Below are 72089 nucleotides of genomic sequence, written 5' to 3' on the forward strand. Positions count from 1 at the left end.
CGGAAGCGAACCAAAGCATGTCCAGCAGTGTATTAGAGATGATTAATGATCAGCAAAGTTAATTCATGATTGATCAGTGATTGGATTAAGGTGTACTAAAACGGGTTATGGCGGATTAAGGAGGATTAAGGTGTGTTACAGAAGGTTTGATAAGGTTTTCGCCTTCGCGTCTGTTAAGCGATTGTTAAGGACACCTGGGAATTTCAAGGCGAAGGCCTTATATCAATGTTTCAAGGTCGCGTTGTAAGGTACAGAATGTATCACGTGACCCAAGAAAGGCCGGAAGCGAACCAAAGCATGTCCAGCAGTGTATTAGAGATGATTAATGATCAGCAAAGTTAATTCATGATTGATCAGTGATTGGATTAAGGTGGACTAAAACGGATTATGGCTGATTAAGGAGGATTAAGGTGCGTTACAGAAGGTTTGATAAGGCTTTCGCCTTCGCGTCTGTTAAGCGATTGTTAACGACACTTGGGAATTTCAAGGCGAAGGCCTTATATCAATGTTTCAAGGTCGTGTTGTGAGGTACAGAAATATCTCGTGCCCCAACGAAGGCCAGAAGCGAACCAAAGCATTCCAGCCGTGTACAAGAGATGAATGATTAGCGAAGTTTATGACTGACTACTGATTCAATTAAGGTGGATCAGGATGTGTTAGAATGATTAAGGTGAATTAGGGTGCATTAAGGTGGAATAAGGTGAATTAAGTTGCATTAAGGTGTATTACAGTATAGTAAGGCGGATGAAGGAGGATTAGGGTGTATTAGGATGGATGAAGGGGATTTACAATAGTGTTTACAAGGCGTTCGCCTTCGTGTCTCTTACGCGATAGCTAAGGTCACCTGGAAATTTTACTGTATAGCTGAACCTCCTTTAATGTTAATTGCGGGATTGGCGTGGCGAGTTCTTGGCATGAACAACGTTGATGTTCTAACACGTCGTACGCTAGTAGATCAGACTCCCTTTAAGACGAACTCAAAGGGACCATGAAACTTTGTTCGTCTTATCAGAATAATCTGCAACAAGACCAGGTGCATGCAAATATCATATATCAAAATGATAAATGAAGTAGGCTTAAAACATGGGGAAAATGACATAAAACGCATTTATTTAGCTGAACTTATTAGAAAACGGTTTTCAAGTGCTACTCTTGCTTGGTTTTATCCAGTCCGTGATGTATCTTTGGCGCTTCTGTTCAAATCGGTGAGCAGCCACAAATGGTATCATCTCACCTAATGACCTCAAAAATCTTTCTGTCCCTTCGTGCTGCTGGAAAAAGTTCACTATCGAGTTAAAGCAGACATCTGCCGCCTCACAGGTCATCGGTGCAGGCTCCGAGCTAGCGAAATTACTAAGGAGCGCGCTGAGCAGCGCGACCTAGAGGAAAGTCTAGGTGACGTTGAGCAAAGTGGCGAAGGAGAAACGAGGCGAAGCGTCGCGGAGGAAGGAAGGTAGGCGAAGGAGCGCTGGTTTGACCTCCTCTAGCACTTGCTACAGGTTTCCTTTGCCATACGGACGTACGGGGTTCGTCTCGTGATAACATCGTCCTCGCGCGCCGTACGCTGTGTGTGCGAGTGAAAGTGTGCCATGCTGAGCCGACGATGACGGCTGAATTTCGCGCGTGCAAAGGAGGAAAGGGGGAATGCGCGCCGTCTTCTGTCGTGCTTCCGCCATGTTGTACTTCGGCCGCGTGAGGTCGCGCGGCTTTAGTGGCTCATGAGTGCCCGGGCGCAGTTCGTGGTGGACGCAAGAAAGCGGTGATCACCGGCGAGGGGAGCAAGGAGAGGAGGCGCCTTGCCGGCAGCGCTGTGCGAGTGGTCGCGTGGGAGAGCGTGAACATGCGCGTGGGGGTGCGCGCACATCGGCGACAAACCTTGCAGCCATATGGCTGTGATTGCATGCCATGCTCGCGGCCACGGCGGCGTCCGTTCGCAGAACAGTTCAGACACCAGCAACAGAGGAAGTCATAGATTGGCTTTCGCATATCGCAGTTTAGCTCAGCAAGGTATCCATTGATTTTTTTAACGCGATCTGTTTTGGGGGCTGTCTAGGTGGGCCGACGGCTCATAGCGCTGCTTGCGCTGAATTCTCGCCGCTCAGTTTGCGTTGAAGCGATAGACAGCGCGAAGGTAACTTCGCTCGCTACTGCCGCCGCAGTTATCGAGTGTGGTGTGTTCATGTTTGCCTTGGCGCTCTGACACCATGCTTGTTAATTTAGTTAGTAAGCGAATGTTTACAAGGGGGCGTTCTACTCCGGCGGCTGCTGCGTATGGCGCGGCCGCGCGAGCCCTGTTTTGAATACGATCTGCGATGCGGGCAGTCTAGGTGCACCGATGGCCGATAGCTGTGTATGCGCTATAGCACTCACACGCTTGCGCATCGCCCGCTTTCACGAAGTGAAACGCGACTGTCTATTTTTGTTTCCTCCTCTCGTTTTCGCTTCTGTCCACGGGCGATGTGTGCCACAGACCTATAGTAGGGTGCCTTGATGCGCGCGCCCCCAGGCGTGGCTTATCGAGGCACCCTAGCCTCCAGGATAGGTAGCGGTGGCGATCACTCCGAATTTTCGTCTTATCCGAAGAGCACATCTGATGCGGTTCGTCTTAAGCGGATTTTTTGCATTGAACCTATGGAAAACCAGACAAACATTTCCATGTTGTTCGTTATATACGATGATTCGCCTTAACAGGGTTTGTCTTAACAAGAGTTCGTTGTATTTGCTTGTTGTTTTCGACTGGGGTGTCCTTCCTTGCTCTGACTTAATTCTCGAGAACAAGAGCATCTGCCCCCAGCGTTGCCTGTGGCACCAACATGCCCTGGACGCTCTACAATGTGTTTTTTCTTTTTGTCTTAGTTTATCGCCCAAGATGTTAAGGCGGATTCTGGGGATTCCTCCGTGGAGGAAGAGTCGGCAGGCCGCCAGGGAGTCCGTGAGGACGTAGGCGGGCCTGTCTTCTCCCTCCCGTGTCTCTATCGCCAGGGCTACTGCAGCCGCTTCCGCTGTTCTGGTGCAGGCTGTGCTGACCGAAGCTGCTGTCACGCTTCTTGTGTTTCTGTCTCTGTATATAGTGTCGGGGTTATTGTCGAATCGCTTTTCTAATTGTTGGGTTAGGGATTTACGCCTGCTTTCATGAAATTTTGGGTTCACTTTTTGGGAAATGGGCGAGATTTTGTCTTACTCGCACCTAACTCGGTACGTCTACCAGTTCGCTCCTGCAGTAATGTGGGTTGATTGTGTATACCAACTCCTCTAGCAGCCTCCTGCCCGCCTGTGACATATTTAGGCGTTCTTGTTATGAGAGCATTATCATTACCTTGTATTCTTCAAAGGTGTTGTACACCCCGATAAGATCGAGTCTTTCCGTGGATGGCCCCAGGGCGATCGTATATGCCATGCGTATTAGGGTGTCTGCCTGCTCTGTCTCCTTACTGTTAAATTATTGATACTGGAGGCTGTAGGTAATACTGCTTATTGTAAAATCTTGAAGTAGTCTTATTGCGTGGCATTCGCTTAATCCTCTTCCGTCCTGCAAAACACTTCCTCTCATTCTTGGGATTTGTTTGACCGAAGTATTTAGAGTTTTTAGAGTCTGGTTTGCTCTTGTATGGCGTTATATCCACAGCTCTAAAAGCATCACTTCTTGGGATTCTTTAGGGGCCGAATCTCCAAGCTGCAGTTCCTCTTTTTGAGAGTTATATTATTATTATCTGTGCACCGTAATGGATTCTGATTTTTCGGGCGCACATTTCATTCCGTTCTCAGTTGCGAAATCATACATTCGGTTATTCCTTTTTGAAGTACTCGTTCTTTTTCTCTGATTGAGCCTTTTGTAGCCCAAAGAACAATGTTATCGGCAAAAAGTGCAAAATGCAGATTTGGACATTTATCCAGCCTATGGGCTAGGTTATTCATCCCAAAGTAGGGGTGAGAGGATGGTACCCTGCGGTGTGTCCCTCTTTGCCATATTGAAGGAGTCGGATTGGGGTTCGTCTATGCCGATAGTAGCAGTTCTATGCCCCCAAGAAGGATTTCATATAATTATAGTTCTTTTCACCGCATCTGCTTTTCTCAAGTTCTTGCAATATCAGTTTGTGTGCGATGGTGTCGAATGCACTTTTGAGGTACAGGGCCGCTAATAGATGTTCACTTTCCATTGGAATGTGGCTCAGTGCTTCTTCCTTCAGTCTTGGGAAGACATCTTGTGTCGACAAGTGTGCCCTGAAGCCTCATATATAGCTTGAAAGCCGATTTTGGTCTTCTCTATAGTTCGTAAGTCGTGTGTAGAGGACTCGTTCAAAAAGTTTTCTCAGCCAAGGTGTGAGTGAGATCGGTCTGAGGTTTTGTATGTTACAAGCTTGCGGAGCTTTCGTATTAAAATGATTTTTGCCTCTTTCCATTGTACAGGAATGTTCCCGGTTGGTCATGCATCTCTGTTGAAGTATTAAGGTAGTTTCTTAATTTCTTCATAATTTAAATTCCGTAGCATTTCATTCGTTGAGCGATACTTCCCAGACACTGTATTTAGCTACCTGGGTTGCTGCGAAAAACTATGCTTCTGTTATATGGGCGTCCATAATTACGTTCGAAGGCCCATCGTATGCTTTCGAGTATGACTGATTAATTGGTTCCCCTATTTATGTTTCTTTGAGTTCTGCGATTAGTTCAACGTCTATGCCCTTGAATTCGCCAGCTATGGTCTCAAGGGCCCGTGACGATTCCGATATTGTTGCTACTGGGTCTAACATACTTCTAAGCATGTTCCAAGCTTTCTTTGTGACGAAGGTTTCCCTTAAGAAATCACTGAGCTGCATCCTCTTTTCTGTTTCTAGTTTCTGCGCATAATCATTTGCTTGTGCAATTACCTCTATTATTGCTTCGAATTTTTGTTGAGTCTTTGACGCTTCCAGCGTTTTGTGAGGCTTCTGCGGCAGTCCCTTAAGTGTAATAAATATGGGTCTACCGGGGAGTGTTCCACCGTCAGAGTGACGGCCTTGGATTTGGCCGAGTCTGCTGTTCACATGTCCTTTCGACCACTGGTTGATATCTTCTATCTGTCCATTTGCAAAGAGGTGCTTTCTAAAATTTTCCTAATCTGTTATGTGGGTTGTCCCAAGCTGTCTGCGGATTTTGAGTGAGGAGGTCGATAGACTGGCAATATAATGGTCACTGCATGGTGTTTAGTCTAGGTTCTTCCGGACACTGCCTATGCGCATTTGGTAAACGTCAGATCAGGTACCGTCTATACTCACGCTGTTACCCAGTATGGTAGGCGTTAGTGGTAGCGTTTATGCCTCACTTATATTTGTACTTCGAATTTGTCTGCGGCCTGCACCAGCCTGGTGCCTTTTGCAGTGCCCCTTACGTAACCCCAGAGTAAGTGGGGTGCGTTAATTTCACCGGCAATGATTACACGTTGAGATCCATTTTGGGAATTGTTAATTCAATGATGCTTTCAAAATCAGTGCCCTTACTTCTTTTTTTTTGGGGGGGGGGGTGGTACGGGGCTGTATATAATAACAGTGAACAATTTCGGCTTCCTTCTCATTTTTGTGTGAACTTGAATTTGGTGATGAGTTGAGCCTTCAACTATTTGAGATGTCCTTTCGCACCAACGTCGCTACTTTTGAATTGTTGGGGCCCTGATATGTATAGTAACCCAGTAGTTTTACCGGCTTATTTCCTACCTCTTAGAGGCAGATTGCATCTGGCCGAGTTAATCATGTGTTAATGAATTGTTGTAGGGCTGCTGCCCTTTTTTTTGCAAAGTGTTGCACTTCCAGTGCCAACTTTCGACATTTTACTCCTATGCCCGTGATATATTGTCCACTATTGGTGCAGTCGGAGACTACTACGTGTTCGCTTTGCATGGTTCTGGAGTCCTTAGGGTATCCCCGACTCTTTTCCTATTCGCATGCCGTAGATTGTTGATGGATTCGTCTACGTAAGTTTTCAGCTTTTGGAATTCATCAAACATTTGTTGTTGGAAGCTTTGGACTCCGTGCAGCGATTGCACTAGTGGTTGCAACATTTGCTCAGTTGAGTTTGTTTTAGGCTCTGCCGCCTTACTCTTTGAGCCACCCGCAGTGTAAGAGTTCGCGATGTTTTGCCCAATAATTGTTTAAGAGATGCCATCTACTTTTTGAGCTCAGTTAAGCACTGTTTGAGTGCGCGGTTTTCCGCGATCACTCTTTGGTGTGCTATATTAGATGTTATGGGAGCCTGCCACACCGGTATTGTCACTCCCGCCCAACTTACTCTGGTTCCCTTGTCCTCCTCTCCCTACCCAGGTGTGTTTCGATCTCCCTTGAGAAGCGCCCTTCTCAATCCTGACAATGTAGTTTGGGTAAAGGAAAAGAGTTTGTGGGGATGCACTGATGCTTGGTCTTGATTTCGAGTTGGATCTTTATCTTCATTGATTCTTGTAGCCCGTGTCAGATATTTGTCTTGATCTCTATCTGGAAATCGATCTGGCTTGGTGCCCCTCCGGCGATGGGGATCTTGTTCTTGATATTTCAATTTGTAGCCCTGGCCACATTTCGTCCTCCGACTCCGAGTGGTCGGTTGCGAACCACTTGAGTCAGCGCCGTCATGGACAACCAAGTTCTTGGCTGCTGTTGTTTTTGTTTGTTTGCGGCATGTTTCGTTGACTTCAGTCATTTAGCGCATTCTTTTGTTTCTATTAGATGTTCTCTTCCGCATGATGTGTATTTTGGGGCGCATTCATGGTTGGGGTTGGGCTCTTGTATCCCGGATTTCTGGCATATGGAAAGGCTAGGGTTCGGGCAGAGATCAGTCATATGCCCTATTTGACAACTTTGAAATGTTGAAATTGTATATTTAAAAGGGAAGCAGATCACCCCCCCCCCTTATTGCACACTTGCCTGGGAAGGATTCTCCCGTAAAAGGTTATAACGGATTTCTTCGATTCCCCCAGCATTCTTGCGTCGATGATTTCTACTCCTTGAGTTCTTATTCTTAAGTTTTCCAGCTCCACGGGGCCAGTCTTCGGTTCCAGTCCATGCATAAATCCTTTGAGCATCCCTTTTCCGGTTGCTACGTAAGAGTTTATCTCATGCACGTGGCACGGAAACCAGCTGAGCCAAGAGCTCGCTGACGCAAACAATATAAACACGAGTGCTTGTACGTGCATTAATGTGTGGTTTAGCAGGTAAAGACTGTGAATTTTTTTTTTTTTGCTCGAACGAGACATGTAATGCTCGTTGAATTGTGTGCACGGCTGTCGTGCACGCTCGTTCGGTGTTATGCAATAGTTGTACTCTTCGTGTAGTGCGTAGTATGTTCTTTGCCCACGACCTACTGTATAAAGCGCGACCTGCGCGTGTGGCGCTGCGCCAGCGCCGCTGATTTGCTTTTGCTTGTGTGGCTTTTTTTAGTTTTCCAAACCGCCGCCGCGAATAGTGGCGCTAGTGCTCACCCCCGCCTACCCCAACCCCGTGGCCGGCCGCACGTGCGGGCAGCAAAGCACAGAAGGACGCAAACGCACGCGCACGATACAATCGATTAGTTGAGTGCTTGGTGATCTGTTGGTGTCGCTAGATCTTGATTACCAGATTCTTTTTCAGTGACACTGTGATTCTCAGCCCCGTGGGAGCCGGCTTTCGCGTTTGCGGCTTCTTCATGCACGATGGTTTACTTCTGCATACCGTTGTGAAAGTCAAGCGGCCGAGCATCAAGAGGAATTTCATTTCATGAGTTCCCCGTGACCGATATTAGAAACCAACGGTTGAAACCTGAACAAAAAAAATGGCTGGGGCTTAGCTAAGGTTAAGCCTGGATATCTCGAAGCGAAAAGGTTCGGTGATGCTTATTTATGGCTTAGCTTATAGTTATGCTTTATGATTTAGCCTATGATTACTCTTACGGTTTAGCTTATGGTTATGCTTTATGATTTAGCCTATGGATATGCTTACGGTTTAACTTATGGATATGCTTATGGTTTAAGTTATGGATATGGCTTACGGTTTAGCTTATGCTTTAAGATTTAGCCTATGGTTATATATGCTAATGGTTTCACTTGTGGATATGCTTTGGTAAGCTTATGGTTATGCCATACGTGTGCCTTGTGTAGTAATGCAAATTGGTTATGAATGATATATACCATAAGTTATGCAGGATTATTAATCTTCTTTATTCATCGTTCTTGGGCACATTGTCTTGCGATTGCTGTACAGCCATAAACACAGCTCTCTGCATCGGTAGTGTCACTCTCTTCTCCTTCCATGTTGAATGCGCATGCCTGTTCTCTGGCAAGCGGTTATATTGGCGGCGAGGAGTTACGGAGTCGCCATCTATCGGAAACGCCTCGCTGGCGTAGTATGAGGGATCACGCGGCGTGCTCCTCATAGGTTTTGATGTCAGCGCTCATTGAAAACCCCACGCGGGAGCTCTTCCGGACATTTCTGTAAGTACTTTCGAAACGAGAGAAGTTTTTTACTGTATAAATAATAATCTTGGGCAAACTGAAAGCACAGAATTGTTTACAGACGCTATCTCTTTACCGAATACGTACAGTGAACGTCACTGCGCGCGGTCGCCGCGATGGAGTCTCCCGAACCGGCTTCTTGCGTGAAAGGTAGGCAAACGCTGAGAGCAAACTATGTGAAATATGTTCTTATAGTGTTTGTATAACTAAATGGAACGTAATAGAAGGAAGCCTCAATGCAGCGATCGCGCAGGTTCGCAGCTACCGACAGCGCGTCTGCATGCTTGTCCGCGCACTGTTTCACTTTCGCCGCATGCGCGTTTTCGCACCGTGCCATGAGCTTTAGACCGCAGAATATGAGCAGTTGACAGGATACAAGCAGCCATTGTTGCGTGGACGCTATCAGAGGTGTTCAAAAATAATTTCATTGTAGAGACTTCGACGCATACGGGGATTGTGATGTGCCGTCGCGACGATTCAATCTTTTTTTTTCTTCTAAATTCTTGGACGTCCCAATATTATTTCTCGAGTTGCGTCGCACTGTATGTTTATCGGTGTTCTCAGCGTGCGATTTCCCACTGCTTGTTTTTTGTAATCCAGTGCATTAATTCATAACACAAACATGACTATATGCCATGGATGGATGGGTGGATGCAAAACTTTAATAAACTATATGCCATGCTTTTTTTAATGTGCTTCTTACCGCTCTCTTTCCACTCAAGTGAACTTGCCAGTATCTATAGCATGGACAAGTTCATAGACCAAACCGTGAGGACATTAGTCGGGCAGCGGACTCGGGCAAGCGTCTCAGTGCGCGTTTTCTGAACATCGCAGACCCGGCGCCGTAGCAGAAATCTCTCGCGTCTGTGCTTGCTGCATACCCGAGTTGTAGCCGATGACTGTTTGCCGGTTTTATGTTTCGCGCGCCAAGCCTCACGCAGCTTCATGTCGTGCGGCTACGTGTGAATAAGGCTGACACCGGGCTCCGTTGCGTACGTCCGGCACTGCGGCACCGAGCAGTAGCCTACCATGTTGCGTGCCTTCAAAGGCAGCCACTACCTATTGTAGTGCTTTCAAGCGTTGTAAAGGAGACACTCGAAGCGGGGAAATCTCGCCACTAAATGAGGACCGCAGCGCACGAGGAAATTTAAACTCCCGTTTTCAGCTCGCTTCGGCGCTCCCGAAGCAGCCGACGCGGCCTCTATGTCCACGTGATCCCTCATAGCACGTCAGGCCAACGGTGGCGCCAGCTTTTCCAGTGGTGGAGCTCGAGGCCAATAGTCGGCCTCCGCGATAAACACGCGCTTGCGGCGAACGTCAAACGACGACGCATAGCGCGCGGCAGTGGCCACCTGCGCCGGCTCCGAACACGCTTACGGAGCCAATTCAGACATACGCCCAGGTAGCACAAAAGAGATACGTAACGTTTTCGTAGCGTTTATCCAAGACGATAAAAACGGGTTAAAGAAGACACGAATGAGAGAACTTCGGCGGGAAAACGTCGGATATCTCTGCTAATGTCCGGCTTAATTACTTTCTTGAGACGATCTAGAGCAGGTCTGCAAGACGTATTCGAAAAGCTGGTCTAGAAATAGGATTGGGAAAGACACAAGTAATCCCTTTGCCAAAACTATTCGTAACCAATTTCTAAACGTTTTTAGGACGTTATCAAAAAGCTGGTCTAGAAGCGGTCTTGAAAGGTTTACGATCATCTGAAGCTAATTTTCGCGGGTGACGGGCGCGATCAGACATCGTTGTTCAAAACACGCGTTTAGTTTCGCCTCACGCGACTGGCCTATGCCGCGCAGACGTCGTCAGCCGCACCCGTTGGCACGGCCTAGGCCAATCGCGTGAGGTGAAACTGATCGGGCGTTTCGAACAACGATCTCCAATCGCGCCCCAGATGAGTAAAAGCGTCGGTGTCGACTGTAAGAGTCATGGCGCAGTGCCAAGCACTGTTCCCCGCATGGCCGGCGCATCCTCTACCAAGTCGCACGAAAATGAGCCTGTTAGGAATAATAAATCCTTAATACCGCCTTTTGTAAGCTACGATGCTTACAACCACAATCGGAATGACATCCTGCAAAGAACAAATGGCCACGTCTTGGCAGGTGGCTAGACCAAGCCCTTCATGCCAAGAGTGCATGAAATGAGAACATTGTGACAAAGCAAGAACACTTTATTAAAATGTAATGCTTATGCAAGGTTCGAACAAACTGTGTGAGAAATGCAAATAGAAATAAAAGCACATAAACAATGACAAAAGTCGCAGAAAGGATTCGTAATGAACTCGAAAGTGAACATTCACTAGCACATAAACAAAATTCCAAGTACACATACAAAAATGAACAGAAAAACCTGGAGTGTACTAAAGTGTCTAATTTATCATAGTAAAGTACGCGTGCTATTAGATGGACTAGAGTTATGCAGAAGTGACATCGGAGCGAATGGAAGAAGTAGACTGAAAAATGCAAGAGCATGAATTGGATGGTAACTGCCTCCAAGCAATGTTACCAATCATCTAGAAGCTTGAAAAGATCACAAAAAGAAATACCACCGCATACCATCATAAAGCAGTCCTGTGACAGAAATAAAAAAAAATGGGAACAATGCAAAATTGGAAATATTGCCTTTAGGATATATCAAAGAAGGTAATGGCGAGAAAAAATAACCATACAACAAAAAAGCAATAAAGTGAAATTAGTACAGGATACTTAAACGGGGGATTCAGTGTAACAAGTGAACACTACTGTAGTACAGCGAACGATGAGACAGTAATGCTGCATCTTGCCACTCCAGAACGTAGAAATGAATATGCAAGCCTCATATTAGAAACTTACATAAACATGGAAATAAACTGGAATGCACTGGAAGCTGCGTTTGTGTAACAAAGGAAGCAATGGTCATAATAAATAGTAAGTGTTTTATCTAAAAAGCCCTTTACAAGAGGCAAAGTTGTACCTCTCTGGCAAAAATAAAGTTGCAACGAATAATTTGCAAACCAGCAAATACATTAATTAGCACACTGACATGTCACACTTTGCGCACATCTCCAGTCTCCTAAAGTAAAAAAAAAGCACTCAGAATGAGAAAAACGTTTAACACATGTAGCCCAGAGCAAATTCTTTGCCAGTTCACTCACACTTTCACATCCAAAAACATTTGCCACAAAGTCCAGGCACAGTTCCACTGATGTTTACCAATTCACCCCCACTTTCACGTCCAAAAATATTTGGCACACAGTCCAGGCAGAGCTTCATAGATAAACAGCTTGAGAGCACCCTACTGATTATTGTGCAGTCCCGCTGCTGGAAATAGAACTGCCGCACATGCTGGTAGTGGTTTCAATCTAGACACACTTGCTGCCCTGGACAGGTATGTTCAGATATCTGCACTGGTGCTCTATTTTGTCGAAGTAGACACATTGATGCACTACGCTGGTAATTGAAATGTTTTGAATGCACAAGTATTGGCTTCACCAGAAAGACTTGCCCACATACCACCACTGGCATATATATGCACTTGCTCTTCACTCAGTAGCATTGAACTTAAAGTGTTCCCTATGTGGGAGCCATGTGTAAAACCGGTGTCACACGACCACTCTCGATCGCGATCAAGCCCGATCCGGATCGAAATTATCGATGCGACTGGCTCACTCTCGTAGCTTGCGCAGAGGAGCCATCACGACCGAGAAATTCGATTTGTAACGGACTGGATAGCGGCTAAAAGAGCCCCGTGTGAAACCGGTACCAAATAATGCACAGACGTACGCTAGGAAAATGTGTTGCACAAGGACAAAGAACTGCGACATGCCCTGTTGTGCGAAGCGCGCCAACAGAACACATGTATATATATATTAAAAAAAAAACTGCGAGAGCGCTTCGCGAACTCCATGCGCACACATGGCACCCGCACGAACTCGGCAGGCCGCCGTAAAGCGCGAAGGGCGCACAGCGTACATTCCGACACATGTCCCAAACTGCAAACAATCGTACTACCTAAAGCATACAAGTTATTTGATACCAAGGGCATACTCGACTCACGTATGCAGTATGCACAAGCGAGTTATGCAGCGTACATGCTATATCCATTCGCCAAATAGTAAAATTGATAACAAGCACAAAGCTACAAGGGACTCAATACATTACTACCATTTGAGGCGTCAAATAAAATCGAATTTGGCCGTTTCATATATTGGACACAATATATGGACACATGTGGTACATGGTAATACCATGAAATACCCATCACGTGGCTAAAGGGGGCGAAAACACAATCGAGAACCTGAAGCGCAAACGATAAAAGCACGGTATGGTGCACGCAAAATTCTGTCAGTGCGCTGTAGCGCGAGGGAAGAAAATAGGGTGAGCACTTGACCTCACCTTTTGGGATACCGCACTAGTAGTGAATCATTAAAAAAAAGCCTTTTTGAACCAGTTCCCTTGTCTGCAACACTCTTGCTAAACGGGAGACTAAAATACCACGATGATGGCTCTATTGCGGAGATCGGCAAGGTGCGCACAGACAGAAATTTTGCCGCCTTTCTTCGCATTCTGCAAAATGCTTTCTTGTTAGGATCACGCATAGCGGCCGACCCCGACGCTAGGGACACACAGGCACGATTTCGTCCCTCTAACTTTCGTCCTTATACTGCCCTTAACGCCTTAATTACAGCGTCAGTGAGGAGGCGCCTCACATAACATGACAATGAACTTGAAGAGGTGATTAGTGCCCTCCACTCCGCGCCCTCCAATTGAAAACACTACTGATTTCCAAATTAAACTACACAAACAGATCGCACAACCCAAACTAATCACAGAACGTCGTTTTCTTGACAGCAAAGCACTGCAACACTTACATGACAAAGGGCAGCGGCAGCACATTCAGAACAGTCGCAAACAGACCATAGTGCCATGCGAGTGCGATAACGTAACTATGCCCGGCTTCACGAATAACGTGGCCGCCTTGATCACATAACAATTGAAAACACTACTGATTTCCAAATTAAAACCACACAAACATATCGCACAACCCAAACTGATCACAGAATATCGTTTTCTTGACAGCAAAACACTGCAACACTTACATAGCAAAGGGCAGCGGCAGCACGTTCAGAACAGCCGCAAACACACCACAGCGCAATGCGGGTGCGGTGACGTGACGACGCCATGACGACGCGACTATGCCCCGGCTCGCCCGGCTGCCCGGCATCACGAATCACGTGGCCACCTTGGTCACATGATTTGACGACGGTATCGCCACCTTGCGCAAGGTTGGATCGCGTTGTTGGGTTGTTGAATATTGTAGAAGCCGCTAAAGAGGCTGACGCGCCGTGGCGTGGCGGTGGCGTTTTGAGTCGTTTGCAAAACGTATTCACCCCTCGTTTTTAAGCTGTCTGGCTTCCAACGTTATCAAAACGTATTCACCCCTCGTTTTTAAGCTATCTTGTTTGGAACGTCTTTGATGCGTCGATTTTGGTCAAAAATCCGTTTCAGACGTTGAATCCCTTAATACGACGTTTTCAAGACTTTGTGTGCTACCTGGGCGCCGGCTCGCGCGAAGCGTGGTGTCGACTAACGTAGCGAAGCTTTTCCTTTCAAAAGCCCAACTTCAGAAAAGTGCTTAAAGTGTAGTGACTATCTGTGTGATGGCACAATAAAGCGCCCTTAGAATTTTTCAAGCTAGACTTTCGTTATCATTTGGTAAAGTGGCGTTAATAAATACTTCAATAACAGCACATTTTTACGATTGTGGCATGCACTGCAATTAAAACCACTCACGTTCTGCCGCGCTCTAAACGGCACGTCACTTCAGTGAACGTGCCGAATGCAGCGAAGGAACGCGTGGGCCCTGCAAAGCGGCACGTAGTGCGTTCATTGCGTCCGGCTCGGGACTAGCGAAACCTACGGGAGAATGAAGTGCGGGCGCGCTCAAACGTCGGCTAGCGCGGAAAGTGCGCACCAGACCTTATTGGCACCATAGCACTAATCAACATTTTAGCAGACAATGAGGGGGAAAAAAAGCTCTAAGGGATTACACTATTTCAATCCTAGCAGCCGCGCGGCCGCGCCTTCAAAGTAGTTTAAAATTTCATTGCACTGCACAGCGAAGATACCAAATATCTGGGGCACGTATCGCATGTATCGACGTGGATTTTTCTAGCCGCACCCTGTCAATAATGTGAAATGCCGAGGTTACTGTAGCTCCTCTGCGAATTTTTACCGTCATCGCCGTACTCCTAAAGGCAGGGCCGGAGCGTTTCGGGCGTTGCTGTGAGGGTGAGCACTGACGGCCTCTACCGGCACGCTTGGTCCCTACTCAATGATCACGTGGTATTCCTTCGGCCGCGCGCTGCCATGGGCGACCACGGGATGCGCAGGTCGCCCTTTATACAGTAGGTCGTGTCTTTGCCTTCCTAATAAATTTCATTGCGAGTTCGCTCCTTCTTCATCCCCCTTCTGTACCTGTCGTTTAGTGTTGCGCTGGGTTTTCTTTCTCTGCACAAATTATTTGCTCGTTGACACTACCTATATCCACCATAGTGGCTGACTGGCTATGTCGTTCGGATGCTTTCCAAGCAATGGACGTATCGTGGCTGCTTTGGGTACTGTGCAGGCCAGTATAGAATTCTTCCTCTACTTTTACTATATCTTCGAGATTGCTGATCATATTAGCCTGCTTATCTTTCAGTACATACGCCTTGGTTAGTCCGATGCCAAGTTTCCTTCTCACTGATTTGAGGCTGCGTTCATTTTTTACTGCTTCCATGGTCTTTTTCCCGCTATAATTTCGAATAACCCTTATTTTCTCCTAGTCGATTAGTTTTGACGGTTCCGCGAATCCTATCTGATCTCTCGAGTTGGACACTGTGATTCTTTGTCGTTTCTTTATTAGGTCCTTTGTAACTTGGGAGAGCTTGTTTATTGGTTGCCTCGGTGCCTTACCTCCCATTTCAATTGGTGCTTCTGAAGCTAGCCTAGTTATGATTTCAATCATTGCCTCTATGTCATCTTCATCTCTCTGTTCTTAGGCTGCATATTTGTTTGCAAGTGCCAAGCTGAATTGGTCTGCTTTTACCGTACTGCGTCTAGGTTGGCCTGTTTCTTCTTGGCCAATTTTACTCTTTCTCTCTTCAAATTGAGGTGAATCCTAGCCCTGACTCACCGATGATCACTGAATTTTGCCCTACCTAACACTTCTACATCCTGCACTATGCTGGGATTGGAACAAAGTATGAAATCAATTTCATTTCTTGTTTCACGATTAGGGTTTTTCCAGGTCCACTTTTTTTCCAATGCTTCCTGAAGAAGGTGTTCATTATTCGCAGCTTATTACTTTCCGCGAATTCTACCAACATGTCTGCTCGAGTGTGTCTAGAATCCACGCCGTAGTTCACCATCCTGCTTTTTCCACACTTTTGCATTGAAGTCGCCGATGACTACAGTATACTGAGTTTGCACTTTTCGCATCGCTAATCTTCATAAAACAGTTCTATTTCTTCATCATTGTGGCTGGAGGTGGAGCGTAGGTTTGTACTACCTTTAGTATATGTATACCTCCTAATCAGCTTTATTACGACTACTGCTACCCTCTCATTAAAGCTGTAGGATTCGTCCATATTGCCCCATATGTTCTTATGGATTAGGAATTCTACTCCGAACTGCTTCTTAGCTGGTAGTACTCTATAGCAGAGCACGTGGCCATTTGTCAGCACTGTATAAGCTTCACCAGTTCTTCTAAGCTAACTAAGGCCAATGATATCCCAAACAATGCCTGATAGTTCCTCAAAGAGTCCTGCTAAGCTAGCTTAACTCGACAGCGTTTGGGGGTTAAACGTTGCAAGGGTCAGTTTCCATTGGCGGCCTGTCCGGGTCCAGACATATTTAGCACCCTCTGCTGCGTTACAGGTCTGACTGAAGCAAGCATACGTTGTGAGACACGTGGGACTTTGGAGAGAGGAAATAAAAGAAAACATTTCGTTTGCATCGCAGACTGCCTTGCATTTCAAGCGGGTCTAAGGTCTTCTTTTCCGAACTTCTTAATGCGCTGCAATGTTTGCTTAGGCCTGAGAAGTACTTTTTTCCTCTTAGGAATGTAAGTGTGTTTCGTTAGCTTCATAAAGCAATCGGCTTTTTCCCTTAATAACTTTTTGGAGAACTGGAGAACCAAGACTTGTTGGAATCGCTGCGAATGCCAATAAGCGGGATACAAGATCCAACTAAAGGGGAAAAAATGTGTTTGCACAGAATCCAGTTTTAGTGAGCTGCTCTCGAGGACAGACGCTCGCCTAAAAATACGGCGGTATTCCAGTAGTTTTGAAGTGGTACTGCATTAATTTTCATGAAATCATCCTTTTTTTATCCAGAATGTACTTTGTGGATGGTTGACTTACATGAACTGGTACAGACAGAAGAAATAATAACATCTTATGTTCACTTGGGCCATTAATACGTTTCAGTCACAGTAAACTGGGGATTAGAATTAAGCACACGATCAAGAGTAATATCGCTGCGAGTTGCTATTTTTATTGACTCGACAAGTTCTAACATCAAACTCACATCAAGGATGTCCCTCTACAGACTAGAGTGCGCGGTTGGATTGTTCCAGTCGACGTCAGGAAAATTAATATCTCTTCGCTTCCTTCACGCAATAAATACGTTATTGCGTGAAGGAAGCGGCAAATTAATGCCCATAATTTTCTTATTGCATATTATACTGAGAAGCACAAAAGACAAACAAAACTAAACAAAAGCTTTAGAGCCCCTCCTCCTGGACCTTGCTGGGCAGTATTGATACATGCATCTTAGATACTATCTCAAATAATGTTTGGGTAACTTGTATCTGTATCATAACACGTCTGGAAAGACTTGCATCGGTATCTGTATTTCCGAAGCATGCAAGAATGTATTGTGTATCATAAGATACAAGATATATATTGGCCATCGCAGCATCACCTGCGAAAGTATAGACGTTGGCTGAACTCCGCTTCTCAAGCTGATACTGCTGCTGCTCAGCCTCCTGAATAAAACTAAAGGGAGCGAAATTCTTCTATCTTTCCGCCAGAGCCTCTCCAGCGAGGGCAAGCGATGAGGTCTGCGTGTCCCTATTGGTCGAGAAGAGTCACGTGGTGGCGCTCTCGCCGTCTCGGCAACAACAAGCGCAAACGCCTGCGCATACCTATTCCCTATGTTTTTTTTTGTTTTTGTTTTAGTTGCGTTGGTGCCATGACACTTGCTCGTAGCCGCCCTACTGTGCTGTTTACGTCAATGCGTGCGGTGCCTTTCGCGCAAATTCGGATGCCTCTATAGTGTCGTTATCGAAGTTTCTCTTGCGTGGTGCTTTGTTACAAAGTCTGAAGAATGCTAGATGCTAGGAAGGACATTCGAGAAACATTATCACACCGAATACTCAGTTTCTCTCATGAGCATCCACAGGATTTGTTTTAAGCTATTTTACACAGGCAGCGAGTTTTCTATTGTCTGACCTTAACAGGTACGTTGCCAATACTTCATGCTGAAGTGTCTGCTACTAGTGGTGCCGGATGTATCGCTTTTATACGTATTGAATGTGACTGTGTAATACGGGACCGCTTTTCTATGTTACTTACATACATATTTTGTTTGTTCTAGCTCACCCTTCAATTTCTTGCCTTTACAAATCACCAGGTAATAGGAGTTAAGAGTGGCAGTAGCCACAACAGCAGCGGTATCCTGCGAGGCTTCGTGCCACTACAGTACGCATGAAACGCTTTTGGGCTGCACCAGCTTTCTCGTAGAAAAAAAATCGTAAAATGATGGCCTGTTAATGAATATGTCGCTAACGAACGCTTTCCGCCAGCAGATGAGTAGAATATGAAAGCTCATTGCAGCTTTATGTGCCCTCTGTATACACGACGCGTCACAACACAGTCGCTACAAGCGTTGTTGCTGCTTTACGCTTGCCCGATGCTCCGGTATTCCGTAAATGGTAATATGCTTGCTGACAAGGTAAACTCCACAGCGGCATTTGCGCCATCGTGCAGAGGTTTCTTGTTTACGTTCTTATAATTAGATGGCAAACCTGCTAGCTGGGCGTCAAGCAAAGCAGCTACCCCTACCAGTTACAAAAGTGCCAGGGAAAAATCGCTTACAGCGCAGCGTATAAGGAGTTGTCATATTAAGGAGCTAAAGCAACCCCAATAAATTGTTTCGGAATGAAAATATACTTTGAGCAAGAAAGACAAAATTATTTAAATACTAACAGACATTTCGTTCAATGAAACTAGGTTGGTAGGAGTTAAGCAATTTCCGAGCAAACATTTTTTGTCCATACGCGTTTTCTGCTACATTACAAACATCTATAATAAGAAATTTGCGAATATATCGAAGAAACTTAAGGTACAAATGGAAAGTATCGCATCGGATACAATAATTGCGGTAGCATCCTGTATCTCTATCTCAAATACTTCTTGCCCAATGATTGTTTCTCAAATGTTTGTATCATATCTTTTCGATCGCTAGCATATCTTATCCATCTTTCTTGATGTGAAATAAACATTATTATTATTATTATTATTATTATTATTATTATTATTATTATTATTATTATTATTATTATTATTATTATTATTATTATTATTATTATTATTATTATTATTATTATTATTATTATTATTATTATATCACGATACAATACCAAAGTATCTTTACCCAGCCCGGCTCCTGGACGCCCAACCCTTCAAGTCGACGAATTGAATAACAAACGTTATTGTTTAGTAGTTAATTATCTGCCACGTCAAAAGTACGCAAGGATTCCATGAAAATGACCACGTCAGAGTCCTTGTCATCCAAAGTGGTTTGCACAGTTTCCTTTTGGAGACAAGGTCTTCTTCGGAGACTTCAGGTCGAAAGGGGGTTCGTGAGATCTCAGAATCTGGCAACTTTCACCTTCTGAATTTAGACGTTTTTCAGACCTTGTGGTGCACGTAGGACAATGAAAAATGCATAAAAATGAAGCTTGGAGAAAAAGACGCAGCAAGTTAGCGTAGAGGTATGAACGAAGTATTATTCAAGCGCAATTAGCGCAATAAGGACGAAATAAAACCTCGATACACTCGTTCGAAACGCGCGCACCTAAAACCGGATACGGAAGTGGGACTTGACTCAATAAAACATATGCGCCAACCTGAGAGATTTATGAGTCTAAACATTTGAGCCGGTACCACAGGCAGTGCAGTTAAAAGAAGGAACGACATGTGTGGTACACTAATGCGCCCAACGAGTTTGTTTTTCTTCAATGTCAACGGCTTTTGATATGCTTTTTTTTTAGGAAGATAACTTCGCAACTTGGCCATCAAAATCTTCAAATAATGATAAAAATTAACAGTTTTCAAGGACTGACTGGGCACAGAGGGGAAGGAAAGAGGAAGAGGTCCATAGTTTCAACGGCACAGTCGAAGTTGGCGTGGCACATAAGCTGTTGCTTGTCAGTCAGAAGCCTGTCGAGCCTTATTTTAAACAAACTATTTGTTCCTTGAAAATAGGCATGCGTTTTTATTTGGGCTATTATCACACGCGATGAAAAAGCCAAGCTAATAGCGAAAGACGGGCCTCGCAATTTAGACGCATGCCTCAAGATACTCCCCTTATCTTTCAAGCGCGTGAGCTTAACGATACTAGTACAATTATTGCCAGACTTGAAGCGACACAGTTGATCAGCCCTTTCAATATCAACGTCATTAGTTCTAACAGCAAGCTTTTCTGCCTAAGAGGTTATAACATTTGACTCGTATTGTCCACTTGTCAACCCGTTCGTTTCTGGAATACCAGAAAAATTAGGATTGATCTGCGGAGGCGGTTCTCAGCGTCATCGCACTTAGCCCCTAAAACTTTTGACGTGAGACGAGAGCACAGCGATGGCGCTGCTCCTGCTGCCATCCATGTTGGAGCCTGCTGATTGATAACATCCAACTATTATTTCCAACGTGTCTGCACAAATAAGAAGGCGGATGACCAGACTGTCAATATTGGACTAAGATGCACGTATCAAGCCTACTTCCGCCAGTAGCAACGAACGAGGTTGTACAAGGCGGGCCAAAACATTTCAGGATCACTGGAGAATTATCCATCACTGACACAAGGATTCAATAGAACATCACCCAATGTTACCAACAAAAGCCGGATAACACGGCCACTAGAACAAGAGGAGTGAATCGTTTGAATCAGCTTCGCGCGAAACGGATGGAAAAACTGTAGTATATGCCATTGCGTTTGCTGCTGACAAATGAACAAGCAAAAAAGAAAGAAACATTAGGTCTTCTGTACGTTATGCTCGTGCGTTATTGCCTGATGTAAGCGCTTGCTCTACACTTTTTAAATAGTTGTACGGCGATATAGTATATTGATCGCATAAGTGAGTATTCTTGTACACACCGCTAGCCATTCCATCACACTCTTGAATCTCGAAGAGCCACTCAGACGTACATTGCTATCGAATTCGAGCGAATAATATTGCCGGGAATGTAAATTTAAAATGGGGGACTATTAGCTTCCATAATTGCATAATACACTCCCGCTAGGAGCTATTCTACCTTCGTTACATGTAAACAGGCGACATGTAAGAGTAATCCTCAGGTGCCACCTTGTTATCACATGATGTAAGAAATATTTAGTGCTATATTCGGCTTTATTTTAAAGCCATTCTTTTTAATCAGCAATTCAAGTATCCGTGCTTCATAGTACGAGTGAATTTCGGCTCTGCCGATGCTTGGTTTAATATGCGGGGGGTTAAGTATAGATCCTGTGCAGCGTAGACAACACAGCTTTTTCTTTCTTTCGTCATCAAGTGAAGACTTAACTCGTTCATGCTAACTACCAGAGCTAATTAGCGGCCATTTGAAGGTGAATTCAATTATGTTGGACTAACTATGCGAGTAACTCTGCTATCTTATACAACTCGCTTGAAGAAAGAATGAGGAAATGAAACAGAAATAAGTAGCGAGTTACACCATGTCTAATAGCACGCAGCGTTATTCGTGAAGGTCTATTCCAGAATTTATTTGCAGACAGTACAAACTATCTATTTTCACGTGCGTAGAAGCTCTGCATAGGCAAAGATATCGCGTGATCTACATGTGCATGCTAAGACAAACTTCATGCGTCTCGCGTATACGAACGCTATAAATTTATGCGTTTTGGTTGCGCGCAATGTACGTACGTAAACGAACGGCCGCTGTAAGAGTTGAGGAGGACTTCGGGATGAAAAACTTGGGAGGTTTATTTACATTATTTACAGTGAGAGTCAATTAACAGTCTTAGAGTCATTACGGGCCGGCAGCAACTCGGATGCTGCGGCCCGCGGCAAGAAGCTCGAAAGAGAAGGATCGAGGAATGCTCTAGGAATGCTCTAGGAATTCTCTAGGAATTGCTCTCCGGCTGCTCCCGGTCTGCGTCTTTTAAGCCCTTCGGTGTCGATCAGACACGTCACGTTCGGCCAATGGGAGAGCCCGCTCAGGTGACGCCATTTTCTGCCAATGGTAGGCGCCCGTGCGATGGAGTCACACCCGGCGAAGAGAGTCGCTGCTCGAATGTTTGTCCGAGGGCTTTCTTCTCCCTGAGGTCTTGCCTTGCTGACTTGCAATGCGCCGTCACCATAGAGGGATGGGGGCGACGCCGTCAGGTTGTCACGGCGCATTACAGCCGTCTTGCTTCGGGACCCACTTTACCCGCCACCAGTGCCAGGCTCTCGCTTTACTTTCGGGAAGAGCCAAGCAGTGAATAGCTCCACCGGCTGCACACGAAGTGGGGTCCGCCAACTTGTTTGCACGTGTCGGGCCTCAGGAATGTGGTATCCGTGTTTCTGCGCTCCTTTACTAGCTGTGGTGCGATTCCATGTGGTCTGGGGAACTCGAAGTAGGCTCAGGAAACGGCCCCGTATCTAACACCGCTCAGTCTCGGTATTTAATTCTAGTGTTGCATTAACAATGACAGGTACGTTAAGAACGCCCCAGTAGGATTCTGGATTACTTGCCAACGTTTTTTCTTCTTCGTTGTTTTGCCTTTCGCCCCCATCAATATGCCGCCACCGCGGGTGGGATTAAACCAGCGACCTCCATCTCAGCAGCACAACGCCAAAGCCTTTGGGCTAGCTTGAAGATGTATTGCTATAGCGGGATTAAACGACAGGAGAAAAGAATGCACACAAGGAGGCACACGGCGCTAACTTCCAGCAGGGGCGCGATCGGAGATATTTTGTTCGATACGCGTTCTGTTCAGTTGCTGCAACGTCACAAAGTTGCAGTATGCAAAATTTATGACAGCGGGGCGGAGAGAGCAGCCAATCAGGAAGCGGTGACCTCCCCGGAAGTTTACCTCCGTCGTTTGTCGTCTGCTTGCAAACAGTATACTACAAAGCCAAATGTTTCTCGTCTTCCAAATGAATGAAATCTTTATCTAAAAAAAATGTATTTTTTCTTCTCTAGCCCAAACACGTTTTCAAATAGTAGTACGTGTGACTACTGCAATTTATAACTATTAGGTTCTTTGCGTCGTCCCTAGGTGGTGTCGCGCACAGCGAGAAGGAAAAAGAAACAAAAAAAACGACGGGAAGAGTGGCGCACTTTTCAAGAGGCAGCGACAACATCCCAGTGGCTCGCTGACACCGATGATGATGTCGATTTTTCTGTACAACCAACGAATTATTTGTTTCGAGAAACAAAAACAACGCCGGAATTCACTTTCTGCCATTTCTTCAAACGCGTTTCGCACCGCCACCCGCTCTCCTCTTTCCTCTAGAAACGCCAGCGCAAGAACCTAAGTTTCCAACGGAAGCGCCATTTTCTAGAATTAAACTATGGATTGGATTCAAACGTGCCATTCTGCAGCCGAAAAGGCCGCCTGTTGGATCCAATCCAATCCACCAGACGCGCCATGCGAAGCCGTATGATCGCTCCAAACTTCTCAACTCCCGTCGCGTTCGGACGAAATGCTCGGTGGGCGGATGATTGACAGGAGCGTGTCGTCATTTTGACGTCACCAAAAACGGGGCGGTGCCCCGCGGCTGGCGACGTCGGCGCGGAGTAGGCGAATCGGGCGCGCCGGTAACCGAACGAACGCGCCGAACAACCATCTCCGATCGCACCCCAGTGTTTTACTACCGAAAAGCAGGTTGTACTTGCACACTCAGCCATCACGAATCCCAGCCACGAGGACATGTTAAACGATCAAGATGAAAATTTTAGTGATATCTCAAGGCAGGCGCAAAAGTTCGTATTTATCAGACAGAGCCAAAGACGGCCTAATGATATAGGATTCCCCCAGGGCAGAAATCTGCTCAGCTTCTAAGTCTAGTGAGGGTCGCGTTTACTTTCACCAGTAATGGTTGTTGATTGAATGGCAGGGGACCACTGATGCTGTTTACAATGAAGGGAGAGAAACCCACCTGAAGCAACATTGCCGACTTTATTTTTGCGCTCACGCAAACTGGCATTGATGCATGTGCCCGAGGGTCGGTGAATGGCTCCGAGCCAGCCGAGTGGAAGGTAGCAGGTGGCTAGTGACGTAGCCTGCGTCTCCTCACACGATGCGAAGGCCTGAAAAACCTGTCTACGAGGTGTTGCTGAAAATCCACTCAACGCGATTGAGCAATCCACCAGCCAGGATCTCTCGTAAAAGCTGGCTATATTCGCAGTCTTTTCCCGTTAAGACGCCGAGTTTCACTTTCATACAAGGTGAAGCGTTTTGGGAAAGGGCCCGCACGAACAACAGGGCGTCGGCGCAGGAGAATCCGCAGCCCATCAGGTTCAGCGTTTGTAGTTTCTCGTTGGTTTTCATGGCCTCGCTTATGGGGTGCACAGCGTGCATTCCCAGGTCCGAATCGCGGAGACACAGTGTTTCTAGCCCGCGGCTGCTCTCAACCAGGTCTCCCAAGTGCTTCCAGGAGCAACTCTCGGCCGACATCCACGTCATGTCGAGGCTCAGAGTGAGGAGTCGCAGGGTCACGTTTTGGGCCAGAGTAGAAGCTAGTGTGTCTAGGAAGACGCCGACTGGGCAACAGCGTCCGAGCTCGAGCTCCATCAGCTGCGTGTTGTCCTTCAGCTTCTCGAACAGCTGGCTTAGGTCGCACGTGATGTCGAGGCTTAGAATTTGCAAGGAGCTGTCCAGCAGCCTCGAGACCAGTTCTGTGCGCGTTGCACCGTAGCGGATCCTCCCTCGCAGTTCAAACTCTCGCGGTCGGCGGTGCTCCTTGAACTCCTGCGCGAGTCTGGCCAGAACGGAGTCCTTCATGGTTACGTTCCGAAGGGCCAAACAGTCGAGTCCGGGGTTGGTAAGCACCAGCGAAGACAGACAGGTCCCTTCAGCTTCCATTAGTGTGACCTGCAGTTCAAAGGCAATCGAAGTTGCCAAGAAACAATAGAGGTCATGAGGCGTCATACGTGACGAAAGTCGGGCTCCACGTCAACGTTAGATGTTGCATGTACGGTCATGTTTTCCCGAGGAATGGGTTTTCCCGAAAAACGATAAACCACTTGCACGACGTTGCTTTCTCTAGCGCTTAGGAAAATGCGGTATGAAGCTGATGCAGCTTACGCATGAGCAACCAACCAGCATGCCGCTTTCTCTGGTATCACCTCTACATTTCCAGACCTGCGCTACGCTTATACATTTTGCCTTGAAATGTGCGCTTGTTAATATTTGGGAGTACGAACGAACACGCCCAGCAGCACGTTCTTTTAACCTTTCAGACCGCCTAAACGATAAACAATTATTAATCGTGGCAAATAATGTCAGGATTATTACAATGCAGAGAAATATTCAGGTTTCGCTGTGATTCATCCCGTTTCGGTAACTGAAAGCATGAACTTTAGCGTTATATTTAACAGTGGTTCATCGCTTTTTATTCTGTTGGGTCTCAGCCTCCATTACGGATAAAACATAATTCTGAAGTATTGCTTGCGTAGAGAAGCACTGGAACGACATAGTGCGTCGTCCGCTTCAGCGCTTTTGCTCGTGAATGCCGCTCGTGTTGAGAGTCCGTGCTCTGCGCTCACGGTCGGTCCCAAACGCCGGTGACTAATAAACGCCTTGCACTTGCAAAAAGCGCGGTCTGATTATGACGCAACCTGTAGTGGAGGGCTAGGTATTAGTTTTGACTACATGTAGGATTCATTTGACGTGCGCCTAAATCTAAGTGCACGAAGGATTTTGCAATTGGCCTTCGTCTATGTGCGGCCACCGCCGCCGCGTTGTTCAATAATTAGAGATAGGCTGTTTAATTTATTGTAAGAAGTTGCTGGAATTTTTTTGTACCATTCTCGCCAATTTCTACGTGGTTGCGGCAGGGTTATACATGGAAGCCCCCTTTCGCATCAGCCACTGCGTAACCCAGCTTGCACGTATATATCGCAGTGGGTCGCTAGGGACGGTGGCCCCTCTGTGTGTCTCTGATAAGAAAGCCACTTCATTGGTGGCCTGCGAGAGCATGAGCTCGATTTGCGGAAGCCACACCTCTCCGCCGAGTACACGTTGCAAATCAGGCACAGAGGAAAGAAATGAATGCCCACAATAATCCCAGATAATCCTCAATTTCTCGCTCCAACGCGACCGTGTTTACATGAATGCTGAGGTTGTTTTTAGACGAGTGTCGGCGTTGTAGAGTGATAAAAATGCGGCTAATTTGTATGTGCATTCTTACACATCACTTCTTGCTGTTTTATGCTTTGTGTACACAGTGACCAGCGGCCTTTTCTCCAAAGAAAGCTTTAAAAAGGAAACACCTGCCGTGGTTGCTTAGTGTGGTGTTGGGTTGCTAAGCACGTGGCCACGGGATCAAATCCTGGTCACGGCGGCCTCATTTCAATGGGGTCGAAAACACCCGTGTAGTTAGATTTAGGTGCACGTTAAAGAACCCAAGGTGGTTCAAATTATTGTGGAGTCTCCCACTACGGCGTGCCTCATAATCAGATCGGGGTTTTGGCACGTAAGACTCCGCAATTTAACTTAAAGCTTTAAAAAATGAGTTTGCGCTTGTCGCTGCTTTGCTTCTGCAGAAATTTCCCAGCAAGATCGCATTTCATGGACTTGACCGTTCTGTACAACGCTGGGCACTGTTACTTGTCTGGTTTGTCAAAAACAAAACGCGAATTCGCTTTCGTCCAAGCATACAGCCATATGAGGCCGTCGATAGCACGGCAGAAATGATTTCACCTGGTTGCTCTCTTAGCCTTTTGCATTGCCTCACAATCTTTGTTTTTGCTACACGATAGGAGTGTGCCACTACAATGGGTTCAGACGAAGGAAATGTTCACTCTTATATTGTTTTTCTGGCCAGTCACGACCGTTCTAGAATGGACTGCTCAGTTCGAACAAAGGCAGTGAGCTAGTAAGCAGACCCACTTAGTACTTCTGAAGGTTGTGAGAAGTCACGTATACAGCTTCTCTATTTTTGATTTATTCGGTTGCTCTGATTGGGGGGGGGGGCTACAGCTGCAAAGCGGGCGCTTTTTTTCGTGCATTGATTATAAGAAATCGGCCACCGTGGACGCAAGTCGAAGCCGTGGCCTCGTGCCGAAGAGCATAATCACCCAATGATCCTTAGTCTCCAGCAGCTGCGGAGCGCCTCACAAAGGCGGCCATCAGACATGTAAGGGCAGCAGAGGGTGCTAAGACCCGGACATGCCGCCACTGCAAACTGAACCTGGCAACGTTAAACACACGAACCCTCTCGAGTGAAGGCAGCTTAGCAGGACTATTTGAAGAGCTATCAGGCATTCTGTGCGATATCATTGGCCTTAGTGAGGTTAGAACTAGTGAGGCTTATAAAGTGGTTACTAATGGCCATATCCTGCAGTATGGAGGACACCCAAATAAGAAGCAATACGGAGTAGGATTCCTAATCCATAAGGACATAGGGGGCAACACTGATGAATTCTACAGCGTTAATGAGGGGGTAGCAGTAGTTATAATAAAACGAAATAGGAGGTATAGAATAATGTAATACAAACCTACGCTCTAACCTAAAGTCACGTTGATGATGAAATAGAACAGTTTTATGAAGGTGTTGAATTAGCGATGAGAAAAGTGCAAACGCAATATACCGTAGTCATGGGCGACTTCAGTGCAAAAGTGGGGAAAACGCAGGTTGGTGAACAAGCAATTGGCAACTACGGCATTGATATAGGAACACTAGAGAAGAAATGTTGTTAGAATTCGCGGAAATAAATAAGCAGCGAATAACGAACACATTATTTAGAAAGCGTAGCAGCAGAATGTGGAACTGGAAAAGCACTAATGGTGAAAAGAGAAATCGAATAGATTTCATACTTTCTGCCGGTCCAAGCATAGTGCAGGATGTAGAAGAGTTAGGTGGGGTAAAGTGCAGAGATCATAGGTTAGTGAGGTCTAGGATTCCCCTCAATATGAATGGGGAGATTAAATTGGTCAAGAAGAAACAGGCCAAGCTAGATGCAGTAAGGGTGGAAGCAGTCCAATTCAGGCTGTTGCTTACAAACAAATATTCAGCCTTAGAACAGAGGGATGAAAACGACATAGAGGTAATGAACGAAAGCTTGACTAGACTGGCTTCAGAAGCAGCAGTTCAAGTAGGAGGTAAAGTACCAAGGCAGCCAGTAGGTAAGCTCTGGCAAGTAACGAAAAACCTCATAAAGAAACGACAAAGAATGAAAATGTCCAACTCAAGAAATCAGATAGAATATCCGAACTGTCAAAAGTAATCAACAAGGACAAAATAAGGGATATTCGAAATTATAACGTGAGAAACACTGAGGAAGAAGTAAAAAATGGACGCAGCCTCAAATCAATGAGAAGGAAGCTTGGCATCGGGCAAACCAAGATGCATGCCTTGAAAGATAAACAGGGTAATATCATCAGCAGATTCGAATACATAGTAAAAGCAGCAGAAGAATTCCATACTGACCTGTACAGTACCCAGAGCAGCCACGACACCTCCATTCGAGGCAGTAATGAAGAGGTTACAGAGGCTCCTTCTACAACTAGCGCTGAAATTAGAAGAGCCTTGCAAGACATGAAACGGGAAAAAGCGGCAGGAGAAGATGGACTACCAGTCGATTTAATCGAAGATGGAGGATACATAATGCTTGGAAGACTAGTGACCCTTTAAACGAACTGTCTATCGACTTCAAGGGTCCCAGAGAACTGGAAGAATACGAACATTATAGAAATCTACAAAAATGGAGATGTTAAAGAATTGAAAAATTATAGGCCCATTAGCTTACTTCCCGTATTGTATGAAATATTCACCACGATAACCTGCAATAGAATAAAGACAACACTAGACTTCAGTCAGCGAAGAGAACAGGCTGGCATCAGGAAGGGATACTCAACAACGGATCACATGCCCGTCATCAATCAGGTCATCGAGAAATCCGCAGAGTACGAACAACCTCTCTACATGGCTTTCATGGATAAGGAAATGGCATTTCATTGAGTAGAGATACCAGCATTCATACATGCATTACATAATCAAGGAGTACAGGACACTTACGTAAATAGTTTGGAAACAATGTAAGAAGATTCCACGGCTACCTTGATTCTCCACAAGTAGGAAGATGCCTATAAAGAAAGGGGTCAGACAGGGAGACACAATCTCTCCAATGCTATTCACTGCATGTTTGGAAGAAGTATTCAATCTATTAAACTGGGAAGGCGTAGGAGTGAGGATCAACGGCGAAAATCTCAGTAACGTTCGATTTGCAGATGCCATTGTCCTGTTCAGCAACACTGAGGATGAGTTACAACAGATGATTGAGGACCTTAGCAGAGAGAATATAAGAGGGGGGTTGAAGATTAATATAGAGAAGACAAAGATATTGATCAATAACCGGGCAAAGAAACAAGAGTTCAGGATCACCAGTCAGCCTCTAGAGTCTGTGAAGGAGTATGTTTACCTAGGTAAAATACTCACTGATCATCAGAAGGAAATTTACAAAGAATAAAGATGGGTTGCAGCACATCCGGCAGACATTGTCAGCTCCTGACTGGTAGCTTACCACTATCATTGAAAAGAAAGGTGTAAAATTAACGCATTCTACCGGTGCTAACATATGGAGCACAAATTTGGAGATTGACCAGGAAGTTCGAGAACAAGGACCGCGCAAAGAGCGATGGAACGAAGAATGTTAGGCATAACGTTAACAGACTGGAAGAGAGCGGTGTGGATGAGAGAGCTAACCGGGATAGCCGATATTCTTATTGGCATGTAATGCGTAGGTTAGATAAGCGGTGGACCATTAGGTTTACAGTATGGGTGCCAAGAGAAGGGAAGCTCCGTCGAGGTCGGCAGAAGAGTAGGTGGGGTGATGAAATTAGGAAATTCGCAGGCGCAAGTTGGAATCGGTTGGCGCAGGACAGGGGTAATTCGAGGTGGCAGGGACAGGCCTTCGTCCTGCAGTGGTCAAAAATAGGCTTAGGATGATGATGCTGATCACAACCGGCATAGCAATCAAGATACCACGGCCCTGATGAATCCGTTCACCGGATCTTTGCGCTCCCACAGCGACTATACCTCTCCGTTACACTCCATATCTACTCTACAAAGTTCTCTCTGGGAAGTTGGCCTTGGAAGTATCTGGCGAGTGCTCAGCAAAGAATGGCCGGTCTTGTCAAAAACTTCCCTAAATTTTCGTGTCATCCGAGTGTGGAACGAAAACGTAAACGTGCGTTTTCTGGACTGCGTTTCCCGAGCCGTAAGGAGCATGCTCTGATGGTTGACAATTCTCTCACAATGTACATGCCCATCTTTTTCAACAACTTTATGTATTGCTTTCATGCTCCTGGAAGCGTAGCGTTTAATTTGTATTTTCCATAGTTGGTTAATAAAGAATTGTGCAGTGTGTTTGGAATCTGCTAAATAAGGTTGTGTCATTTCAGGAGCGTTATATTTTTGCAGTAATTATACAGTCGATTTACAAAGCAAGCGGCGATAAATACCGATTTATCTCCGCCATTGAAATCAGACACCGAAAAACACCAGTTCGAAGGGGGCAGAAATAAACACTCATCATCATCATTATCATCATCATAATCATCATCGTCCTGGCTAAGCCCACTGCAGGGCAAAGGCCTCTCCCATACGTCTCCAACTATCCCGCTGATGTGCTAATTGTGGCAATGTTGTCCCTCCAAGCTTCTTAATCTCATTCGCCCACCTAACTTTCTGCCACCCCTGCTACGCTTCCCTTCTCTTCCCTTCCCAGTCCGTAACCCTTAATCACCATCGGTTATCCTCCCTCCTCATTACATGCCCTGCCCATTCCCATTTCTTTTTCTTGATTTCAACTAAGATGTCATTAACTCGCGTTTGTTCCCTCACCCAATCTGCTCTCTTCACATGCACCTTTAACGTTCGACCCATCATTCATCTTTCCAAAGCTCGCTGTGTCGTCCTCAGTTTAGTAGAACCCTTTTCGTAAGCCTCGACCTTTCTGCCCCGTAGGGGAGTACTGGTAAGACACAGCTGTTATACGCTTTTCTCTTGAATGATAATGGCAACTTGCTGTTCATGATCTGAGAATGCCTGCCAAAGGCACCCCAGCCAATTATTATTCTTCTGATTATTTCAGTCTCATGATACGGATCCGCGGTCACTATCTGCCCTAAGTAGATGCATTTCCTTACCCCTTCCAGTACCTCGCTACCTATCGTAAACTGCTGTTCTCTTCCGAGACTGTTAAACATTACTTTAGTTTTCTGCTGATTAATCTTTAGACCCACCCTTCTACTTTGCCTCTCCAGTTAAGTGAACATGCATTAGAATTGGTGCCCTGAGTTACAAAGCAAGGCAATATCGTTAGCAAATCGCAACTTACTAAGGTATTTTACATTAACTCTTATCCCCAATTCTTCCTACTCCAGGTCTCTGATTTCCTCCTGTAAACACGCTGTGAATAGCATTGGAGAAATCGTATCTCCATGCCTGACGTCTTTATTTATTGAGATTTTGTTGCTTTCTTTATGGAGGACTACGGTGGCTGTGGAGCCGCTGTAGATATCTTTCAGTATTTTTATATACGGCTCGTCTACGCCCTGATTCCTTAATGCCTCCATGACATCTGAGGTTTCGTCTGAATCAAACGCTTTCTCGTAATGAATAAAGGCTACATATAAGGGTTAGTTATATTCCGCACATTTCTCTATCACCTGATTGACTGTGTGAATATGGTCTATTGTTCAGTAGGCTTTACGAAGTCCTGCCTGGTCCTTTGCTTGACAGAAGTGTAAGCTGTTCCTGATTCTATTTGCGATTACCTTAGTAGATACTTTGTTGGCAACAGACAGTAAGCTGATCAGTCTATAATTTTTCAAGTCTTTGGCGTCCCCTTTCTTATGGATTAAGATTATATTGGCTTTTTCCAAGATTGCGGTACGCTCGAGGTCATGAAGCATTGCATATACACTCTTAGGCAAAGTTACACCCTTTGGAGTGCCCCTTCTGCCACACAACAATAATCGTTATCTGCCTTGATGCGTTTCCTTTCTTGAAAACGCCGCGCCCGCCAATTTCCTGTCGGGAATGCTATCATGCTGATAACGTGCATGCCGTTCGTTACTGGAAAGTACCGGGCTCGCAGCATTAAAGAAAGGAAACGCTTCAAGGCAGCTGACGATTGTCGTTGTGTGGCAGAAGAGGCACTCCAAAGGGTGTATCTTTGCCTAAGAGTGCACAGGGTGGCCAGTTTTTCTAGAGCAATCTGCCCACCCTCGTTCAACAAATCTGCTCTAACCTGATCCTCCCCAGCTGCCTTCCCCCTTTGGTTCATTAAAACTTCTTTCTGGGCGAGTTGGTGCATACTTGACATGAAAACTGTTTACAGCGCAAACACATGCAACCACAAAGTATAAGGGACAGGACACAAGCGCTGACTGTCGACTAACTTTTATTAACGGAAGGCGGGTGCCTTATATAAGGGGAAAGGCAGAAGTGAAGGGGGAAGGGAGTGATACAAACGGGGAAAATGACGATGCGCATCGATGAACGAACGTGCTAGCAGTCAACGCATTTAGACGCGAAGAAACAACAATACGAAAAAAGTAGACAAACACTAACAATAGGCGAGGGATACTAAGATACAATGAAATCAGTAAGCAGCCGCTTCCAAAAAATGAAGCTCTGCCGCAAAAAGCGATACAGAAGGGGTGCTTACGCACTTGCTGCCATATTTGTGTATGTAGAACGCTTCCAAACTGACGCGCGCCGTCGCGTCGGCACTTTTGCCGAGAATCTTCGTCTCTCCCAAACGAGCCTCGCATCCTGTGCATCCAATTACATGCGCGACCAAATGTGCGTACTTGTCCTTTAAGTTGCTTAAATTTCGGGCATGTTCCCCCAAGCGTTCATTAATGCAGCGGCCGGTTTGGCCGACATAAGCCTTTCCATACTTCAAGGGAATGGCGTAGACCACTCCTGTGGCACACTTGATGAACGGCTTCTCATGTTTTAGCTGGCAACCTCTTTCTTTAGAGTTGCAGATGCGTGGGCATAACTGTGCCAGCTTGTTGGGTGCCGAAAGAACAACGGAAACACCATGCCTGTTGGCTACCTTCTTAAGACTGTGCGAAGTCTTGTGCAGGTACGGCACAACCAAAGGCTTGTCGGTCTTCCGACGGTCATCTTTTACTCGTGTTCCCAGTTTTAGCTTCTGAAAGAGGGTCTCAGCCACCGCAATCAAAAACGAATGGGGGAACCCCGCCGCCACAAGTCGGCTGGCCTGATTCTCAAAACTTGTCTGCATCAGGTGCGGGCACGGCTTCTGAAGAGACGATTCCAAACAGTGCGACGCTATAGCTCTTTTTACAGTTTTGGAATGCGCTGAATCCCCCTTCCCCCTTTGGATAGCTCCCAAGGCTTTTTTTACTTCATCCGGCGTTACTTGTTGGATGTCACATTCCTCTAAACTATTCCTTCTTCCATTATCGTCGTTTGTGCCACTGGTACTGTATAAATCTCTATAGAACTCCTCAGCCACTTCAACCCCGAATTCGAAGAAAAATAAATACTGAAAACACCGGACACTATTTATCGAGGACGCCATAATGAGTGGTGTCTCCGAATTGATTCCGACAACCTGAGTGTATGCAACGTGCACCCGAAGAACGGCGCACGAACGTTTTTGCATTGCACCCCAAACGGAATGCGGCCTCCGTGGTCGTGTATACAACCCGCGATCAGCAGCGTGAAGCCACAGCCACTTAGCCACCGCGGGGTGTCATCAGATACGTGTCGCACGAGTGGTTTGGTAAAATTGGCCCTTGAGACGCCCGTGGGGCCACGGCCAAGCCAGCAAACAAACGAGCCATAAGGCACCTCAATGCTCTATATATTTTGGACTCTAGTCTAACCTTACCACACAGAGCCGAGAGCCTTCCTTACCTGATCGTCTTACAAGACTGAAGAGGGGCAAACAAAGGTTAGAAAAGTTAGAATAATATGTGAATGTGAGTTTCGAATTATTTGGAATGCTGGGAATCAAACGATGCAGCGGCACCCTGCTCAGCAGCATTCCGTCATAGCCTCTGAGCCACCACGGCGGGTGCCTTATCAGCGCTGTCACACCATTGTGCCGCGTAAAGATGACTAAATTATCGGCACGTCCTTCGTGATGCCTCGAAAAAGCGTGCCTTTATAAAGCTCACCTTGTCGAGGCTGACATGCGTAAGCAGCTCCGTTTTGTCGAGCAATCGAACCAGGGGGCACACTTCGAACGGCATTTCGATTCCCTCGACGCCGGTCAGGTGGGCCGTGACGACCCGCTTGGAGAACGTGATGAGTTTCAGGAACTGCACCGGGCGGAAACGCTCCAGCACTGACACGTTGAGGCTGACGCCCGAGATACAGCGGTGCTCGCGCAGAAACCACAATGTAGCCAGGAAGAGCACTGCGGCTTTGGGGTCATACGGAGCCATGGGATCGTCATGGATCATGTTGAAGTCCAGGCTGCCTTCGCGCAGTTCGTCAAAGTCAATTCCGAAGGGGTTCAGGAGCTCGTTCAGCTCTTCCTGCATCGCGCGCAACGGCGATAAAGTTTGTAAGAGCTGCCTCCAGAAATAAAGTGAACTGGCTCGCTTCACGGCTCGAACTCGTACAACGTGTTTCGGCATATGTAAAGTGTCGTATATGAACAGTTCTCATTGTCTTGCCTGCCTTATCGCTTAGCTACTCCGGGAGCTGTTTTATGCAGGTGCAGTCTGTCCTATATATATGTATGTCAATATATATGTGTTATTTGTATAAATAATATAAAACATGTATTAGTTATATGCTTTAGATGTGTGTAAAGTTCCTTTTTCGCTGATCTGCACAGACAAGGAGCAGAAGAACGACATCTGGTGCCTAGTGGGCGAAATCACTGCGACAAGCGTTTGTGCGGAAGAACATAAATTTCAAGCAGTAAACCACTGGGTTGTAGCTAGTGTGTGCTGTGTAGGATGCGCACGCTTCACGTTTCTGCGTGGACGTGGTTGAAGTGACGGAATGAGTTACCGCGTGAGTCAGCATCCAGCAGCGGGCACCTCCTTCGTTTTCCTGCGTGCATGGGTCGAGCAGTAAAGGCATCTTCATTACATCTCGGGCGACAAAGGCGGCCCTCTCGAGCAACTCCAGGTCGTCCTCGAACTGCTCTTCGGCAAACTTCACGAACCTGAATACCTCCACCTCCATGACCTAGAAAGTGTCAGAGATGTCGGAGCAACATGGTGGCTAGAGCCTAAAACACCAGCAACGTTTAGAGCCTAATTCAAGAGCAGAATTATCCAGTACGAAATTATTAGTCAGTCGACGTTTCCCGTAAGATTATCCAGGTATGTGATGCGTTCTTATCTCGGTCTCACTGATTCCCAGCATCACACAGAGAACAAAATTTGGGCACAAATTGTCAAAGATGGCTGTCCAAGTATGCGAATAGCTGATACGCCTCATGCATTAGGCGTGTGCTGTGGCAGGGCTATTCTCTCGCGCTTCCCTTTCGACCCACTGCGTCATCTGGAGGCGCTGCTGTGAAGCACGCGCATACCCTGTGGCACATGCACATTGAGCCAAGTTGCCGTCAAAGAGGTTCATTGAAGAGGGCATATACCCATGTGAACGGAATAGGTCTTAGACTGCACAACCTTCGGGATCATGTATTTGGTGGCATAGCTGGGCAGCCGGAAAGACAACTGGTCCGACAATGCCACGAATGCTATTCCCATTTACATAAAACCCACGAATTTGGTACCCAAACACAGATCTACGTGTGGTATGGACCTAGTACCACAGGCAGGGCTTTTGTCAGTTGGAATCAATTAGTCGATTACGTTTGACGCCTCAAAAAAACAACCCTTGAGTCATGTGCTGACGGCTCAACCCTGATTTTTTAACGTGCCCCTAACTGTAACTGCGAGAGTGTTTTTGCATTCCACCCCCATCGAAACGCTGCCGTCGAGACGGGGGTATAGAACTCGTGACCTGGTGCAGAATGCCATATCTAGTCACTGAGTCGCTGCTGTGGTGTGGCTCAGTGGCCGTGAAGATTCTATTGAAACAGAAAAAGCATGGAGGGACTTTAAATAAAGGACAGCGTGTTTTGTTCAACTCAAGCGAGAGTAACAGTAGGAGACATTTAACTTAAATCCGTGCTCTTCCAAGCAGCCACAGGCGCACAAGCTTGTCTCGGCAAGAACATGAAATACACATAATTCAAGCATGTCATATTTTCAGTGATGCAAGCGGCACTTGGCCTTTTGAAGCAGCTTTCAGAGCAGGAAAATCGCAATTTGGAGCATAAATATATGCCTCCGGAGGAGAATATTTGCTGTTTGTAGAAAGAAAAGAATGCTTCGTAGCACTAACTTACTTTTCTGGTGCAAGGAGAAGCTCTGTATAGGTTAGTGCTTTCTGAAACATTGCATGCAATACGTCTTATACTAATATGCAAGTATTTTTTCTTAAACTCCTGTACCATCTTATTGTTGTTGTATAAAAAGATGAAGATAAGCGCATACTTAATCCTAAAATACAGTTAATTCAGCATTCCAATAAATAATTTTAACAATTTAAAGGCGTGTAATAGACACCAGCGGTTAAGCCCACCGTCAGCGCAGGGCACGGTCTCTCAGCACGAGCGGCGTTCTTCGAGAACAGCGCTAAAGAGCTTGACCCACTAGAAAGCACTGGAGAGAATGGCCCACTATAGTGTTCCTCTTCGCTACAATTACCGTCGGGAACGAAAAGGTAGCCGTCCGGCTAGCTGACACCTGTTCACTATGAGTGGATCATAGTACGGGTTCAGGCGTTCGACGTTGACCATGTCTCGTCCACGACGGCGCATGTGCGAACACAGTTGAATGGTTTCGATCACGTAGTTAATGGGGGATGCGCGCTCAACGATACAGTATGGCCCTTCATACTTGGTCAGTTTTGAAGATATCTCAGAGGCAGCGGGAGGAATGGAAAGCCAGACATGCGCTCCAGGAAGGAAGGTGGGTGCAGAGGTGATGTCACCGCGAGTGCTCTTCTGACGCTAGTGGTCATTGGAGGTAAAGGCCCGTGTGAGATCGCGGCACTCTTTAGCATGTCTTGCCGTGGCAAAATTGGGTGCACATTCAGATTCACGAGGTATGGTAGAATGGTGTCGATGGTGTGCGACAGGTGCCTACCGTATAGTAAGAAAAGGGGTGAAAAGCCGGTGGTGCTCAGAGTAGCGGTGTTGTACGCATAAGTTACGAAGGGCAAAATGACGTCGCAATTTGTGTGGTCGGAAGCGACGTATATTGCAAGCATTTTGCCGAGCGTACGTACGGTTCAGGCGTTCTGTAAGGTCAATGGTTTGATTGAGGACGGTACGCCGTAGTTGTACGATGAACAACGTGGCCCTCTTTAAGGATCACTTCATCTACTTTGAATAGGAAGACACGTCCGCGATCGCTGAGCAGCTCCTCAGGTGGTTCATGACGCAGGATGAATCGATGAAGCAGGAAGGAGGCAACATCGCTCGCTGTAGCTGCTGGGAGGGCTGCAGTTTCGGCGTATCGCATGAGGTGGTCAACCGCCACAATGGCCCAGCGATTTCCAGCCGATGTCAGGGAAAGGGGCCCATACAAGTTGACGCTGACGCGCCCAAACGGCCAGGTAGGACGAGGTAAAGGTTGTAGACCGGCTGGCGAGAGGAGGAGTGGAGATTTCCGGCGCTGACAGTCGGGGGAAGCGCGAACGAACTTCTGAACGTAGCTGTACATGCCACGCAAGCAGTACCGCCTTCGAAGGCTACGATCAGTTTTGAATACGCCCGAGTGTGCACACAGTGGATCGGCGTAGAAAGGTGCGCATATGTCGGAACGGAGACTGCGAGGTACTACTAGTAACCACTGGTGCCCGTCGGGATTATAATTGCGTTGTTGAAGCAGGCTGTTGCGAATGGGGAAATGGTGGGCTTGACGACGCAGCGTGCGAGTGGATGGTGGTGCTGATGAACCAGAAAGCAAGGCTATAGGAGAGGTAATCCAATAGGTCCTTGCGCTGCTCAGACGCGATGGTGCTGAAGTCGAGCGAAGAAATTGCAAAGTGGGATAGCTAGCTGCTGGCATTGTCCTCAGACAAGGGAAAGCGCGAATGGGCGTCGACGTCAGAATGCTGGCGTCCGCTGCGGTACAGCACGCGGATATCGTAGTCCTGCTGCCGAAGTACCCATAGAGCAAGACGGCCTGACGAATATTTCAAAAATGACCCCAAACAGTGCATGGTGGTCCGTGACTACATCAAGTAGACGGCCTTACAAAGTAGACCAGAACTTGGTGAGAGCCCAGTTGATGGCCAGGCATTCTTTTTCTGTCACAGCGTAATTGGACTCCGCTTTCGTAAGCGTACGACTTGCATAATCCACGACATATACAGGAAACCCCTGTTTGCGCTGGGCAAGAACAGCGCCGAAGTCAACATCGCTGGCATCTTTGTGCACCTTCGTAGGGGCTGTCGGGTCATAATGGCGCAAAATTGGCGGAGACGTCAGCAAAGGACGGAACTTTGTGAAGGTCTCGTCACACTCAGACTACTACAAAGTAAGGGGCCCGTTGCTCCTATGTAGCTTCGTCATGGGTGATATGATCACGGCGAAACTGCGAATGAAGCGTTTGAAGTAGGAACCCAGACCAATTAAACTGCGCAATTCTTTTATGGACGTTGGCTTAGGCAATTCGGCGACGGACCGAAGTTTGGCTGGATCAAAGAGAATTCCATCCTTGAATACGACGCAACCTAGAATTGTCAACTGCGGAGCAGCAAATCGGCATTTCTTGAGGTGTAGTTGTAGCCCTGCGTTTGTTAAACACGAAAACAGACGGGAGCCGTTGAAGGTGCGCGGTGAAGTCAGGAGCAAAAACAATGTCGTCAAGACAGCACAAGCACGTGTGCCACTTCAAGCCCAGCAGAATTGTGTCCATCATGTGCTCAAATGTTGCGGGCGCATTACAATGTGAAAAGGCCTTACGTTAAATTAGTATAAGCCGTCGGGATTGACAAAAGCTCTCTTCAGCTGATCGGCGTCTGCCATGGGTACTTGCCAATACCCTAGCGCAAATCTAGAGATGAAAAGAATTCTGCGCCTTGTAGACCGTCAATAGCGTCATCTATGCGCGGGAGAGGGTAGACGTCCTTGCAAGTGATGTTGTTGACGCCGAGGCAGCTACACAAAACCGCACAGAACCATCTTTCTTCGTAACTAGGACGACAGGGGGTGCCCATGAACAGATGGAAGGTCGTATCACCTTGCGGCGAAGCATGTCGTCGACTTGTTCGCTGATTACATGACGTTCTGCAGGAGGAGCGCTATACCTACGTTGGCGCCATGGCGGCTGCGGGCCAGTATCGATGCAATGTGTAACAGTTGGCGTCCGGCCCAGGGAATATTGCCCTACGTCGAAAGAAGAACGAAATTCTTCTAGAAGGCACGAAAGCTGAAATCACTGGACTGGATGTAAGGGCATGGGCAATAGAAGAACCGAACACATAACTGGGGGTAGGTAAGACGTAGGAACACCCCTGAGCGCACTGGAACTAGCACAGTAATTGTTACTGGGCACGTCCATAACTTGCACATCTTCTATAGCTTCTATATTGCCAAGACATTCCCCTCGAAGCAGCAACACGCCGGTATGAAAACGGGTTGCAAACGAAAATGGTGATGTAGCCCTGTGTGACGTTCACTGTCTCAAAAGGCAGCAGCAGACGTGCGTGAGTGAGAAAGCGGTCACATGGAGACAGTAGGGCAACAGCGTCTGAGATTTCATTGCAGGACATGAGCACGTAGCTTTGGCATAGAGCGATGATGTCTGTCATGGAGTGAGGATTTTTGGCAAGTACCATGTTGAAAGCGTCGTCCTCTATCCCTTTGAAGACACTTATGATTTTGTAAATCTCCGATATCGTCGCATTGACTTTCTTTTACACAAGTTGAGTATATCTTCAATGTAGCTGGTAAATTATTCACCCGGATGCTGTTCATGTTCTCGCAAACGCGATTCCGCTCGCAGCTTGCGCACGGCAGGGCGACCAAACACAGCCATTCAAGAGGCCGCGAACGAGGACTAACGTCGGAAAGTCAGTCTCATAGTTGTTGTACCACAGACTGGTGACACTGGCGAGATAGAGCACGTTGCTCAGTCTTGCGGGATCGTCCCGTTTGTTGGCGCTTACCCTTTCCTACGTCGTCAGTCAGCCTTCGACATCGGTGTAGTCCGCGCCGCCGAAAATGGCAGGTCCCCTGTGGCGAGGCACACCAAAGCACAGGACCGACTGAGGAGGCGCTTGCTGGGATGGAGTAGGAGGCGTTTGCTGGGAGGCATCTTCAGACATGGTTAAGCGTAAGGTACGGGATCCAAGTTCCAGGGTTGACGTTGTAGGCCCGAAGCAACCTACACCACTTGTAAAGGTGTTTATTAGGCACCAGTGATTGGACCCACCGTCTGCGCAAGGCACGGACTGTCAGCACGAACGGCGTTCCCCAAGAACAGCGCTGGAGAGCTTGACTCACCAGAAAACGCTGGAGAGGATGGCCCACTATAGTGTTCCTATTCTTCGCTACAATAAATAATTTATTTTAATTTCAAGGAATTGAGCCACCTGCAGTATAGATGTCTATCACATGTTCACGTACGCAGGCAGCATGGTCACAGCTGCATAAATTACAGCGTGTATGTCACCGAAGCTCCTATACGTGTTAATGAATTTCCGTGCGCGAAATAAAACGTACAGTTGGTACATAGTTGGAGCGATCGGATGACCGAGGTCAACAGCTAAGATTGCATCGCTGTATGGCCGTTACCTCGCCGGTCCTATATCACCCAGCCCAGGCGATCGCTTCTATTGGCACTCACGGCGACACAGAAATCTTATACAATTTGTTTTTCACATGAAGTAGTATACTTAATATAAGAACAGTTGATCAACTGTGTGAGTGCTTCGTAAAGCAGCGCCTAGCGCTAAACCACTGGCGTGATCGCCACAACGACCCGACGGCGTTTCGTCTTGCAAATGGAAAGCAAACGCCGATCAGCGAATCCGCTCGGTTGGCTTGCGTGTACTACGTTTCGTTTGCTATTCACACCGCCAAGAGAGAAAACCAGTTCACTTAAGTCGATTGTAATCGCGCTGTCGAAAATGAGCGTACATTGACGAGCTACGGCCAGATCGCAGGCATCGTCGGTCGTCATTATTGCGGCGGTCAGCGAGACAGGACTACTGTCTCCTTCGGCCGTATTTTCGATGGGGGTGAAATGCAAGAACGAGCATTGGGTGCACGTCAAAGAAGCCCAGGTAGTCAAAATTATGGTAGAGCTCCACATTACCGCATGCCTCATAATGAAATCGTGGCTTCGTCACATCTCCCCCCTCCGCCCCCACCGCAAAAAAATAAAAATAAAGCTCAAGCGGGAGTGGTGAATGTGGGCTGAATCTACGCGGCGCTACGGGACCTAGAATACTAGGTTGCCTCGATGCGTTCCCCCCCTCGCCGCCCCCCTAGAATACTATAGAATGTATCGATGGTGCCTACCGTTTGCAAACATCGTTAGGTCTATATGATGTAGCTGTGATGGAAAGCGTGCGAGGGTGAGTCGCCAAGAAGGGTGGCTTGATGCGCGGCGCCTTCTCTCGCGCGCAAAATATGTATTCCGAATTGGGAGCGGGTGCGGGTTGGCGCAGGCCTGGCGCAATACCTGCCATAAACGACAATTTTGCACATGCTGTAGCCGGATTTCCCTTACGGCGCAGTTTGGCGCAATTGGCGCAGCACTTCCTTCACTGTAATGTTTTGTAAAGATGTAAATAAATTGAAAATCTCGAAGTAACAATTCCGGCGAAATAATACGTCGCAATGGTTGCTAATAATTATGATAGGATACATCACCTTTTCAAGCACACGCATAAAGTGGCCCGGGTATTCACGTGAACGCACGCAACCACGCCGCGTTTGCGTGCGACGTTTTATTGCGATAGCAATTGTATGGGCACTCTATAGGCACATTTTTGCCGTCGGCGTCGCTGTGGAAGTGATGTTCCGCATAAAGTCCAAGGGGGATAACACCGTCGCCGCGCGCCGCATACTGTATGTGCGAGTGAAAGCGTGCAAGAGAGCCGGCGATGGCGACTCAATCTCGCACGCGCAAGGGGGGCAAAGCTGGAAAGAAGCACGCCGTCTTCCGTCCCGCGCTATGTTCCGGGGGAGGGAAGGGAGGGGGGCGGCGTTGTACTGCGTATTCAGCGGCCGCGCGGGCCACATCTTGAAACCGATCTGCGTTGAGGGCAGAGTCTAGGTGCTTAGATGGCTCATACCTTCGTGCATGCTGCGTTCTCGCCGCTGTGTCTGCGTTGAAGCGATAGACCGCACGAAGGTCACTTCTCTCGCTACTCCGCGGCACCGTCTAGGTGCACCGACGACTCGTACCTTTGTGCGTGCTGCGTTCACAACGCTCATTTTGCGTTGAAGCGATAGACAGCACGAAGGTCACCTTGCGCGGTTCTCCTGACGCGCTTCCTCATGCGAGCGTCTTTACATTGAGTGTGTGCGCTCAGCGAGTGTGATGTGTTCATGTTTGCCTGTGCACCCTGACACCATGGTTCTCAATTTCGTTACTAAGCGAATGTTTGCAAGTATATACGGCTGATAAAACTACTATCCTAGTTTGTACAGCTGTCTATTACTTTGCTGTCGCAAGCTAAGCTTCGCCTTTCGTGCGAAACATCGACTTTTTACATTAGTGTCCGGCGCTAAATGCACGAAACTACCTGGACGCTCACATCAGTTTATAACTTATGAGGTGCGCACGTGCTTCAGCTTCTATAGCAACGGGAAAATGGTTGACGCACAACGACGCTGCCGGATTGCATGATTGCTTTAGAGGTTCCTGCTATTACGTTTCAGTTGGCCATTTAGCCTTGTGACCTGTGTGGAGGCTTCTAAGTATCATCGCAGTTTAAGTTTGCTGCGAGGGGGATCAATCAGCAGGCTGTCTAAAAGGATAGCGTCATTGAGCCGCCGACTGTGGTACGATTTATGAACGGAGTTTGCTTTCTACGCGTACTTTACCTAAAAAAATTTACAAATGGGCAGGGAGGGGAACGCAAGTGAAATATAGGAAGGAATGTTTCAACACAAATAAACTGCGTATAAATCGCATACCTTGAACCCTCTTTGCGATCAGTGGCAGGGATGCGCCCGTCAATTGTTACAGCAGCTGTTCTGGTTAAAAGCAACATCAGTGCAATTTTAATGGAAAGCTTCTGCACAGAAATGGGTTGATGCGGTCGATATTTAAGGATGCATTTTGCTTGACGGATTAGAAGCGTGGCATCTCAAGAAAATTCGATATTTGATGAAAAATGACCCGACGGTTTTACCCAGCGTTGAAGATGAAGCGAAAGGCCTACATTTAGGAAAATTTCAGGCTGAAAACGCAGGATAGATTAAGTCTAACATGTACCAGAGCGGATAAGCAAACCTTGTCGCTTGAAGAATTGCCAGTCTCATGGCTGGGTGGCTACAAGCAGAGGCCGTCTCCACAGCGTGCAACAGAGTGCAGATGTATAGGTTCAAAAATTCAACGGCGCAGATATACAGGGTGTTTCAGCGAACACTTTCAATATTTTTTAAATGTTGCCTTTGGCACATAGCTCAATTCTAGTTTATGAGCCGGTCTACTCGAAGCGGCGGACACAACTTGCACAAAACAATATGCAAAATCGACTAATTACCAAGAATTCACTAATTAACTTTTTAGCTAATTATCTTATGACCCATATTGCAATTTACAAATTCTAGTAGTGGACTTCGCAAGGCGGATCCACTTGGAACGAATTCTCAGGACGACACCAGTCTCGAGATATAAATTCCCCAACTTTGCGGAGAAATGCATTGGCGTTCCAGTTACTTGTGCACTTCAGTGCGTGAAACGGCGTTTTGTTAACAAGTTAACTGGAACGCCAATGTATTACTCCGCAAAGTTCGGGAATTTATATCTCGACACTGGTGTGATTTTGAAAATTTGTTCCAAGCGGGATTCGGCTTGCGAACTCCATTTCTATAATTTGTAAATTGCAATATGGGCCATAATGTAATTAGTTAAAGACTTCATTAGTGAATTCTTAATAATTAGTCGATTTTGCATCTCAATTTTTTTTGCAAGTATTGTCCGCCGCTTCGAGTAGACCAGCTGATGAACTAGAATTGTTCGCTGAAAAAAATACGCGAACAGGTTAGCGCAATCTGCATCACGATGAGAAATCAGTTCATATTCTCCCTGTAGACGGATAAATATTAGCTTTTCGACCATAGAAACGAGGCAAACGCTATTCAGTCCTTCACGAAACATGAGTTGAAAGCTGCTCGTGTTAAGACAAGTATAAAATGGTAGATTTCCTAGAGCAGCTTTCGGGCAGCACAAACGCAAAATTATCTCAACGATTAACTTCAGTAACCGAAAACTACTGCTTGCGTTAGTGACGTCGTAATGCCTGGATCCAGCTTATTACCGGCCACCTAGGGTTCTCCAGAGTGAAATCTCGGCGTGAAGGCTTTTATGCGTTCCGGCTTTATTTGAGGGCTAAGGCTTGGTCAGTAATCGAATCGGTAACGTTGTAATACAACACTACGGATTACTCTCAAAAGTTACTCACTGAAAGGGCACATTGAGTATAGCGCAAAATTGGGCTAGTTGCTGTTCGATCATCACGTTGTGCGCTGAGTGCAACCAGCAACCACGATATGACACACCAGAAAAGGACGACAGAGCGCAAACCAACGCGACAGTGAGCTTAGTAGCGCAACGCCATAGCCACTGGTCCTGTGGGGCGAGTCTGCCCGCTCTGTGTCATTTGGTATCCGTCGGACACACTTTACACTGTTGGCGTTTTCTTAAAAGAAGTTCTTACGGTTTGCGTGCCAAAATGACGATACAATTAGGACGCACACCGCAGTGGGTGTATCCGGATTAATTTCGACCACGTCGAGTTCTTGAACTTTCGCCCAATTTACGGTACACGGGCGTTTTCGCATTTCGCACCCTACCGGAATGCGGCCGCCGTGCTTGGAATGTGTTCCCGCGCTCTCAGGCTTAGCCGCGCAACGGCAAAGCCACTACGCCGCCACGGCGGCGTAGTGTTCGCATTTTATCTACCCTCGGAAGTACTCCGCGTATTACACGTCGGAGCGGCACGCATAATGGCTACCAAGCTCCTTATTTAACCGAGCACCGAAGCTTATCTCTCATAGCAGACAAGTCGTTGTCGATTTCGAGGTTATTTCTCAAATATGGCGGTCGTCGGGGTCCCAATGGCCAAGATTCGTTTTATTTAGCTGGATACAAAGAGCTTCGGGTAGCGGAGCTGTATAACTGGCTACCGAGAACCGACTCGAAGGCAGGACAAGACGTAGCAGAGGACAAGACTTACGTTTGGCGACGTCAAAAACCGGTGACTGGGCCCAGTTGCGACACCGCGTGCAGGAAGCAGTGCTAAGCCGCTGCAGCACGCTGCACGTTCTGGGAACAGCGTGCCCGCCAGTAATGGCGCCGTAGTAGCAAATTCTTCTTCGCATTCACCAACACGAGCGCCAATTTCGTTGAAAAATAAAAAAAGACGAAGACAATATTGCCTACGTCCAGGTCCATTACTTCAGTTGAATAAACTATCATCCAACATTAAAAATAAATAACCTACAAGGAGCGCTTCATTATGTTGCTAATATGGAGCCACACAAAGAGGCGGTCGCGAGCAGAAACAAGCCGAGTCCCCATTTGTGTGGTTTTGACTGTGCTTTCGGTCACGCGCAGCTTTAGGCCTCCTTTTTTTCGTCGTCGTTAAAATCAGAACTGCGGTTTTGGCTGTGCTTTCGGTCACGCGCAGCTTTAGGCCTCCTTTTTTTCGTCGTCGTTCAAATCAGAACTGCGGTAGGCCTCATTTACTCATCATTTTCGTGCTGCAAAGGAAGCATGCGTGTGAAAGCATCCGAAGAAAAAGTTGCGGCCACTACGGAGAACCAAATATGGCCCAATACGAAGAACATCTCGAGATGAGATGACACGTTGATTGTTTGAAGCTTGAGTTTTACTTCTTGCAGGCTGTAGGGCACCATTTCTATTCCTTCAGCAAGTACGCCGCTGCTGCAATGATAATTTATTTTAGTGAGCATCGACAAGCCCTCTTGACACGCTAATGGCTCGGATAATCTTTTTCTATTGGCGGAGATTATGTGTGTTTTAATTGAGTTAGGAAGGGTAAAATATTCGGGATAAACTACTCTACAATGACTATCCTACGCGAATGGCCGAAACGCGTCACATTTGAGACGTGCAATGCAGCCGAGCTGCTCTCTTGCGCTTCTCTCTTGCAGTTGTTGTACATGGCTCCTTCCCTAATGGCAGCAACATGCAGTAATTCTATTTTCTCGCAACACTTTGCGACCTCTAGTGGTGCCACTGCGAAGTCCGCGCGAAGTCCTTTGCCTGCAATCTGAGATGGCGTGGCATCCGAGGTTGCATCGGTGACGCGCCGGTGCGTATGGGCCGTGTACTGCAGCCGGGATCCTCTCTCGTGCACTTCTCTACTAATGTCGCTGCAACCTCCACTGACTTTGTGTTCCAGTCACTTTATCCCCTGCGGCCACGCGGCGGCAACTAGCGGCGCGCCCGAGAAGTCCGCGCATGAGCTCAGAGAAGCGTGGTGCGCGCCGGAGCATGCGAACACTGACAATTAACGGGCTGCTCACCAGGTCTGACCATTTTGAGCTGACGAGCGCCGTGCACACAATGCCTGCTAACGATCGTGTCTGCTGAGCGTTACATCACTGCGCGCCGCGGAACGAGCTCAACTTTCAAACCAATCGCCGTTTGCCCTATGCCTCGCGGGCGCCACGCTCCCAGCCGGGGAGTCGACGTATATCGCACAAGTGCGCCTACGCACGTGGCAGTGCTGTGACGACGCTCATAGTGGCGCGTAACTTTGAGAATTATTCGAGGGGACGGCAGTTATTTGTTTGCTCTGTTGCTTCAATAGACCAATCAAAGTTTAGAGAAATAATAAAACCTACAAACTGAATGTCTGCGCGTCTTTGTTTTACTTCGTACCTTAGCAAGAGGGATGTGCTTCCGCTTCGTCTTCTCGTTCCTATGACGTGCAGTCGCGCGCGTGCACAGAGCGAAACTGTGCCATTATCTACCGTGTTCCAGCACGCGATCATGTTCTGTGATGCGCTTGCGTCTGCCTCAGGTAGTGGTAACAGCTGGAATGAGATTCTGCTCAGTTATGATCTGGCAGGCCCGAGTCCCAGGATGGCCCCTCACGAGGAGCGACCCTTTCCGGCCAGGCAACGAGGACTTTTTGTAGTTTTTGATCCGGTGTTCTTAGCAGCTCCTCCCACGTCTGTTGTGAGGGAGCTGGCAGGGGCGACCTGGGAGGGGGTAAGCCCTCGCACCCCCAAAGAATGTGATTTTGGATAGCCAATGTTTGCCTTGTGCAGTTTTGACATATTGGGTTCCATTGCCTGTTGGTAATTATGGCCAGCCAATGTGGGCTGGGGAACGACTTAGTTTGGATTCGACGCAGGATCGAGGCTTGCGCTCGTATGAGGCTTGCGTTTGGAGGCGGGTAGATTCGCCTTTTTTGATTGTAGTAGTTTGTTATTTCGTGGTATGTCGTCTGTGCCTCATCCATGGGATATGAGTCTGAGGGGCACATCTACCGGTTGATTAGACCTCGGGCTAACCAGTGCGCCTCCTCATTCCCTTGATTCCCCAGTGTTCGTGTAGCGGAAGTGGGCCGCGCAGCAAAAAAGCGAGAAAAAAAGAAAAAAAGAAAAAAGAAGGCGGGGCCTGTGACGTATGCGTTACGTGATCCTCCGGCTCTGGTATGGGGGAACGCAGGGAAAGAATTTCACTTGCGGAGGCTGACAGGGGCAGGTGGAGAGAGCGTTACGCTCCCCTCCTGAAATCATGGGTTCGCGGCACTGAAATATCTACATCTAGGCTATTCATGAGGCAAAATGAAACATTCTTGCGGTAGAACACTCCCTAGAGGGCACAAAACTTCCGGCGTATAACCAAAATTTGCTATGTGACCTGGTGAGGGGTCCCTTAACACCCTCCCTCCCGGTGGGCATCCGTGGCTCAGCGCGTAGAAGCGACGGGCTGCTGTGCCTGAGGGACCCGTGTGGAGCTGTTTCGATTCTGCCCAGCACTCAAGACGCTTTAAATAACATTTTTTTGTTGTTCAAGAGTGCCATCAACGATGTTAGGCCCGTATGTTTAGACTGCACACCTTCGGGATCGGCCCAAGTTTCCTTTGCTGTACTATATTCTGGATCGGTCCATATTTTTGGTTATCTACAGAGCCGGAAAGGAAGCTGGTGTGACAACGGCAAGAATGCCGCTCACATTAACAGGAATTTAAAGTATCGCCATGCAAAGGAGCACTGAACTCAGATAGAGAGCACGCAGCTGCTCGCTCAGTGGTATAATACAGTTCAGTAATTGATTTGGGGGCTAGTGCAGCATGCTGGGTATGTCTTCGGCTCTTGTTAATTAGCTGGCAATATTAACATACGAAATGGTGTCTAATTTTTCTGGAGAAATATACGGGCACCGAATGATGTATGAAACGCAACAATAGTTATTTGTATATTTTTGTATATTCAATATTTTGCGAATATCCCAATTTATAAAAAAAATCTGGTATAGCCCATCTCTCCATTACTGTCGTCGTTATTGAGATTGGTATTTAAGCAATGTAGCGATACACCGTATTGCTGAAGATGGCGTCATTGAGAATCTGCAGTGGTAATTCGGAAATATCCACTGCTTCGGCTATATGCGACCTACAATCGTCTCCGGGATCGGCCCACATTGTTGTGACGCTTGCTTGCCAGGGTTGGCCATGACCAAGACGGCACGACGACTGTATGACGACCACGGAATCACGTCAAAGGAACGACGAATGTGGTATGACGACGACGGCACGACGCCAACGGTATGACGAGTCCCCAATGATGACGATAGCATTACTACGACAGCGTGACGGCGACAGCATGATGACAATGGGATGATGGCGAGTGCATAGCGACGATGGCGTAACGACGACAGTATGACGAGAATCGTATAACGAATCTGGAATGATGATGATGATGGAACCCCGACCGCGTCACGATGACTGTATGACGACGACGATGGCACGACAACGACGGCATGATCTTGACAGAATGACGAATGCAAGATTACGGTGAAATTATGTCGATGGAATGACATAAGCAGTTAGACGAGGACGGCACGACGACAATGGGATGACGTTACTGAAACGATGACGATGGTACGATAACGGCCGGACGACGAAGTTATGACGACAAAGGGATGGCATCGACTGTATGACGACGATGGTGTGACGAGAGTCGGACGACAAAGCTGGAATGATAACGATGAAACTACGACGACGGCATCATGACCACCAGTGCTTAGTAGCAGAAACTATAAGCAGACAACATGGGTCACTGGGTTGGCGTTAGAGGCTAGATATATAAGTCATTTTTGCTCCAGTGATTCAAACGACTTGTGAGATGTAGTACAGATACATGTATTTTGTCCTGTGTCCTCATATGGACAGAGATCCTAGGAAATGTTCAAAAAGTCACGTGTGGCAGATACCAGCATTCTAATCCTTCAGCTCTATTGCTCACACAGGCAGGCATTATTTTAACGAGAAATCGAAACACATGTATAATCGACGAATTAGTAAAATTCACAAATTAACTTTTTAACGAGTAACCTTACAGCATATAAAGTAATTTACAAAGTGTAGCCAGGGAGAACACAACGGCGATTCAAGTGAAACCAAGTCTCAGGATGACATTTATTTTGATGTTTTCCAGAACTTTGCGAAAAATACATTGGCAGTCCCGTTACTTTCATGCATCAATGCATAACACGGCTTTTTTCTCAAAAAGTTAAACGACCGTGCATTTTTTACTGCAAGTTTGATGTCGCATATCTCCAAAATGATGCTACTCAAATAATTATTTTCAACTGGATATTCCTTGTCGGATATTCCTGCAATCACAGGCTACAATTTGTAAATTGGAATATGTGCTGTAAGTTAACTGCTTAAAACTTAATTCGTAAATTGTAACTAGTCGATTCTCCATTTTGATTTTTCACTCCCGTGATGCCCGCCTCTTTGAGTAGACCGGCTAAAGGACTAGAAACGTGCGATGTGCCAAAGACGATTTTTAAATATTACTTAATGTTCTTCGCAGAAACACCTGGTATATATACCCTTTCAACGTCAATAAAGATTCAGTTCGTAGTTCTGCAACGTGTCGTCTACTTTACGTCTTTTCGAAACGTCTGTCAGCTGATTTTCTTGAAAGTATGAGCCAACTATAGCTCAGCTGAGAAACGTACGTATTACGCGGAACGGAAATCGGACCACGTCGCACTGCTGGCCAGTCGCATGCTTCTGTGCTGCTAACATAATGTATCGCTGCTAGCTAGTGTTAGAACCACTGATAATAATAAGCCATATAGTATAAAAATACTCTCGGGTATATCGACACGGTAGAAATTGCTAACTAGACGTCTTCAGTTGCCATGTTTAAAAATATTACTTTAAATGAATTGCGGGGCTTGGCGTCTCGAAACGAGGCTATGAGCAACGCGGCAGTGTAGGTCTTCGGATTAGTCTGACCTACCTGGCTTGCTCTGATGCGCACCTAAAGTGCAGGAGCGTTTTTTTGCATTTCGACCTCCGTCGCGATGCGGTCACCGCGGCCGGTAATCGAACTCGCGACCTCGTGCTCAGAAGCAGAACCCAATATAGCCACTGCGATATCGTGACCGGTTGCATTCAGTCATTAACATCCATGAGCGCCGCATCCAATTGCAGAGCAAGACATACCCGCCCCCCTCTACCCCCCCCCGCCCGCGGACTATGGCCGAGAGAATTACGCACCTGTTAGAGAAGTCACTGACGAATTACAAAACGCTCTGTGCCGAATTAGAAGAGAGAAAGGGAAATGAAGGGAAGAAAAACAAATACGAATCTAGCGCTGATGTTTCCCGGAATTTGAAAGAAAAATAAAATCCACTAAAGCACTGTCCCCTGATGGATTAGTTTTCGCGTACAGGTCAGAAGTTGGATTCCTACAGCATATCGTAATCCCATGTCCGCCTCTTTGTTTCGAGTGGCCGAATGAGATACGACGTCGTTAAACTGACGTCTCATTAACTTAATGACAACGAAACAGCACACCAGTGTGCTGCAATATACCAACGCACATAATTTTACTGTCACTCTACCGTCTGCTTTGTGTTGCACAGTCGTTCTCATTATAACAGAATAACTCTGTTGTAGGCACTCTTATACCCCTTTAGAGCCAAACCATCCTGCTCATGTCTCTCGAATTGTGGTGACCAGGTTACAAATACTTTGGCGCTCTGGGGGGTGGACAGCTCTTGAGCCATAAAACTCCATGAATTATCGGAACTGGAAAACCTCATTTTGGCCAAATTTTGAAACGTGACGACACAGCAGGGAGAAAGGTGTTGTAACACCGCCGCCTTTCTGAAAAGAGGCGCAAGACAATAACGGACGACAGGCTCAACCCACCCTCGATGTTCTCGACTTAGTACACTTATGTGGTCTTACCTGTGACGACCACGTAAAGACGCAAAAGTCGTTATGGCTGTTGCGAGATAATGGCCCGGACCCACCAAGGGCGATAGATCAAGAAGACGGTGACATGAAGTAGCAAGAAAAAGAAAACTCAAGTGGTTCACGTTTAAGTGAACAGTAAGCCTATCAAGAACAGGAAAACGCCCTTAAATATATGTTGGCAAGGGTTAGTACAGATTAGAAATGTGAAAAATACAGAGAAAAGAAAAACAGTTTCTTTGGGAATGGGATATCAGGGGGTAGAAGCTGTGGTTCTTTAATCCCTGGTCATGTTGTGGGCTTCACTGATCATCTGTTTCACATGTATTTGCATTTATCTTTTCTCTTTCCTACAACATCCTGTTTTTAATTTCTTTTCACTATTCACAGAGCGCTCCTGGAAAAATGTCTTCACAGCTTCATTACGAGATATCTCAGAAGACTCGAGGTCCGTAGCGCTTGTACCGTTAGTCAGGCACAGCTTCGCCTGGAAACCGCAGCATATAAGGTGTTATCCTTAATAAAGACCACATCGCGGCTATCAATAGAGCGCGGGAGTGGTGCACTTCCGAAGCGGGGTCGCGCACTTCGAGTAACTGTACGCTGCTGCTGCTGATGACGATCATGCCAATAATAATGATGACGGTGATAATGGCCCATTCTGTTTGCACTCCCTTTGAATTGGGGCGGCGACAGTCACCTAGCCTACTTGAGCTAATAGCGTTTTACCACGTCTATGTTGCAGTCTTGCATTTTGCCTATATATTTCTTTGATCTTCCTTTTCTTCATTAAATCCTCTACCTCTATATTGTACCTATGCATGTAATGGCCCCAGTCCTATCAATGCCTTCTGTTTCTTTCTTTTTTTTTCTTTTTCACCAATGCTCTAAGTGTCCCTTGCTTATTTCCACGGCTGGCCAGTTAATGCTTCCACCCCCTTTTAATCCCAGCGCTTCTAAGAGGTGCACATTTCCTACGGGCCCTGCTGGGATAATATTTTGCCATTTCATTGCGATGCACTGAGTCGTGTTCAGACTTTTGTTGGGGAATACGCATGCCTCATCCTGTTGCGAATATTTGCTCCGGTATATTTTTGCCCTTAGGCAGCAAGCTCCAGCCTCAGGCAGCCAGGCACAGCCCTTCTGTAGATATTTTCCTTGCTAAGTTATTTCTTGCCAAATTTCTAAACCTTCGTGGATGTTTTTTCGTTGTTTCCACCCTTTGCATATACTTTACCGACTCTGTTCCCCTCACTTTTTTTTGATGACTCCTTGTTTAAGTTCCCTTTCATCCTGTACCTTATTTTACAGCATGAAACTTACACTGTACTTGGTTGTCAATTTTCTCGACTTCTTCCTTCATTCCGTGTCTACGCTATAATGAGATACAGATTTTACTGTACCTCAATTTTGCTGTACAGACATTACTCGCCCATTAATTTTCATCCATGTTCCTGAGGATTTCTTCAAAAATTATTTTCTTCTGAAACAAGAGCCCACAATATGTCACTCAGCACTGCTAAATTTGAGGTTTTTCCTTGGGCCCCCAATTTCCATTGGCGCGCATACCTCTGGTTAACTTCCGACCCGGACACTGTGACTGTAGCCCCAAAGTGTTCGGTGTTTTTTTATTGCGGCATTCCGCTTCCCTTTCATCCTAACATTCTTCTGGCTCAACCCACAGACCCGCGTGTGGCGACTCCCTGTCCGCCAGGCATAATCATCAGAAAAGGGGAGCTGCGCATTCGCAACTCCATATTCTGAACGCACGCTCAGAAGCTACTACGTGCGTTCCAGCTTCAAGGTAGGTGGAACTTGGGCCTCTGTTGCGTTACGGCTCCTATATTAGCACCTCTCCCAAACTCTAGACAGCCGTGACGGGGCTGGGCGTGTATTTCCAAAAAAAAAAAAAAGCTTGCCGTTCTGTTTACTGTCTGTCTCGTTTGCCATGTTCCTTTCTCCTTTCATTGCTCTTCCTATCATTGAGATAACATTTATATGGACACTGCAAGCTCATTTCTGTCGTCGGCGTCGGCATCACCGTGAGGTTCCGTATAAATTCCAAGGGAGATACCGTCGCCATGCGCTCTACGCTGTATGTGGGAATGAAAGCGTGCGAGGGGAGCCGACGATCGCGGCTCAATCTCTCGCCCGCGCGAAAGGAACGAATACGAAGAAAAAGCGCGCCGTCTGATCTGGCGTGCGAGGCATCCAGCGTTGCGAGGCGCCGGGGGAGGGAATTCTCTCCGGCTGAAACTGCGCATGTGGCGGTTGCGCGTGGTCGCTCTGCCGTATCATGAGAGCTACCTGCGTTGAGGACAGGGTCTAGGTACATCGGCGGCTCGTAGCTTTGTGCGTGCTGTACGCACATGTCCTCGGCGCTCACTTGGCGTTGAAGCGATAGACAGCACGAATGTCATTTCGCTCGCTGCTGCTGCCGCCGCGTTACCTCATAACAGCGTTTTGACAGCGAGTATCCGTAGTCATCGAGCGTGATGTGTTCATGTTTGCTCTGCGCGCTGACACCATGCTTACTAATTTGGATAGCAAGCGAATCTTTACAAGTTGATATGGCTGATAAAAGTACTATACTTGCTTCGTATGGCTGTCTGCTAACTTGCTGTCGCAATCAATGCTTGGCCATTCGGGCCAAAACCGCGTCTTTTTATCTTTCTTCCGAATTCTTGCCGAATCATCGAATGAACCTTCTCCTTTTTTTCTTTTCAACTAATTTCCATTCATCTGGGCTGATTAATCGATTACTTGGTATACTCTTGTTACTACTTTTACATCTTCCTTCTTCGTTTCATGTCTATTATTAATTATTATTAATTATTATTATTATTATTATTATTATTATTATTATTATTATTATTATTATTATTATTATTATTATTATTATTATTGCGTTTTCTTAAACCACCCCAATCTTGGCACATTACACATTATGGGTACAGGCTATACCTAGTCTCGTAATAATCATAATCATCATGATCATTAAAGAATTCAGGCCCTGCGGAGAACGCTGGGTTCGCCGCACGCGTTCATTCTAACACCAGCGCCCGGTGAAGAAACTGCGGACGAAGACAGAGACGAAGTGAACGATGCGGGCCCGAAAGCAAACTGCCGTGCCTGCGAAGACACCGAATATGTCCGATGATAAAGGTGAAAGGTACGTCCACGAAGGCCCACGCGAGAAAAGCAAAATAAATGCTGTTGGACACGAGCCAGATGCAGACGAGGAACCAGGTAGGAAGACAGCGGCTGCTCCCCGCGGGCGAGTCAAGAGGCGTTCCCGCTACGCTAGCCTCACTACCGGTGGCAAGGCAGCTTCAATGGACGATGTGCAACCCGGGTCTGCAATCAAGCATCCCGCGGAGCAACCCGATTTACTCGCGCGGGAGAAACAAACATTGGATAACGACGAGCGGCGGTCTGAAGACAGAGGCCGGCGCCACCGCGAGAAGTCCCGTAGAAGCAAGTCCCCTCGTAAACGAGCCATGCCCGGCTTGCGCTCTTCTTACAGAGAGGCTGCCCCCGAGGAGCCCAAAGCAGTCGCAACGCCACTGACGCACAAACGACTGCTCGCCCCTCAGCTGCAGGATAAGGAGGGACAAACTACCGAAACGGAGCTGCTCAGCTCAGCGACTGAGAAAGACAAATATTCTGAGCAGGTAAGCATTCCGAATAGCACTGCGGCTGACCACAAAAGGAAAAGCTTAAGGCTATTGAACGCACACTTCATTTGAGCATCGATCTATTGTTTAGCGTGGATTTGCCGGCATAACATAAGAAGAAAAGAAGGAAATAAAAAAAAAGAAATGCGTCTAACAGGTTATACAGTCGTATGCATTCATTCTTAATCACTCAAAAACCACCGCCCTAATGCCGATTGTGTGTACTGGTATTTGAGGCTTGTAGTTTCCATCCTTGCATTATCTATGTGCACGGCGTAGGTGAACTAACATATTATGGCTAAAGCAATAGAGTGAGTGGAGGCATTTCAATTAGGAAACTATCCTTATACATCGCGCACCTAAAATTCTATGACGGCAGTCTCGCATATTTCGTTGCCTGACGGGATTTCGTTCGATTGACCGGTAAAATGGCACTCGCGACTAAAGCTGTGTACAATGCAAATATCAATCACTCGTGGCATTCGAGGACAGAGCCGTGGACGAGATAAAGAGCTCCTAGAGGGCCTGTCGGACCAGCCTTTAAAACATGCCCAAGTGTAATTTTGGTGGCTGCTGCCTACACTGTCTGTTGACCTAATTTGTCGCTCAGTCCACTCATATTATCGCGCTCTACTACTAAGAATATGGGTTAAGAATGAATTCTTTATTGGGCGTACTTGTGCTTAGAAAGACAAGATTGGTATCACAACGATAGCGGTGATCACAGTCATCCGTCGGTCATAAAATGTGAATGACGGTTCAAGTACGTCCAGCATTTGTACATGTGAGCCACAGTATGCATTACAGAATAATCACTGGTACCCGTTTAGATCCGAGAATGTAAAACACTATTCGTGTCGCGTGCGCATATATTATGAGACTAAACTATTACGGTACAGAATCGGCGACAACGTTCAAAATACTTCGATGCAGTTGATCAAGAATGGGCTGACAGATGGAATAGCACCCTGTGGTATAAAGGTTATAAACACGGATAAGGTGCCTCAAAAATGCTGGCCAACATTTAGATAGGAGGACCTATCTTCGTCAAAGGCGGCCTCGTCATCCTCGGCACGTTAGTTTTAATGGGTTAACCCGTGAAAACTAACATGCCGAGGATGTGTCGAACCCATTGGCATATAGGATTGTTTGTGCGTGCTGGTCTACTCTCCTGGACTTTCGCTGTACGCCATGACACCATTTACGAAGAGCTCCGGGTTGCCTACAGAGATGTTGATTCGTGTGCTGACGCCAACCTTTCCCTCGAACACCACGACCAACTTCTGTCCCTCCTAGATAGTTTCCGCTATTCCTTCAACAGTACGGAAGGCGCGTTGGGTCGTACGGACAGTGTTCCCCACCACATCGACACCGGGTCCCAGCCTCACCTCAGACAACAACCTTATCGCGTCTCAGCGGCGGAGCGTGGTGTAATCAACGATCAAGTGAATGACATGCTCGAGCATGGCATCATTCAACCATGCCAGAGTCCATGTTCTCCTCCAGTTGTGGTAGTGCGTAAAAAGGATGGTTCTGTTCGATTCTGTGTGGATCACCGCCGCCCCAAGAAAGTAACACGGAAGGACGTCTACCCCTTACCCCGAATTGACGATGCACTTGATTGTTTACAAGGCACCCAGCACTTCTCATCATTGGACCTGAGATCTGGTTACTGGCAAGTTCCCATGGCCGCGTGCGATCGTCCTAAGACAGCGTTTGTCACCCCTGATGGGCTCTATGAATTTAACGCCATGCCATTATGACTCTGCAATGCACCCGCAACTTTCGAGTGCATTATGAATACCATACTTGGCGGTCTCAAATGGAGCATATGTCTGTGCTACCTTGATGACATCGTCGTGCTTTCTTCAGATTTTTCGACGCACCTCTCTCGTCTCCACCAAGTCTTGACATGTCTTAGAAACACTGGTCTTCAGTCGGTTATCAAAAAGTGTCGCTTTGCAGCTCGCACCTTGACAATCTTGGGACACGTTGTATCCAAAGATGGCGTCCTCCATGATCCTGAGAAACTTGGAGGTGTCGCCGAATTCCCTAAACCGACGTCACTGAAGAACAGGCGGAGCTTCGTCGGCCTTTGTTCTTATTTTCGTCCCTTTGTGCGCAATTTCGCGACCGTTATCGCTCCTTTACGCGCCTTCTCACTGTTGGAACCGACATGTCTAACTGGGGCGCTATAACGTAAAACTATTCCAAACTTTTCTATTCCAATTCTGCAATCAGCCCTCCGCGATTGGTCAAACGCTTTTTGGACCACCCCCACTTCAACTGTCTCACGCGACGTCACGAAAACCGCGATAGCTCCCCATCTGATATGACGTGTACAGAGTGAATATGCATAATTTGACCGAACAAAAGAAAAATAGTTATTTCTCATTCGACGCCTTCTCGACATTAGCCCTCGGCTATTGGTCGAAAGTTTCGGGCTGCACCCACTTCACCTGCCTGTCACGCGACGTCGCAAAACCGCAAAAACTCACGGCATCAAATGACGTGTACGCGTTAAAGATGCATTAATATGCCCAACAAAACTGAAGTTTCTTCTGAATAGCCTCATGCTGCCCCGTTCCGAATTGAATAAAAGATGGCTGCCGTCGATCGCTCAGGCACTGGCTACTCGCACCTGCCAGACAGCATGGGTTTATTTGCGTATAATGAAGCTTTTTGCGTGGCAGTGTAACGTTTTCGGGCACTTTCGGCACGTTTACGACTTCGTTCTGCCAACTCTTCTTTGCTGAGGATCAGTTTTAGTGTCGTTCTTAAGCTTCCGTTGCATGCCGCCGCGCTTGTCGACGAGCCACCGCAAGCTAAGTAAGAAAAACCAGACCAATCGCAGACGGCTTCACCACCCTCTTCATCCGGTTATCTTTTTTCGGTGCACTGGCTCGGCCCCATCGAATCCCTCTTCACTTGAGCGTGCTCCTCGCCTCTTATGAGCCAATTAGATAAGACAAGCGGCTGAGTGTAGGCAATGTTATTCGTTTTTCAAGCAAACAAAAGGGACCTCCTAAGAACGAGGAGAGCGTTTGATTGGTTTGTTCAGACAACCGTGCGGGTGACTTCCCGATGCTTGCGTCGCCGGTTACGCAAATTTGACGTCACGAGATTGGAATAAAAACATATTGGAATTGTTTTACATTATACGGCCCCTGGTCTCCCGAATGTGAAGATGCATTCCAGACACTACGCCAATTGCTAACATCTCCTCCGATACTGCGGCACTACGATATCCGAGCGCCTACAGAGATGCACACACAGATGCAAGTGGCGTGGGCCTTTGTGCGGTGCTCGCGGAACGCAAGCCTGACTAGAACGAGTATGTTGTCGCCTACGCCAGCCGAACCCTCATAAAGGCCGAGGCTAACTATTCAACCACTGAGAACGAGTGCCTGGCCATATTCTGAGCTCTTGGGAAGTTTCGACCCTACCTTTACGGACGACCCTTTTACATCGTCACGGACCATCACGCTCTTTACTGATTGCCAACTTTGAAAGACCCCTCGGGCCGCCTTGGTCGCTGGGCCCTTACTCCATGATACATCATCTCTCTCGGCACAGTACACCGCTATCTCAGCGCTCAACGTCGAGTCCATGCATTAGGAGCAACGGAAGGATCCGTGGATTGTTGCTCTGCTCGACCTTTTGTCGGATTCTACCACCATCACGCCCTCCCGCGCGCTGCGCCCTCAAACCTCTCCTTTTACCACGCGAGACAACCTGCTCTACTGCCGCAACTATATACCGGATGGTCGCAAGCGGCTTCTCGTCGTACTCAGTCACATGAGCACCGACATCTGCGCTGCTTTTCGTGCCGACCCGCAGAGTGCTCACGCAGGCGTGCTGAAAACTTACGCAAGGTTGCGCCAACGCTTCTACTGGCGCAGTATGTGCAGCTTTGTCCTCAAGTACATCCGTGCTTGAGAAGCCTGCCAACAACGCAAGGTTCCTCCGGAACGCTCGACCGGCGCTCTTTAGCCCTTACCTTACCCTGCGCTGCCTATCGATCGCGTCGGCATCGACCTTTCCCGCCCACTCCTGTGCACTACGTCTGGAAACCGATAAATAAAAGGTGTTGACCATTTCACCCGGTATGCTGATACAGCTGCCCTTCCTGCAGCTACAGCACGCGAGGTTGCTTTCTTCATCCTGCGCAATTTCGTGCTTCGACATGGCGCGCCTCGAAAACTCCTCAGCGACAGAGGGTGTGTCTTTCTTTCCCAAGTGGGTGAAGCTCTGCTTGCCGAGTGAAACGTCATCCACCGCAAATCTACCGCGTACCATCCTCTGACCAATGAATTAAGTGAGCGCTTCAATCGCACTCTTGGCGACATGCTCACCACATACCTCGCGTCGGATCACTCCAAATGGCACATGTCTCTCCCCTCTGTTACCTACGCTTATAATACCGCGACTTAAGCGACCATAGGTTTTTCGCCGTTCTTTTTGTTGCATGGACGAGAACGCTTCTGCGCGCTCGATACAGTATTGCCATACCAACCCGAGGCCTCCAAATTTAGGCCCATATCAGAAGTAGCCAAGTACGCTGAATAATGCCGCCAACTTGCCCGTACCTTCACGACGGAAGGTCAAGCTCACTAGCCGAATCGGCATGACAATGACCTTAGCGCTACCACTTTCCGTGTTCACTCGCTCGTTTGCTTATGGATTCTGCCTCATGTTCCCAGTCTTTGCTCTAAGCTGCTGGCTCAATACCACGGACCCTATCAGATCGTCGCCTGTACATCATCATCAACATCAGCCTGGTTACGTCCACTGCAGGGCAAAGGCCTCTCCCATACTTCTCCAACTACCCCGGTCATGTACGTACTAATTGTGGCCATGTCGCCCCTGCAAACTTCTTAATCTCATCCGCCCACCTAACTTTCTGCCGCCCCCTGCTACGCTTCCCTTCCCTTGGAATCTACTCCGTAAACCTTAATGACCACCGGCTGTCTTCCCTCCTCACTACATGTCCTACCCATGCCCATTTCGTTTCTTACATCTGCTGTCAACTATGTGGTCGAACCTTTTGACTCCATCTGCCGACCTGCGTCGTCGCGGTCGTGAGTCAGTGCATGTCAACCTGCTTAAACCGTATTATGATCCCCTTATCGTATTGTCGCCGTGAGTCGCCAGGATGGCTACTCATCTCCCGGAGTTGGGGGGGGGGGGGGGCATTGTAAGGACGAAGATAGCACAAGCGTTGCTGCGGCCGCATGACTCCTGAAGGGAGGAAGACAAAGACAAAAGAATCGGTGTCGCTGTTCTTGCTCGCGCTGGCGCTTGGCTGGAATTGCTCGGCTGCTCTCTGCGCTGGACCAGATGTGGGCTGCCATTCCCGCTAATAGTCAGTAAAACTCGTAGCAACTGGAACGCCAACTGCGTTCTTACGCACATCGTGGGGTGGCTAACTTCGAAGTGGTGGTAGTCTCAGGATTTTTCCTAAGCCAGCATGACTTCACCACTTCTCGGGTTAAGTTTCGCAATTGCAAATCGTGCCCTAGAGTGAATAATAAAAGCGTAGTTGGCGAATCGTATTAATTAGCTACCTGGATATTGTGACTTGTGCATGTAGTGCCTGCATGTTGATGCAACCCACCCGAATATATATATATATATATATATATATATATATATATATATATATATATATATATATATATATATCTTTACGTAAAAAATATGTATACGGATGTTCGTGCGGCTTTGTTCTTTAAGTGGTCAGGGGCCGACTCATCAAATGCCCTATTGCACTGAAATGTTCTCGGCTTTTCCCATTTGAAGGTAGCGTAACGGAATTGGCAAACTCAGGTCGTGCCGCACAAGGCTGTCATGGAGGTGGAGAGTCCAGCCGCTGCCAAGGCTCCTCGGAGTGCGGCCGAGGTGTTGCCGGATGAAGGCGGCTCCAGCATCGCGGCTGGTGGAGCTCGCAAGAACGGCAAATCGACGGAAACCATGGGCCGTAACCGCACGCACATGAACCGCGCCATCCTCGTGGCCATCCTGTGCGCGGCGTTCGTGGCCGTCATGGCGCTCCTCGCGCGGCTCATCGCGGCGCACAGGTTGGATGGCGCCGCCTTCACGGCTTCTACCTGGTTCAAGGTGCGAGACGACGTGTATACAGTGAATTACACGATGATTCCGCTGCAGCGCCAAGAAAAGCGAACGAAGTGCGAAGACTACATCGCGAGACTTCCAGGCTAAAATCCCTGCTTGTTTTGCCCATTGCTATAGTATTGCACTTCGTACTGTGCGTTACATAACTGCATATCTACTTTGTACATTAGTATAGGGCTTGAAGGTCGAATTTCTTTGACACACAGACGGACTACAACCTTTTCCTTACAAAATGGGCCAAACTGACCTAATATATGTCGACTGAATTCGTCTACACTCCCTGAACTTGTCCAGGATGTGCATGTCGGTATTTAATTCGTCAGTGCAACTTGGCCGAGTCTGCACGTCGCCATTCGGTTTGCACGGTACCGGCTTCGCGCATAACGAGTTCACAGCCTTCCCTGCAATGACCGCCTAGGGCGACTCCGCGAATGTGCGATGGCTTTGGGCGGTGGCCCGCCGCAGTGGCTCAGTAGGGGCTACGAAGCTCTGCTTCGGAGCACGAGGGCTCTGGTTCCATTTCCGGGTACCACGGCGTCCGGAATCACGCGCGAGTGATATGCGGATATGCGTTCACAAAACTTACGGTGCACCCAAGAAAAAAGGTCCTTAGTGAAACTCAATCCGGGGATCCCTTCACTACGACGTCTCTCATGGCTTCTGTGCTGCTTTCAGGTGTTAAACAATACGAATTTTTCGGAGACTGTAACTATCGGTCGCTGCGCAATGACGGTGATATGGGCTTTGCTTACTTTGATTCGAATCTTTGAGGACCCAATAAGCCAAGCGACATCTTCTTCGCCCCTTGTTCAGGAAATGGACAAGCATTGTAACTCTCCCGACTGCCTTACTGCCGTCAAGTTCATCGCCGCCGCCATGAACGTTTTGGCCGACCCTTGCACCAACTTCTACGCGTTTGCGTGTGGCCACTGGCGGTCGTCTGCAACGGCCACGAAGATTGAGCGAGACTGGACGTCGCCCGCCTATCACAACGCATCGTACATGGCGTCACTGAGGAGCGACTACGTGGCCGCCGCCAACGAGAGCCTGTTGCGCGCGGCGCAGGAATCGGCGGCCTCTGAGGAGCAGGTCAGTGACATGGGCAAAGTCTACGCATCGTGCCTGGCATTCTTCGTTGACAAGGTGAGTACAAGCATGGTGCAAGTTAGTTCATCCGAGTCGCAACACTATACGCAGCTGCGCTTGTTCCAATAAAGCGTTTGGAAGACGAGCTCAGAGACGGTAGGCGCTTAGTTGGCCCATGGTAAGGGCACCAAATACGAGCGGCGGTGGGTCTGTTGTTGTGAAATGCTGTGAACACCCTTGTAATAAAAAATGTCAGCAGGATTCTTTTTAACTTGCCCTGTAGTATTGTCCCAGTGTAGTGACGTGGACGGGAAGGCTTTGCCAATCAGATAATCCCAGCTGTCGAAGTGGAATCAACAGATCGATTGGCGGGCTGTTTATTTACTCGGTGGTCCATGGATATGTAGGCGGGTATCAAAGGATGATTTGCTGTCCTTAATCAGCTTGCTAATGAGCGCTAGTGTTCAATTTAGCGGGAGAAAGACTTTAGAAGGTTGGGGTGCCAAGATCGTGCCAGGTCGGCTACCCTGCGTCGAGGGAGGCGAAAGAGGCAAAAAAGATTACGTGAAAGTACAGTGAATGACAACTTCACGCTCCCGGGAAGACTCACCAACAGAGTTATGGCTGCCGCAGTGTCTAGGTGTCGCTAGCTTTATTTTATCGTTGTCCTCATAATTTCGTGTGCTGAGATAATTTGAATGATCAGACTGAAGCAAAGACAAATTGTGAAGAAACCATCGACAATGATTGCTAGTGTAAGCGATTAGAACGAATGAACGAACGAACGCACGAACGAAGTTAAAACACGTTGGCGGGCTAGTTGGTCAGAAACCATGGTAGTGTGTATAAGCGCGACTGGACGAGGACGAAGAAAGAAACAGATACACAGACACAGCGCTTCACTTTCAACTGTAGATTTTATTTTCGCACGCATCGATAAATATATACCGTGCGAGCGGAAACAAACGTAACAGCAAAAAAGAACATTGAGTGGTGCATTTCCTTGAACCGAACACGTGCGCAAGACAAGGGAAAAAAACATGTACTACAATGGTCACAAAGATAAACCAAGGAATCGTATCTCCTTTTCTGATAGTGACACCGAAGGCTTGCTTACGCACTTTTGCTCTAATTTTGCTATCTCGTAGCCTCTACAATCTCCCTCGTCATCCTGCTATGAGCTTTATACAAAATGGAAGTACTTTCAAACATGGGCTTGCAGGAACAATCTCGGCAGTGAATACCCAAATGACCCGAGATTACTTTAGTGACGTTATATTGATGCTCTTTTAATCTCTCGTTGATGCATCTGCCGGTTTGACCAATATACGTTCTTCCGCATGAAAGTGGGATGGCATAGACAACGTTATGGGTACAGGTTATAAATTGTTTGCGATGTTGGGTAGAACATGAGTGCCTTTTGTTATTCTCTGTGTTAACCTGTTTACATAGCTTCTTTAGACGCTCAGGGGCAGAGAAAACCATGTCTACTCCCGATTGCAATTGCAACCGATTGCGTCAAATGCAATGAATGTATGGTACCGCAGCAACTTTATTTGCTCTAGCATTGGTACTGCTTGCATTTGACGCGTATTTGCACTTCTTGCTTAAGCCCTCCGCCACAGAAGTTAGCATACGCATCGGGTAACCAGAATCTGCCAGGCGCTTGGCCTGCTCTTTGAAACTGGCTTCCATTCCTTCGTGTGACCACAAAATGGATCTGATGGTCACACGAAGGAACGAACGAACGAACGAACCGAGAGAACGAAGGAACGCTTTCCTTGCCAAAGCTCACGCTCGACGAAGCGTTATGAGGCACGCTGTACGGGGGGACTCCAGAAATTCTTGACCACTTGGCCATGGATCTTTAGCGTGCCCCCAATGCACGGCCCACGGGTGTTTTTGCATCTTGCCTCCATGAAAATGCGGCCGTCGCAGCCCGTATTAAAACCCTTCGACTTTGTGCTAAGGTGCTCCACGCCATAGCTTCTGAGTCGCTACGGTGGGTGGTTGGTTTGAGAAATTGTGCAGGTATGTAGCGCAATAAACAATCATTTTAAGCCGCATGCTGCAGAAGGAATTTCATTTTATTTACGTTTCGTAGTGGTCCTGTTCAAGTGCATACCTTTCGGCAGTATACAGTGAACGTCTACTTAGTTCCTACAACCCGCCATGCGGAGATCTGTAACGAGTGACGTCAAATATCCGTTTACTGTTGCTGAGTCAGGGACTAGCCCGTAGTAGCGTGATCATAGCTAATTAATAAGCCATTGACGTTTCCCCGCAAAGCAGCCACCTCTTGCAAATGCCCCGCTGCAAGCGTGGAACTCTCGCATTTCTCAACTACCGCGAGCCAACTGTATTGGCAGAGTGTGGTTCATCGCACGGAAGTGGTGCCATTTACACGACAATTGTACCAACAACGCAATGTGAACGATTATCGCGGCACCATCTGCTGCTATAAAATTTAACGTATGTTATCGCCTATCAAATGTGACCTTTTATTTCAATCGCAGCCACTGAATTTAATGACGGCATGGCAAGCTGCCAACATCTACAGCAACCTCTGGCTTGAGGCCAAGACGTTCCAGGAGTCCCTCTTCTTGGCCGTGACGCACCTACTACATTTCCGGCTAGACTCAGCCCTCTACGTCGCCTACAAGGCGCAGGTTGTGCACATCTCGCCAGGCACAGCCATACTCCACCACGTCAAAGCAGGGTTTCGTCGCGCCATCGTCGTTCACGCCGTCAAGGCACTGCTCAGAAACTATAGCTTCCATCAACGCTCCGATCTGGTTGACGGCGCCACGGGCGAAAGCCAGATGGTTGACGCTATAGCGAAACTGGACGATGTTGTGTTTAATCAGACGGATACCTCGCCCCCAGTGGAAATCGCGCTGAGTGAGTTGGACTCGTCCAAGTGGAATTGGACACAAGTGTTCACTGCCTACTCTTCCGTAGAACTCATGGCTTTGCCAATTAAGGCGCGCGTCACAAACATCGCCGGTGTGCGAGCCATCTTGGACTCGCTGTCCAGTCAAGAGGACATGATGGCGACCAAGATCTACCTGATGCTGGTGCCGTTCGCCAAGTTCTTCGGACTGGAAGAGCGGGCCAGAGGTCACCGTCGTCTGCCCAGCGACGACATCATAAGCGAGCTCTGCGTTACGGCGGTGGAGACGATGTTCGGAGATGTCTACCAGCGCTGGATGACGGCCGAGTTGGCAGGCTCAGACACTGGTGCCGAATTGAGGCGCATGCTCTCCGGCGTGCTGAAGGCGGCCGACAAGGTGCTAGAAATAACCCGAGGTGCCGTCCTAGACTACGGAAAGATGGTCGCGGCCACTTACCCAGAGGGAAGTGAGTACTTTATCTCTTTTGCGAACAGTGTCACTAAGACATTGCTCGACGCTATTGCACCGTAAAATGCGTAGACGAAAATATAATGTAGCAGTGTGGGTAGGAATGTGGAAGGTTGGACGCGAGTGGAATGTCACGAATTACAAGTAGAAATGGTTTTATAGACTACGACCTATTCTCTTTCTTTCTTTCTTTCTTTCTTTCTTTCTTTCTTTCTTTCTTTCTTTGTCTACTTAAGTGCTAGTTACGCCTGCGTGCTTTAGTATTCTGATGAGCAGAACATAAACGATCCGTGCTAAGCACACAAAATCGTGCAGCAAGATTTAGCATCACTAATTATCATTGCCTTAGCAGCACCACAGTGATGAACACAAATTTGCATCAGCCTTTGCTAAGCCACCGAAGGCGCTATCTTTGTCTGAAGTTTTTTAACAATATCTACGAGCGCAATTACATCAACATAGCAAGATATACAGGGTGTCCCACATAACTTAAGCCATGAATTTAAAAATGAAAGGCGCGTCAGAAGCGAATTGATTCGAATGCATACTATTCGCAATAGTGTATAGTAACTTAGACAATTTTTTTTTCTCCCCATAACTCACTAGTTAAGTTTAATTACCCAACTGCGTAATTACTGCCTGAGGACCCCTAGTGTGATAGGCAGATTTTTAGAGCACCTTCAGAAACCACCGATCGAGTTGTTTCCTTTACTATACGTCTCACGTAGTCCGTTGTTCCGGCTTGGAAAGAAAGCCCGCGAAATATGAAAAAAAGCCACGTGACGGAGCGTTTGCGCAGTGGTATTGTGCTGCTCTCAAGCGTGCGTTCGGTGAACAAGGTCGGCTGCATCGTGACTGGCGACGAGGAAGCGGCATGGCGTTCTTTATCTCATCGGCAGCGCTCGGCCAGCAGCCTGCATTTTCGCCGTAATCCGACGGGAGCCGACCTCGTTACCACCACACTACGTCTCTCAACTACGAGTTCACAAATTGAAACTTTGGGAAATAAAATGTAGAACCATGCAATTTACTTAAAATAGTCTTTTTCGCACTCGTCATCTCAGTGAAACTTATTTTCTGAAGAGGTTGTGAATACTGAATCTCAGTGTTTTACAAAGGGATCTCATATGTAAGAATGGAATTGTAATGAAATTTTGTTTTTTATTGTTTTGACATCGTGGTTCTTTATCACCGCGTTTAAATATGCTGTGTTTTTGTAGACAGTATTTATACTGTATTAGTCTTTTTATTACTCTTTTCTACAACAGCTGTCTTTGCTTCTCGTGGCGCCGTGTACACCGTTGTTCTAAAGAACCATAACCCCCCCCCCCCCCAAATCATGCAGTACTATTGAGAGGACCCAATATATCAGTTACAAAACCTCATCAATGAAGTACAAGGTGGGAAGACATCTTCCACCCTCCGTGGTTTAGCGGCAGTGGCGCTATGCTACTAAGCCCGAGGGTGCGGGATCGACTCGCGGTCACGGCGGCCACATTTCGATGGGGGTGAAATGCAACAACGCCCTTGTACCGTGAATTGGGTGCACGTTCGAGAACTACAGGTGGTCAAAATGAATTCGAGGGCCTCTCACTACCGAATTCCTTATATCAAACTGTTGCTTTGGGATGTAGAACCCCACAATTTAGAGTCTCTGCAGCAATCAGCTGCGGCACGTCCAACCTTTAACATCCCGAATGTCCGTCATTTGCTTAAATCCGCACGCAAAAAAACAAAAAAACTTGATGAGGCCCAGAAAAAGTTGAACGTTTAAAGTGCCTGTGGGTGAAAGCAAGGACAGACCTCTCATTTTTATCCTTACAGTGTATCCTCTCGACAACGACACAATAACAACGGTAGAGGCCAACTACGGGTCAGACTTCGTGGCCAACGCTGTCCTCTTTACGGTAGGCGGGGGCAGTCCCGCAAGACCTTTGCTGGACTTTGACGCCCTGTCGACGGAGTGGAGTGACCGGGAAGTGGCTCAACGCCTCCTGATACCCGACTTCTACTACGCGCATACGGCGCAGGTCGTGCTCAACTACGCCACTGTTGGGTACTACTTGGCCAGGCAAGCCTTTTGGGCAGGATCGCCGTGGTACGGCGCTGGGAACAACAGGTAACCCATAACATGGAAAGCATCAGGCTGAATGTTATTCATAAAGTATAAGTCATAAGTAGGTTTCAGTGTTTTCGGTTTTTGCTTTTCCGAGATTCGGCGTACTTTTGCCGCTCTTTACTTCCGCTCGAAAATTGGGCCTTTTTCGGTGATTATGCTTTCCCATTTGAACTGCTTTTTCTCGTTGAATACTTGGGCCATATAACGTAAAACTATTCCAATATGTTTTTATTCCAATCTCCTGCGTCAAATTCACGTAACCACCGACGCAAGCATCGGGCGGTCACCCGCAGTGTTGTCTGAACAGACCAATCAGACGCTCTCCTCGTTTATGGAAGGTCAATTTGCTTTAAAAACGAATGACATTGCCTACACTGAGCGGCTTGTCTTATCTAATTGGCTGGCGAGAGGCAAGCAGCACGCTCAACCGGAGAGGGATTCAATGGTGCCGAGGCACTGCACGGAAAATCGATAACCAGATGGAGAGCGCGGTGCCGGCGTCTGTGATTGGTCCGCTTTTTCTTACATAACTTGCGGTGGCTTGTCGAAAATCGCGGCGGCATGCCACTGAAGGCTAAGAATGCCGCTAAAACAGATCTCAGTAAAGAAGTGTTGGCATAATGAGGTCGTAAACGTGCCGAAAGTTCTCGAAAACGTTACACGGCCACGAAAAAAGTTTTATTGTGACAAATAAGCCCATGGCTCTCCGGCAGATGCGACTAGCCAGCGCCTGAGCGCTCGGCGGCAGCCATCTTTTGTTCCTTTCGGAACGGGGCAGCCTGCGGCTATTCAGATAAACATTCAGTTCTGTTTGGCACATTAATGCATCTTTACCGCGTACACGCGACTTTGACGCGGTGAGTTTTCGCGGTTTTGCGACGTCGCGTGACAGGCAGGTGAAGTGGGTGCAGCCCGAAAACTTTTGACCAATAGCCAGGGGCTAACGGCGAAAAGGCGTCGAATCAGAAATAACTATTTTTCTTTCGTTAAGTCCACTCATGCATAATCAGCGTGTATACGTCATGTGAGATGGGGAGCTGTCGCGGTTCGCGTGACGTCGCGTGACCGACAGGCGAAGTGGGGGGTGGTTAAAAAGTTTTAATCGCGGAGAGCTGATTGCAGAATTGGAATAGAAAAGATTGGAATAGCTTTACGTTATAGGCAGCCTTTGTTCGCATCAAGCCTACCGTGTTTTTTTTTTGTTTTTTTTTGTGAATATCTGGCTCACTTGTTTTGTAGACTCAAACGTGCTACAAGAACGTAGTTTCCACTCATCAGCGCCGTAGTCATAGCCAATCTATTGGATGACAATGTTTTCGACAGCAGTCTAGCAAGTGCACAGCGCCATACGACTGTGTTACTATTCAGAAATAAGAGAGTACTTAATATTCGCACTGAAATGTAATGAAACTTGATTTCTAACATTATGCGAGTACATATGTTCAAATTACTAAAGAAAAGGACCAGGCAGACACAGTCCTGCGTTACCACAGTGAACTTGTTCGTCCAACACAGTGGCCGCTGCAGAGGCTGGAACAGTCCTGGTCAGGCCTTCCTAGAACCCTCCTCTTACAACCACGCTTCGCCCCCTCCCCCCTCACGCCTTTTCGTCAGCTTTTAGTCGTTTTCACAGTGGCTAGCAAATTGGTTGCAAATCATACTGACATACTGACATACTGGTATCATACTGACATCTGACGCTGAGCTTGCGAGTGCCCTGTCATCAAAACGCATGCACGCACACAGAGTCGCGCCCATCGTCATTTTGCCTGTCTGGTAAATTTTGTTTCATCATCATCACCAGCCTATCTATATGTCCACTGCAGTACGAAGGCCTCTCTCTCCCTGCGATCTTCAATTACCCCTGTCCTGCACCAACTGATTCCACCTTGAGCCTGCAAGATTCCTAATTACATCACCCCACCTAGTAATCTGCCGCCCTCGACTGCGCTTCCCTTCTCTTGGCACCCATTGTGTTACTCTAATGGTCCACCGGTTATCCATCCTACGCATATTACGTGGCCTGCCGAGCTCCATTTTTGTCTCTTAATGTCAATTAGAATATCGGCTATCCCTGTTTGCTCTATGATCCACACCGCTCTCTTCCTACCTCTTAACGTTACGCCTAACATTTTTCGTTCCATCGCTCTTTGCGCGGTACTTAACTTGTTCTCTAGCTTCTTTGTCAGCCTCCAAGTTTCTGCCCGATATGTTAGCCTCGGCAGAATGCACTGATTTTTCACCTTTCTATTCAATGATAGTGGTAAGCTCCCAGTCAGGATCTGGCAATGCCTGCCATATGCACTCCAACGAATTTTTATTATTTTCTAAATTTCCTTCTCATGATAAGGGTCCCCTGTGAGTAATTGACCTAGATAAACGTATTCCTTCACAGACTCTGGAGGCTGGCTGGCGATCCTGAACACTTGTTTCCTTGCCGGGCTATTGAACCTTATTTTTGTCTTTTCATAAGAATTTGAACTCCACTCTTATACTTTCTCTGTTAAGGCCCCGAGTCATTTGTTGTGATTCCTCCCCAGTGTTGCTGAACAGGACAATGTCACCTGCAAATCGAAGGTTGCTTAGATATTCGTCGTTGATCCTCACTCCTAAGCCTTCGAATAGTACTTCCAAGCATGCAGTGAATAGCACCGGATAGATTTTGTCTTCTTGTCTGACCCCTTTCTTGATAAGTAACTGTCTACTTTTCTTGTAGAGTACCAAGGTAGCTGTGGATTATTTGTAGATATTTCCCAAGATGTTGACATATTCCTCCTGTACTTCTTGATTATGTAATGGCTCAATGACTGCTGGTATCTCTATGAGTCAAATGCATTTTCATGATTTATGAAAGCCATAGAGAGAGGTTGATCGTACTCTGCAGATTTCTCGATTACCTGATTGATGACATGGATGTGATCCATTGTAGAATACCCCTTCTTGAAGCCAGCTTGTTCCTTTGGTTCACCGAAGTGAAGTGTTGCCCTTATTCTATTGGAAATTGTCTTGGTGAATATTTTATATAATACTGAAAGCAAGCTAATGGACCTAAACGTCAAAATGAAGCTTGCAATAAAAAAGACGGACCATATGTTAGCGTAAAGCTATGTACGGTGTAGTAATGATGCGTAATTAGCGCAAACAGGCCCAAATTAAACTCAGATGGTCCAGATGGGCCGATCCTGGATAATGTGCAGTCTCTAATGTGGGCCAATCACGAAAGTCGTGCAACCCAAACAAACGACATGGTACGCTAATGCGCCCCAGAAGACCTTGCCTTCGGTGTAAACCGTTGTCGAGTCGCTTTGCGTCCCCATTTTTCTTATTTTTGTTGCTTTAAAGCAAAAAAACTCTACGTTCTAGCTATAGAATCAAGCCGCTTTACCATTCGGAGGTTGTGTCGGCAGGTATAGTGCACTGTTACATTATAATATATAGGGCCCTTAAACCAGCGCTAAGTCGACAATTCTTCACTGTCGACTCTACGGTGCCGTCGAAGGAACCGCCGCCCTCCTATCCTGCCTTATGCCATCCATGGTGCCCAGCCCAAACAAGCCTTGGGAAATGCGTCAGACTACGTCAGGCTCTTGCGTCATGGCTGCGCTTTTTCTTTGTCATTTTTTTTCGATAGACTGACTATACATTGCCATGTGCAAGTGTTTCGCTCGCACTGTTTGCGTCGGCATCGCACGCGAGCCTCGGTTGATATCGTTAACGAAATATCGCTTGCCTGGCTGACGTACGCCAGTTAGGCAAGGATTGCGCATCGGGGCGCCAACAGAGATGTTATTGGTAAGGGAAGTAAAACAAAAGAAAAAACAACAACAACAACTTGTATCCTGCACAAGAAAAGGCTCCCACTTTTAGGCTCAGTTCATTGTGACTACATATAGCCAGTTGGAATTTAACAAAAAGCGCTCACCACGTATTGGTACACTATTACATGTGCGAGCCAATCAGCGTCCACCATTAGACATCTCCTATCATTGTATGTATTCACTAAATCGACGCGTTCCAAAAGTGCGCGACCAGTGGCAGCTGGATTTCGATGGAGGCGAAATGCAAGAACGCCCGTGTACCGTGCATTGGATTAA

General features: G+C 47.2%; 1 protein-coding gene across 1 annotated transcript; it reads right to left on the reverse strand.

Annotated features, from left to right (window-relative positions):
• Positions 1–23881: 23881 nt before the first annotated feature.
• Positions 23882–45526, reverse strand: LOC142570084 (uncharacterized). The gene is made up of 4 exons (XM_075678641.1): positions 45374–45526; positions 34940–35119; positions 34093–34455; positions 23882–24798 (listed from the first exon to the last, which is right to left on the reverse strand). Exons 2-4 carry the CDS (start codon positions 35114–35116, stop codon positions 24028–24030), a joined length of 1311 nt encoding a protein of 436 aa, XP_075534756.1. The 5' UTR covers positions 35117–35119; positions 45374–45526; the 3' UTR covers positions 23882–24027.
• Between the last annotated feature and the right edge of the window lie 26563 nt (positions 45527–72089).

This window comes from Dermacentor variabilis, chromosome 1 (genome assembly GCF_050947875.1).
Source record: "Dermacentor variabilis isolate Ectoservices chromosome 1, ASM5094787v1, whole genome shotgun sequence".
In the NCBI taxonomy this organism is placed as follows: domain Eukaryota; kingdom Metazoa; phylum Arthropoda; class Arachnida; order Ixodida; family Ixodidae; genus Dermacentor; species Dermacentor variabilis.

Bases quoted from the DNA above. Each gene is read 5' to 3' on its own strand.
- LOC142570084 (XM_075678641.1), bottom strand. From the start codon at position 35,116: ATGGAGGTGGAGGTATTCAGGTTCGTGAAGTTTGCCGAAGAGCAGTTC. The intron at 34,456-34,939 runs GTAACTCATTCC...CGCGCGATGCAG, and splicing joins GCTGGATGCTGACTCACGCG to GAAGAGCTGAACGAGCTCCT. The intron at 24,799-34,092 runs GTGAGCTTTATA...TTTGAACTGCAG, and splicing joins CGCATGTCAGCCTCGACAAG to GTCACACTAATGGAAGCTGA.